The sequence below is a fragment of the Onychomys torridus genome, chromosome 3, assembly GCF_903995425.1.
Source record: "Onychomys torridus chromosome 3, mOncTor1.1, whole genome shotgun sequence".
In the NCBI taxonomy this organism is placed as follows: Eukaryota; Metazoa; Chordata; class Mammalia; order Rodentia; family Cricetidae; genus Onychomys; species Onychomys torridus.
Genome location: NC_050445.1, coordinates 12,415,103 through 12,487,191, shown reverse-complemented (window position 1 = coordinate 12,487,191; position 72,089 = coordinate 12,415,103). Strand labels below are relative to the sequence as shown.

The following is a 72,089-nucleotide window of genomic DNA, read 5'->3' as shown; positions in this document are numbered from 1 at the left end:
CACCTTTACTGGATCTCACTTGGTAGCCCAGGCTGGCCTCGAACTCACAGAGATCCACCTGGCTCTGCCTCCCGAGTGCTGGGATTAAAGGCATGCGCCGCCGCCACCGCCACCACCACCCGGCCCCTTGTCATGATTTTTAATAAGCTCATGTGGGACTGGGTATAGCTCTCAGTGACAGAGTGCTTGTCAATCACGTGGAAGGTCCTGAGTTCAATCCCCAGCACAAAACAAGAATAACAGCAATAATAAGTTCATATTATTATTAAGACTTATGTAGATCTGGGGGCCAAGACTCACCTAGTACAAAGTGGCTTTGAAATTTGAAATCAAGCCTTTCTGGACCCAGATTTAAAGCCCTCAAGGATTCAGCTATTCCAGACCCCTTTCCTCTACCACCACCCACTCTAATGTGGGCCAGACCAGGAAACCTGGGGACAAGGCCAAAGCCCAATGCCATAGTGTAGGAGGATCCCTGCCAAGAGGAAGGGCGGAGCTGGGCATGAGGAGGTGGCATGAGCTATATTGGTGGGCTGATCCAGCCCAGTCTAATTTGTGTCTTGCTTAACAAACTGCCGAGACTTCCCAAACAGCATAGTTTTTCAAGGGGAATACCCGAGGAAGAATAATCACTGCTGGCTGTGGGAGGCTGGTGAGTAAAATTTGACATTTACCAAAAGAACTGAATGTGTAGGCTTATTGTTGTATTATACACTTTTCTTTTCTTTTTTTTTTTTTTTTGAAAGGCCTCTTTCATTCCACATAGCCTGTGTGCCAGCAATCATGACAGTCAGTGTTTCAAAAACGTTCTCCCAGCCAACTCTGGGGGAAGAGTAGCTGTTGCCATTCGCTCAAAGCAAACAGTCCATGTGTCTGCCCAAATGCTGAGTTTGGAAGCTTAGCGCTAGCTTGGACTTCAGTGTCAACGGACCTGCAGAAGCTTAGCGGGAATAAACAGCCTAGGGAGCAGCGTCCAGCTTCTCTTTCGTGCACGCTGCAAACTGCGTGTTTCCCGACAGGCACGGGTTTGTTGCTAGGGTTTTCCTATTCTTCTTCCCTTTTCCTTTCTCCTTTCTTTCCCATGAGTCCTGGCTCCTTGGAAAGTGGTTTTCCAGTTATCAGGACTCACCCAATGGAGTGCTACATTTTAAAGCAGGAACAGCTTGCCAGGATAAGGGCATCTAACATAAAACAAGTATGAAGGAGAGTCTGGGGTGTGGGTGTAGCTTAGCAGCAGACCTCTCACCTGGTATGTTCAAGTTCCCAGCCCCACAGAAACCAAACCAAACAAAAACAAAAGACAAAGAGAGATGGAGTTTTCCCCAAAATGAGCTTTCACCGTAAGCAGGGTAAGCTCAAGACCCAGGATAAAAAAAGTTCCTTAGAGTCAGAAACAGCTTAGAAACAGCTCCGTGGTCATCAAGACCTGATTCAGTTTCCCCAAACCTCTAAAAGTGAAAGTGCTGCAGGGCAGAACCGAGAATGCCCAACCTGCTGCCTCCCAGGAACCTGACTGTCTTTCAGTCTAGGCATTAGATCATCCACTCTGCGTTCTCCTGGCCTATCAGGCACATTGGATAATTAACAGTCATGAGTAAGAATACTGCAGTAGACCAATTACAAAATCTCCATCAGCTAGTCACATGTGCAAGTTACCAGTGATCGAATCCAGCTAAAATCCTGTCCATAGACAAGAAACAAGCAGTCCCCCAAACCAAAACAACCCCCCCTCCAAAAAAAACCCAAAACAAAACCAAACCAAAAAACAAACAAACAAAAATACCCAAACACCATCTACTGACAGGCTTTTGATATCATGGTGTCAGAATCTGGTTGAACTGGATGAGTCAGAATGGAAATTCATCGGGTCAATAGACAGCATGAGTAGCACCAGATAACAAGACTCAGACTCAGAGCCAAAAGTGTTGGCACAGAAAATAATCATGGTGGGAGCTGAAGCGCCAGAGCTTGTGACTTTGGCAAATTACTACTTGATGTAATGGTGTTTAGCATGCTGTGAACTTCAAGGGGCATAGGCAATGTCTATTTTTATTCCAATGACACACCTAACATCAAACAGCATCCAGTTACAGTAGGCATTCAATAACTTTTTGTTAATTAATAAGGTAATAAATCAATTAATAAAGTGAGACTTGTCTTCTTGAACTTTTCTGCCCTTTGTCCCAGGAGTGATTCTCTGTGTGAATTGTCTTCAGGGCAACCTGGCTGAGCTGCTTGCAGACTGTATACTGCCTGGGCCTCCCTGCTTCGGCTTTTCAACCCTCAGCTCAGAACATTTATACCCAGAGCCATTTGATTTCATTAACTTACTCGTATTGCCTCAGCGGATGAAAAAAATGTACCTGTCTCATATGCTTTCTTCTCGTCCTTTTAACAGCATGATTTGGAATGAGGAAATATATAAAAGGAGCTTAAATGGAGTTCCTATATAATGGGGAGCCAAATGCCCTAACTAGACATCATATGCTACCAAATAAAATCCCCAGTACCAGAAACAGGTTGCATCTTTTTGAGTTGTTGACCAAAGGTGCACCACAGTCCCTCCAAAACATTACGAATTATTGTCAATGCTATTGGTTACCCTTCATAACCTGATGACAAGACTCTATTGCTGAAGACACCACATACTTATGCTACAGAATGTAGAGAAATCAAGATGTATTCAACTGGAAGCTTACCCCTACTGACTAGCATTCACAGTTCTGGGAATTGCTATACATGCTGCCAGAGGAGAAAAGTAATCACCAATGTACCCAATTACAAACCTTGCAAGCTTAAGTAGTGACCTATCTGCAAGATATGCCCACTGGTGTAATGATGGCACAGATGTTATGACAGTAACCAACCACTTTTCAATTGGAGTTAAGGCCCACTCCATGAAATAGAACCCATACCTGACACTGTTAATGAGGCCCAAACCCTGAGACTAGATAGGCCACAGGCCCTAAGGAAAAACTTACCACTATGATTCTGCTAAAGGAACATAGCAATACAATGACTCCTAGTGCCGTGTCGATATACCCATAGATTAGCGCATCACTCAACTCTCGTTGGAGAAGCTTCATCATGCAGTAGATAGTAACTAACATAGAGCTCCACAACTGGATAATGTGCAGAGAGTGACAGACCTTGAAGCATTCCACTTTCTTTGGGAACTGTGCTGGGCAAGGCACCTTCTATCATACAGATGTGATCATTAAGTCCTCACAAGGTATTAGTTTCCTACTCGTTGATGAAAATGTAAACAAGTTGAATGTCTAAGGTCACAGAGCTGTGGGGCTGAGATTGAGATTTGTTCTCAAGCCCTGAGCATGGCTGCTGGCCATGCTGAGTAGCTGGTACACAGAGGAAGCCACCCTAGAGTGCTTGACAAACTCTGCAAGGATATCTGATCACAATCTGAGACCAATGAGTATTAGGCAGGTGGCTTGTGTTCTGCTACTAGCACCAAAATGATGTGTGGAATTAAAAAAAAGCCCTCCCCACTCCAAATCTGGAGGTCACGGGGATTTTCCCTCGCTTGCTAAATCCATCATGATGAGATGGTCTTAATATGCTGAGTATGTAGGAGTAATGGACCAGGAATCTAAAAATTTGAGCATCACCCCTGGAACCACACCAACCCTGTAACCAGATCGATTCTAATGGTTCCAGGCAAATCAAAGTTAACCCTTCAGAATGCAGCCACATGGCCAGCTAAATGGCCAGACCTGTTACTTATCAGACAAGATGGACTTGGAACCAAGTTGAATAGCACTGAGAGATCTTTGAGCTCCTAGGAAAGTTACACCAGATAACTATTTTAGCCATTAACCACAACAGTACTGATTCATTTATTAACCCATTTGACAAATGTTTATTAAGTACCTACCACCCGCCAGACCTGGGGTATTGAGGATGTGAAGGTAAACAAGACAGACATGGCCAGCCTTCACAGAGCTCTCCATATGCTGGGGATAGTGAAGTATTAGGCATTTACTATGGGCATGGTGCTAAGTGCTCACCTGGTATTAAATCACTCAATCTTGCAACTCTCTTGCAAAGTAGAGAAATCATTTCCATGTTATAGAGGAGGAAAGGGTTCAGAAAGTTGAAGCATCATGCCAAAGTACAGGTCACTGCCAAAATGGCTCTCTCTGACTCCAGGGCTGTGCTCTTAGCCTTTTATACTCTTGGCATTATGTGAATGTATATGTACATGGATTCCTGTCAGTGCTTGGAGGGGTGTCTGCTCTCTAATGAGTGCCCCATAAATAACTTATTAACTCTTGAGTCAAGCTTAGGACAGAAAGTACCAGATAAAGAGATGACTAGGTTTGGAGACATAGGAGTGACCTTCTGAGGGGTGAGGTGGTGGACAACCTGGGACTCAGGCTTTAGAGCCTGAGAGACTCCCTGCAAGCCGGTTAGGAGCCACCCTGCCAGGTAACCATCCCTGTCAGAAGCAGTCCAGAGTTGAAGAACCGTGGCCATGGCTGACAGAAAGATTATTTTCCTGGCTGCCACTGAAGGAAAACCTTCTTTAGTCTTAGTGGCTTGGAAGGTGACTCACAGAAAATGTTGATGTGGTGGGTGGTTGTCTCCTGCCCCTCAGATCCATATCCTTCCCCAGAATGGCAGCTGGTGGAACTGTGCCCAGTGTCTGAGTCCGAGGGTTGGGGTGAAGCTGCCATCGGGCTGTCTTTATAAGCAGAGCATCAGTGTCTTCTGCCATCACTTCCGCTACCAGATCTTAGAGAGCTCTGTTTCAGAAAGCATGCTGATTTTTTTCTTGCATCCCCCCCCCCCACCATTTTTTTTACTAAATGGAGTTACATGAGGTAAACATTATGTTGGTGTCATTTGGGGTGGGCCAGAGCAGGGCACAACTACTAAGGGTCCAGGCACTGAGCGTGGCTTCCTGTGGTCGGCTAACTCCAACAGCCTGAGGCGCCTCTTCCTGCTATTCAAGCCCTGCCTTCACTTGAATGTAGCCTGTGTGGCAACTTGCTTCCATCCCACCAATGCAGCAAAGGTGATGGAGTCGCTCCTGGATTTGTTACAAGAGCTTGCAGCCTCTGTTTCTCTCGTGGGTTCTCAGCTGCTGGCTCTGATGCTGGTGAAGCCAGAAGAAAACACACAGCTCAGAGCATAATGGAAGTCCAGCCCAAGGGCTCATGGGAAACGAAGTTCCATCAATAGCCACTGAGTAATTTGGAAGCCGGTCCTTGGCCAGCTGAACCTCACATGAGACTCTGCCCTGACCAAGGCCCTGACCGAGGCTTTGGGAAAGACCTGATGCTGAGGATCTGGATAAGAACCCCTGGGTTCCTGATACCCAGAAGTCCTGAGGTCATGAGTGTGGACTGTGGGTTGTTGAATTCATGGTGATTTGTCATACTACATAGAATATAAGATGTGCCTCATCCGACACCCTCTGCTTCCTTATCTCTCAAGAAAGCAGAGATGATCATAAAAGCAATTACACCCACAACAATACAGCTGCCTTTGGGCAATTAAATGAGAAAACATGAATAAAATGAGATAGATGTTGAAGTCTCCTTACAGAGTCAGGGGTCTGGGCTCTGCCTGTGCAGGAATATGAAGAAGCAGAGGTGGGGGTGGGGATTACTCAGGGCAGTAGGGCTTCTCAGCAGCATGAAACATGAATCCACAGGGATCTGGAGTCAGAACGATAAAGGAACAGGAGTTGGGAGCTCCAAAGACCATTACGAGAGTTCAGACTTCAGAGGATAGATTAGAAGCTGTCTCCATGTGACATGAATGTAAGGAGCCTAGTTAACAAAGAACAGACCCTACTCCCCAGGGAGAAAGAGTAGAAGACATTGGAAGTCACAAAGAGGGCGACAGGACAGCTGAGAAGTGGGGGAAATGGATTAATGACTCAGCAGAAAGGAGCAAGAAGCCAAGGCTGCGTCTGCATGACTCATCAGCTAGCAGAAATAGAGATTGCATCCCAGAGGTAATTCAAGTGGTATTGGGGAGAAACGATCAGTAGTCGTGTCCACGGCCAAGCCCAGAGCGTTTGCGTTGCTGTGGTCAGTGACTCATCCCGTATGGGTTATCCCTGGAAAAGAGATCCACTCTGTCTTAGAATGGCCACTCTTCAAGATTGAGCCACCCTGGAAGCTGATAGCAAGCAACCCCAGGTCAGCTGCCTTCCACAGTCTGTGAGTGGAACGTGGCAGTCATGGACTTGACAGGGACATACCATGAAGCTCAGCTGGAGACTTGAGCTGTGCCATGCACGGCCATTGGTCCCCTGCACACTTTGGCAAGGAGTGGGGTAATGGTGGAGTCTGCTAACCCAGGGCTCAGCAGGCAGCTTGAACTCCACATCTCCCTCTGCCCTGCACCTTTCTGCTTAGAGAACAGGAACTCTAAAGTGAGAACAGTGGGTACTCCCTGTGGCCTCTTCCCTCCCACAAGGCATTTATCACCCAGAAGACACTGAGACAGGTTTTCCAGCAACACATCACAGTGCTCCATTGACCTCATCCACATCCAACACAGTTGGGGAACACCCTTTGGACAGGACATTGTACCTAAGACTTGGGAGGGAGGACAGAACCTGCCTGGTCCTCAGACTGAAAAGATCAAATGGTCAGAGCAGTTTCTGGTACGTAAAGAGCAGAAGTCCCTAAAGTGATTATACCACTGCTGGGCAGCTAGCCCTTGACCACTTTGAGCTCAGCACTGGTTTAAATATAGCAAAACAGAGGGCCAGCTTCAACCCAGCTGTGACTGATCACACCTTCTACCTGGCAGAAACTAGAGCATTCAGAAGGCACTCAGTCCTCCAATCTGCTCTTTCTGTTTCTCCTCCCTTCTCTTTTGCCGCTGTGTTTTTCCCTCCCTTCCTCTTTTACGATCATTCTTCCTGATTGTTAGATTTTAACCATGTTTATAAGAGTGTGTCTAAGAGTGGGTTGTCTGCATGATTGCGCTGTCCTCTGAGATCAGAAGAGAGAGTTGGCTCCTCTGGAGCTGATGTCACAGGGAAATAATACAAATATACGGAGATAGAAAACTGCACTTAATATTATTTTATGTATTGTTTTTGTGTGTATGTGTATGTTCCAGTGCACACATGCCATGGGATACATGTGGAGGCCAAAGAACAGCTTTGTGGAGGTGATTCTCTCCTTCCACCTTTACAGAGATTCTGGGGTTGAACTCAGGTCATCCGGCTGGCACAGCATCTTCATCCTCTGAGCCATGCTGCCCTCACCCCAAATGCCGTTTTGAGTGGCTGCTGTATCTTTGAATAAACTAAAGAAGAAAATTTAAAAATCTTTGGAATTAACGAAGATGCCAGTGCTAATATCAGAACCTTTTGGACACAGGAAGACACAGGAAGGTCGGTTCTAGAGGGGAGTTTACAACGATGGCTGCCGCTTTAGAAGCCAGAGAGATCCAAATAAACACCAGTGATTCCCATCAAGCTCTCAGGAAAACAAGAACAAGTCAGTCCCAAAGCACTAGACTGCAGGATCAAGACCAGGGCATAAATGAGTAGAACAGAGACTAGGAGAACAGAACAAGAGATCCCACTCCCTGTTAGGGCCTCTACGGGCCCTGCACTTGGGGGCAAGGGTGCACTTACATCCAGGCAAAGCACAGTGTGTCTTTTTAAAAGTTAGCAACAAAAAAAGTTCAGCCCACACAGCGGCAGATTTGAAGAAAAAGCAGGGATTAAGACCAAGAAAAAGATAGAGTTGCTTTAACAAGATGTCAATGGGTGGGGAAATCGACCCTGAACTTGTTGGGATTCATACAGACACCCAGCCATGGGAAGGACACTGGAACCCTTGCCTTGGGTGCCCACTACACTTGTCTCTGAGCCTCACCCTCTCTTATGGGACATTTCTGCCCCTCACTGTCCCAAAGTTCTAAGGGACTTGTCCTCCACTGTGAGTCTCCAATCCAGACCTTGTACTCAGACCTCAGACTCCTACACCCTGCTCAGCATCGGTGGGCCGTATCTGCCCGTGGGGTATCTGGTGGGTACTGGAAATGTTGCATGCCACCTCGGGTCTTCCTCCAGATTTCCTCCAGCTAGAGCCACCCCCAGGTCTGCCTGCAGCTGACAGCGTCTTGGGAACTGGGAGGACAGATGATAAAATAGAAAAGGAAACCTACAGATTTATTTGTGTACATGGAGTAGAGAGGGAAGTGTGAACCCTCTGCCTCGTGTCCTGCTCCGGCTCTCTAGAAGTTAACTGCTGGGCACAGCTGACTGTGCAGCCTCCTGGCTTCTGTCCTACCCTGTCTTCGAAGAACGAAGGGAAATACATGTTGTTCCGATACCACTCTGCGAGGACTGAGCCTCCTTATTCCCTCCAGCTGGCCACGGCTGGCAACATTGTGGCTGCGTTGGAGACTGGAGCTCTTCCTGCACCCACAGGTCTACTGCTTGCCAGCCGTCTTGCTATTCATAAGCAGACAACTTCTCTCCCTCCCCGCCTCCTTCCTTTGCTCCGCCCTTCCCTCCTGCCCTTCCTTTTCCTTTGTTGTTTGTGTTTATTGAAGCTTTCCTACCCCCACGTACATAATGTTGGGCGTACTCCTCACACTCTGCCTCCTTCCATGTTCCTGCTTCTCTGCCTTTTCTTCCTCGCTTTCCTTTCCCTATGCGTTCTCATTCTTTTTCTTCCTTTCTTTGTAATTATTAATCTATTTAGTTTACATCCTGACCACAGTCTCCCCACATCGTCCCCTCCCAACCTCTCTCCCCCCCATCCCCCTTCCCACTCCCCAGTTCCCCCCTCTTCTGTCTCCATCCAGGAAAGGGCAGGTCTCCTATGAATATCCAAAAAACATGGCGGCGTATCAAGTTGCAGGAAGACAAAGCACCTCCCCATGTATTAAGGCTGGCCAAGGAGACCCAGTATGAGGAGTGGGTCCCAAAAGCAGTAAAAGAGTCGGAGACGGCCCCTGTGCCCGCTGTTAGGAGTCCCGTAGGAGGACCTACACAACTGTGATATATATGCCCAGTGCTTCGGTCAGTCCCATGCAGGCTCCCCGTTGTCGGTTCAGTCTCTGTGAGCCTCTGTGAACCCAGGTGAGTTGACTGTGTGAGCCTTCTGGTGGTGTCCTTGACTCCTCCGGCTCCTACACTCCCTTCTCCTCCTCCTCCACAGGGTTTCCGAACTCCCTCTAAAGTTTGGCCTTGGGTCTCTGCATCTGCCTCCATCAGTTGCTGGATGAGGCCTCTCTGATGACATTTGGGCCAGGCACCAATCTGGTCACAGGAGTCAGGCAGTTCAGGCTACTTATCCACTATTGCTAGGAGTCTAAACTGGGGTCTTCCCCTTAGACTCCTGAGAGATTCCCCTGTACCAGGCTTCTGCCTGACCCAAAATGCACCCCTTCTTTTTTTTTAAAAAAAAAAAGCATTATAAGTGGGGATGAAGAGATGGCTCAGAGGTTAAGAGCACTGGCTGCTCTTCCAGAGGTCCTGAGTTCAATTCCCAGCAACCACATGGTGGCTCACAACCACCTATAAAAAGATCTTGTGCCCTCTTCCGACATGCAAGCAAAACACTGTATACATAATAAATAAATGTTTTGTTTTTTAAAAAAAGCATTATAAGCAAGACAGCAATAACCATTCTGATCCATAACATACAGCTATATCATCAGGATAGCTCCTGAGAAATGGGATGGTAAGATCAAGGGGCTTGCACGTAGGATCTGACAGAGACTCACAAACACCATTTCAGTGTAGCTGGACCACTCCTACCAGTTATATGGGACAGCACCTATGTGTCACAGCTTGATAGCCTCAGTTTTCTCAATTTCGCAAGAATGAGGTCTTGTTTCCAAGTGGCCAGAAAGCCTGAACCCATTTCACATGTTTATTGGACATTTGTATTTTCTGAACAATGGTTCCCTCTCTGGACCTTTTACCCTACTTCTCTAGTGGGTTAGCATTGTAAAATAGTTTCCTCCCAGATTGAAACACTCCATTCTTCAAGGAAACCTCTTGAGCAGGAAAGCAAACAACTCAAGATAGCTTCAGGAAGTCCCTAAAGCTGACCAGATTCACAGGGTCCTGCCCTGCTAGAGTAAGCAATAAAAGCTGAGAGTCCACCTCAGATGGAAGAAAGCTGAGCTGCAAAGGAGACTCTGAGACCAGACCAGCTGCCTGTAAGAAGCTCAGCTTCCTGGAAGAGGTTTAGATCAACTGAGGCACCTGCAAAGGACACGCTCAACCTGCTGAGCTGCCTGCAGGCTGTGCAGTGAGCTCCAGGTTCCCAGCTGTGTGAGCTGTCACCCATGTCGGGTGGGCCTTGCTAAGGCATCTGTCTTTGAGTCATTTCTGCTCCTGTAACTAACCCCTCACCTGGAATTAACATTCCTGAAAGTAGCCCTAATAAAACTCATTGGTTCATCAAGTTGGACTTTGGTGGCATCTGTACTTTGGTCTGTTATGGCTATCCGGAATGAGTAGATGTGTTCATTGTGTCTGAACAGGACTCCCAAATGGGGGGTGGAAGGGAAGAGGAGTAGGGAGATCCCTTCCACACCCCAGATTGAGAAGAGAGCTCCTTTATTAAGCAGGGGAGAAAAGTTAAAGTGGCTGCTTTCTGACTCAGGCAGAAAAACAGCAGCCAATGACCATGCAGGTGTAATCTTTAAGAAGAGGAAAAGGGGAGGTCTGTGTTAGAATGGGCTAGGATGCAGTGGAAAGGGAGATAGAGGATGAGGGAGAAGGGGAAGGTGATGGGGGAAAGGGGCTATTTGTCCCCAAGGGACAAAGGACTGCCTCTGGATAGAGAGGGGTCAGACATGGCACTCAGGAAAATGGTGGTTTATAAAGGTAAAGAGGGAACCCTATGTTAGGATGAGGTGTTTAATTTTAATTGGATATGCTATTTAGGTGAGCCAAAGGGGGCTTTTGATTGCTGGACTTTGGTAGTCAGCCTCAGGAGGAGGAAGTGGCCAAATAAGGGAATAGACCTTGGTGGCTAGCTATAGGAATGTAACCTAATGGTTTTTTAGCAAGGCAGAGGGAATGGGGAGAAGGATAAGGCCTGCCAGAGCCATGTGTTCAAGTGGGCTAGTGTTCCCTCAGTGTCTCTCCAGGACAAATTTTATCACACAACAGTTAGTTACTGCAAATTACTAGTGGAAAGTCTGAGACCCAGGGGTACTGACTGGCTGGGCACCTTACAGCTACTACAGTACTCAGCAGGGACTCACACTCCGCTCTGCACATCTTCAAAGAGCACACCCACCTAAGTGGGCTGTTCTGCCTTCTTAGGTAAGATCAAGATTAACTAGAGGACAGGAACCTACAGGCTACAAAATGAAACCAAGCTCACTGCCTCCAGAGAGGTACAATGTAGCTGAAGTTTTCCTGTGTCCCACCTGGCCCCTGGTCTGGACAAATCTCTCACCTTCCGGTCCTGCAGCCACTTGGACCCAATTAAATACACAGAGGCTCATATTAATTAAAACTGCTCAGCCATTAGCTCAGGCTAACTATTGACTAGCTCTTATACTTAAATTAACCGATAATTCTTATTTATGTTTAGCCACATGGCTTGGTACCTTTTCTCAGTTCTGCCTTCACTTCTTGCTTCCTCTGTGTCTGGCTGGTGACTCCTGACTTAGCCTTCTTCTTCCCTGAATTCTCCTCTCTGCTTATCCCTTCTATACTATACTTCCTGCCTGGCTACTGGCCCAGCATTTTATTTATTAACCAAATCAGAGCAACACATTCACAGCATACAGAGCGCTACCCACAGCAGTACAACCCGTCTTGATTTTCCTGCACTAGCCAGCTGTAGGATGTGGCTCCCTAAAGCAGTTCAGGTGCTGCTGGCCAGTGCCTAGTGCTCTAGGGTTGGCTAGTCACATGGGAAAGAAGGGCCAGCCCACTAGGCCATGTGACCAATCTGGCCATGACTGCAGCCACATGTGGGGCCCTACTTCCCATTCTATTGCCTTTAGCAATTGCATTGGCCCTCAAGATACAACCAGCCAGAGCTAAGTATGTCCCAGTTTGTGACCATTTCTCACAGAGACAACCATGGTCCTTTGCTGTTCATTTTCCCCAATTCAAACACAAAACTCCAGACTGATCCCTGGATTTGGCAGCAGCCAAACAGATACAGGACAGGCGAGCATCTGCTGCTGTCAGCTCATCTTACACTATGCCAAGGCTACCTCCATTGTTTGTGACAGACGGGGCCCTCCTTTGCCAGAGACTGCAGTCTTACCCTTTGGCATCTGCTAAGAGCTCAGCCAAGTGAGTTCTCCTCAGCAGAGAGCTGTATGTGCCTGAGGATGCCTTCCTCATAAATAGAAGTTGCTGGCAGGTTCACCCTCTGAATAGCCCCGCCACCTAATTCTACATTCCGAACAAGACCAGCTTTGAGGGAGGGAGCTGGAACTGCTGCATGGCAGCTGTTCAAGTCCAGGGCCTTGTAGCCATCACACACCAGACCCACAGTGGCACTCATGGGCAGGTCAAAGATTTTGTTGATGAATCTGATTCTCTTTATCACTCTAGACCAAGGCCCACCTTGGAATTCATCTTTACAGTCCACTGCCTCGAATCAAGGCTCCCTGAGGTTCACTCTGACTGCGGGACAATGTCCAGAAACAGGGCTAGGTCTTTATTGTTCCATCGGAAGCTCTGCCTCAGCCCTCCTCCTCCTTCTCTAAACACGGGCCCGTCTCAGAAAGCCCACCAACCAGCGGCTCCTCCCCTGGACCTGCTCAAGACTGCCCCTACGGGGTATTTAAGATCTGGTCCCTACACCTGCCACATGATCTCTCCTCCTCCCTCCCCTGCCTCACTTCTGGGGTGCTTGAGAGTCATCTGGGGGTGCTTTACTCTTTAAACATGGATGTAAGCCAGGCATGTTCCACGTACCCTCAGGGAGAGAGAAAGCATCGAAACACACCCTTCCTTCTTTCCTTCCTTCCTTCCTTCCTTCCTTCCTTCCTTCCTCCCTCCCTCCCTCCCTCCCTCCCTCCCTCCTTCCTTCCTCTCTTCTTCCTCCCTCCTTCCTCTTTTCTTCCTTCTGTAGCATGAATTTTAATTGGTCTTAATAATAAAACTGCGGAGCCAGATACAGGGGTAAATGCTGAAAAATCAGAGAGACAAAGGAGCAAGCCACAGCCACCTCTTACCTCAACAACCCCTCAGCCTGAAAGGGGCGAGCTCCTGTCTCCTCCTGCCTTGTATTCCTCTTTCTGCCCAACACGTCACTTCCTGTCTCCACCTCCCTAGTGCTGGAATTAAAGGTATGTGCCACCACTGGCTTGCTTCTATGGTCAACTAGTGGCTGGCTTTGCCCTCTGATCTCCAGGCAAGCTTTATTTGTTACAGCACAAACAAAATATCACCACATCCTTCCTTCTCCCCCACTCTCTGTTTCTCCCTCCCTCCCTCCCTCCCTCCCTCTCTCCCTTCCTCCCTCCCTCCCTCTCTCCCTCCCTCCCTCCCTCCCTCCCTTCCTTCCTTCATTTCACAAAGATCTCTTAAAATCCAGTACTGTGCTAAGCACTGGGGATAATGGAAAAGAACAGAGTACTTGCTTTAAGAAGCTTGTGCCCAGTGGAGCAGATAGACAACACACAGATGGAAAACTGAATGCCTTGAGGATGATGCAGGCTGCTTCTGGGTGTTGCTCAAGTTGGCTGTGCAGTCATCTTACAGTGTGATGAAGCTCAGGGAGTCCTCTGACCTAATTATAGGCTCTCAGTCCTTTGTGATACTTTTAATTGCTTCCTATTGCCAAAGAACATGGTCTTACTATTCCCCCTATGCCACAAAACAGCATCCTGTCACCAGAGGCCAGGCTTTGGGGTCAGGCAAACCTGGCTTCCCCCATTCTACCACTGTGTAAGCTTAGAGGGATGCCTTCTAAACTTGGGTCTGGAGGTGCTAGTGAAGACAAGTGTGGTATCTTTAAAAGGATTTTCTCTTTGTGGAATAAGACATGTTAGAGTTGGAATGGCATCTTGCCCAGACCTGCACCCAGTAGCCTCTTTGGTGAATCTTGGCTCCTTGCTAATGTAATGAGTGGTGTGGTGAACCTGGAGACTGTCCTGGTTTCTCAAAGTATGGTGCATGGACCACAAGCACGGTGGCCACTTTGAGTATGTGGAAATGTGCAGGACCTTGAGTGATTTCCTAAAACCTGGATGGTTTTTCCAAGTAGGTCTGAAGAATCTTAATGTTGATGACTTGCTGGTGGCTCATAGTATTGGTTAGTAGCCCAAGCCTTTGTTACTTAGAGTTAAATCATTTTTTAATGACCCACTCTGTTGGAAGAGTCACCTGACCCTCATCATCTGCACTGAAAATTTTCCTGTGTGGAAAGGTACATTGCATCACCTGGGACCCTAGCCTGCCTCTGTCCTGGCTAAGGCTCCCATTCAGCACCTTGAGGTCTGTGCTGATGGGTTTTTGTCAACTTGACACAAATCTAGACATATCTGGGAAGAAGGACTCTGTAGTAGGTAGCCATTCCAGCCTTGGCCTGGAAATTCCAACTCCCATTGAGGCTTCGGTAATGGTCACACCCACAAGGCAGGGCTGAGGGAGGAAGCTGAAGACCCAGGATCAGAGGAGAGGCTTCTCTTGGTTCCAGGACCCTGGATGCTGGAGGTAGACCGAGCAGAGTTCTCCAGAGAACACTGCCGGACTATGCCATCCCTTTCCCAGACCCTGCAACCTATCCCTTCATTTGTAAGCTACTCCACAAAATAAACCTCCCTTTTAACTATGTGGAGTGGCCTTAATAATTCCTCCAATAGGACTCTTTCTCCCTTGGCTCGAAGAGGGACTCTTAATTGAGAAAATGCCTCTATAAGATTGGCCTGTAGGCAAGTCTGTGGGGTATTGTTTTAATAATGACAGATGTAGGAGGGCCTAGCTTACTGTGGATGGTGCCATCACTGGGGAGGTGGTCCTGGATGCTATTAGAAAGCAGGCTGAGAAAGCCAGTAAGCAACACTCCTCCTTGACCTCTGCATCATCTCCTGCCTCTGGGATCCAGCCTTAAGTTCCTGCCTTGACTTCCTTGGATGATAGACTACAAGCTATAAGATAAAACAAATCCTTTCCTCTCTGAGTTGCTTTTGGCCATGGTGTTTTATCACATCAATAGAAAAACTAACTAAGTCAAGGTATAGCCAACCCCATCTCAGGAAGACTGCAGCCTTCATTTAAACCATTTTTTTGTGTATAGAACCTGATGCTTCTTATTTTTATTTTTGTGGTGCTTGAAATGACATCCATGGCCTTTGTGCTCTTATTGATAGGTCAGGAGGTAGACTGGCTAGGAGCCTATTTACAGAAGGGGCTGGGCAGGCACACGAGGCTTACATATCGGGTTCATGGTCCCAGTGACACAGATAGATAAGAAGGTGCTTCTGTATATCACATAGCAATGTCCAGCTAACTCATGTCCCTTTATGAAAGGCTGGAAGAAAGATTAACTAAAAGAGCTGTCACTAGGATGTCACCTTCCCTAACACCAACACTCTGGCCACTGCCAACAACAGCCTAGACCACATCAAGGTTCATTGCCTCCTGTTTGCCTTAAGCAAATACACTGTCAACATATGTGCCCTTCTGTGGACACTGGTGACCCAGGTGCCATCTGGGGTCCTACAGCTCTAATAGAGATGGAAGGGCCCAGGTGCCTCAAAATAAGAACTTGTGAAACGTGTGAATTGGCACCCCCAAACCACCCCCAGAATATTCAGGAAGCAATTGAACCAGGACTCTCCAAGCCAAGAGTCAGAGAGATGTGATTCTGTTGTGCCTGGCTCTGGCTCACTCTCCCTACCAGGCTGGGCCTAGGGCTGGGTGGGGAAGAGGGTGGCATCAGTCACTTTTCAGATATTGAAAGATGGAGTGAGGCATTACCCTACTTCCTACTGATGTCACTGCTCTAAATTACAGCCAACTGAGATGCCTAGTAAGAAGTTCTATTTACAGGAGAGCCACAAGAATACTGTTGTGACAATGGATCCTAGATCAGGGCCACGGCACATCCTAGCAGCCACTCTGTCCAACTGGTGTTAGCCACAGTGTTTCCCAGCAGTGCCAGGGAACCACCCTCCAGGAAGGTGAGCTGCATGCCTGACTGAGCATTTATTCCCTTTTGTCAAAAATGCTTTCTTTTAATATTTCTTTATTTTAGTCTGTGTGTCTGAGTGTTTTGCCCACATGTATGCTATGCACTCCATGCATGCATGATGCCTACAGAGGCAAGAAGAGGGTGTTGAGTCCCCTGGAACTGGAATTTTGATTGTTGTGAGCCACCAAGTAGGTTCTGGGAAGAGCAACAAGTGCTCTGAACCACTGAGCCACCTCCAGACCCTAAATTCTCCTTGGTTCAAATTAAATTTTTATTCCTTTGTGTGTGTGTGTGTGTGTGTGTGTGTGTGTGTGTGTGTGTGTGTATGTGTGTGTGTGTGTGATGGTCTGCATGTGGAAGTATGGGTCCTAGTGATCAAACTCAGTTCCCCAGGCTTGGCATCCAGTACCTTTTTCCTCTAGCATCTCTCCAGCCTGCTTTTGACAAAATTCTATCTGCAGTTGCCAACGCCAGCTTCCAAACCAATGTTTTCAAGAGCATGTGGCCAATTGTTTTTTTTCTCTTCCAGAGTTTCAGGACATAGGGTTAGGGCAAGATTTCAGACATATCTTGAGAAATATTCTTTCCTGTGCTAAGCAAAGCGTTGGCTAGAGTTCTGAAGAGTCCAACTTTGCAAATGGGTTAGATGGGTTCGTAGGCAGCTGGCTAGGAGTTGTTTTGGCTTGCTTCTAGATAACAGTTTAAAAAGAAAAAAGAAAGAAACAGGTCTGTGGGGTGCATGCAGACAGGCTTCCCTATCCACCAGAGAAAAGGATACTAGCTGGTTTCCAGAACTGAACCACTTATTTCCCCTTTTAGCCCTTTCATAATCAATTGCAGGAACCATTTAAGGGGTCAGCAACGGTATTTTTGAAGAAAGGGGAATTAAGAAATCAGGTTTAGTTCTGCCACCAAGTGACCCACCCCTCCCCACAGAATCGGTTGAAACTGGGGGTGAAGGAAGTGAGGGGGGGTATAGGGGGAGAGGTTACAGTGTAGGAGAAAGAAAGTAAAATCCATTGCAGCTGTCAGGGGAGCTATGGTGAACTCTGCTCACGCCTGCCCAGAAGTGAGAGTTGCAGAGGACACCTAGTGCCTTCCTCTGTCCCCACCCAGAACACAGGGTCCCAGGCCATGTCCCCATCCCTCTCTCCAGTTAGATTGCTTGGCCCACCACTCTGGCGCTCCAACTCCACACTACAACAAAGACACGGTGTGGCTGATACAGGACTGCATTCATTCTTTCCTTCTTACACATTTCCGTTGTAGGGTACAGGGGAAGGCTGGTGATGTGGGTGTCCTGGATGCCTCAAAACTGCTAGAAGCTGCCATGTTCAAGGTCCTGACAAACAACATGGGCCGCGGATCTTCTTCCTCTTTTTTCCCTGCTCCCCACTACTCCTTCTTTTCCTCCTCCTCTTCCTTCCCCTACCCCTCGCTCCAATATCCCACTACACAGTCCAGGCTGGTTTTGGTTGTTGTTTTTGCTTTTTGAGACAGAGTTTCTCTGTGTATCTTTGCGCCTTTCCTGAAACTCACTCTGTAGCCTAGGCTGGCCTTGAACTCACAGAGATCAGCCTGGCTCTGCTGGGATTAAAGGCGTGTGCCACCACTGCCTGGCCAAAGCTGATTTTACATTCTTTTAAATAACCTAGGCTAGCCTCACAGCCCTCCTGGTTCAACCTCCCATATGCAGGGATTTTAAGCATGTGCTCAGTTGTTTCTTGGCTTTTTTTTTTTTTTTTTTTTTTTTTTTTTAAAGGCGAACACATCAAACAGTAAGTTCATTGTAGAATCTCACAATAAATGTCACTCTACTTTGCTCTCCTTCATCCTCTGCCCCTTCTGGTTGGTCCTCTTCCTCCCTCTGCTTGCCTGTCTTCTCTCAGTCCCTCCCCCATCAGCAACCTTCCATAAGATCTCTTCTTTCTCATAGGCCCCTTTCAACACACACACACACACACACACACACACACACACCCCTAGATTCTGCATATAAACGAAATTGGTTTTGTTCTGAGACTGGCTCATTTTAATAACCTTTTATTTGCAGCTAAAAAATTTCCATTGTATGTGTGTATCACGTTTTCTATTCCCATTCACCTGTTGATAAACGTCTAGGCTGGTTCATTTCTTAGCTAGTGTGGATACTGCAGCAATAACCATGGATGTGCATGTGCCTTTGTGGTCTGCTGACGTGGAATGACATAGCTGGATTATACATACAGTGCTCTATTTTCTAGGTTGTTTTTGGAACCTGCACACTGACTTCCATAGTGACAGCATTGTTTATATTCCTACCGTCAGTGAATTCAGGCTCCTCTTTCCCACATTCCAGTTGCCGTCCTTGGTTTTGGTAGCGGTCCTATTAGTCTACTTCTTTCTGTGCCAGGCAGGCTATTTTTGTTCCTATGGCTCTGGAGTGTAATTTGAGGTCAAATATCTCGGGCTTTCAACATTACCTCTTCTGCTTAGGATTGCCTCTGCGACTTGAGATCTTTTGTGCTATCGTGTGCATTTGGGTTGTCTATTTTACTTTTACAAAGAATGCAACTGGAATTTTGATGGACACTGTGTTAAGTAGGTAGGGCTACAATCATTTTTACGTTAATTCTCCCAATCCAAGTGTATGTCTTCTATTAGCTTCAATTCTTTCTTCAGTATCTTAAGGTTTTCACTGTAAAGGTCTGTACCTTGTTAGTTAGATCTACTCCTAGATATTTTATCTTTAAGCCACTAGGAATGGGATTCCCCCACCCTCATTTCTGTGTGTGTGTGTGTGTGTGTGTGTGTGTAATGTGTCCCTAGTCTGTCTTGGGAAAAGGGTAGTTCTTCCTTCACAGAATTAGTTGGGTAGGGCTCTTTCACCTTCCACTTTGTGGAGCAGTTTGAAGGACATTGCTGTTAGCTCTTCCTTAAAGGTTTGGCAGAATTCAGAGTAACTCTGTCTAGTTCTGGCTTTTCTTTGGGGATAGACTTCATCTCTGCTACAACCTTCGTGTTTATATAGAGCTGTCTAAGGTGTTTATCTTTTTATTTACTTTTGAGAGATCATATGATCCAGGATTTAATCCATTTCTTATAGATTTTAAAATGTAGGCTTAAAAAATATTCCCTAATAATTCTCTAAATTTTGCTGGAATCTGTTGTAACATCTCATTTCCACCCCCAATTTTATTAATCTGGGCCATCTCTTTCTTTTGACTAGTTTGCTTATAAACTTTCTATCTTATTTACCTTTCCACAGAACTGCCTTTTGTTTGGTTGTTCCTATTTAGTATTCTTTCAGTATCAATTTCATTAATTTAGTATCAATTTCATTAATTTAGTATCAGTTTAATTAATCAGTTTCATTAATTTCTGCTCTGCTCATCACCATTTCCCAATGCCTCTTGCTCTGGGGTTTAACTTGTTCATCTTTTCTAAGATTTTGAAGGATACCACTAAGCTGTTTATTTAAGATGTGTGGTCTTTTTCAATGTAAGCTCTCATAGCCACCAATTTTCCCCTTGAAATTGCTTATCTGTACCTCAAAGGTTCTAGTGAGCTGTGCTTTTATTTTCAAAAGATTCTAGAGAGATTTTAAAAATCTCTTCCCTGATTTCTCCACTGATCTGTTCATTCAACAGTATATTATTTAGTCTCCAAATATTTGTGTAGTTTTTATAGTTTTATAGTTGCTTTGTAGTTTTGTTCCATTACAATCTTGTAAGATACAAGAAATTATTTTGATGATTTTGTGACACATAATGGGATTCATCTTAGAGAATTTTCTTCAGGCTGCTGAGAAGAATGTATATTCTGTATCTGTCAGATGGAATATCTCTTCAGTGCATTTGATCTGTGGTTTATTTTAACTCTAAGGTGGTTTTCAGTTTAGATGACCTATCTAAAGATAGGAGTAGGGTGTGGCAGTTATTATTGTACCATTATCTATCTGTCCTTTTTACCTATTAGTGTTTGTTTTATAAAGTTGATTGCTCCAACATTCAGTGTACACACATTTATAATTGTTATACCATTATTAATATGTATACCTTTATTTCTTCTGAGTAATTTTTATGAAGTTTAATCTGTAAGACAGTAGACTAGCTATTGTAGCTCATTTCTGCTTCTACTTTCTTGATAGATGGACTGCCATACTTTGTGGAAGTCTTTGCCAGTGAGGTCTGTTTCTTGGTGACAACATAGTTGAATCTAGTTTTTGTTTTTGTTTTTTAACCAAAGCAGCCAGTCTGTGTCTGTCTGTTAGTGAGTGAGGTAATTTATAACCAAGACTCTTATTGAGAGATACTTACTAATTCTTGCCATCTTGTTGTTTTTCTAGTTGATTGGGTTGTTGCTTATTAACTTCTTTCTTCCCTACTAGTAACAGGTTTGATGATTTCTTCCTGTCTTAGGCTTACTATTGCTGTAACGAGACAACATGACAATTGCAGCTTGAGGAGGAAAGGGTTTATTTCACTCACAGGTCCACATAACAGTTCATCACCAAAAGCAGTGAGGGCAGGAACTCAAGCAGGGCAGAAACCTGGAGTCAGAAGCTGGTGCAGAAGCCATGGAGGGGTGCTGCTTACTGGCTTATTCCCCATGGTTTGCTCAGCCTGCTTTCTTGTAGGACCACCAGCCCAGGGATGGCACCACCCACAATGGGCTGGACTCTCCCACATTGATGACTAATTCTAAAAATGCCCTACAGGCTTGCCTACAACCCTATCTTATGAAGGCATTGTCTTAATTGAGAGTCCCTCCTCTCAGATGGACTAGCTTGTGTCAAGTTGACATAAAGCCAACAGGACACTTCCCATACCTCCTATATTCACCTCATGGCTTTCACAGCTACATTTCCTTTCCTCTTTATGTATAGTAGTATTTCTTTAAGTATCGTCTGCATTACTGGATTGGTGGTCATGAGCTATCTTAGCTTGTATTTATCTTCAAATGTCCTTATTTCTCCTCATTTTAAAAGACAGTTTTGCTGGATGACGAATCTTGGTTGAGAGTTACTTTCATGATTGGAATAGGTCATGCTTTCCTGTCTTTTAGGGTTGTTAATAAGAAAGCAGGTGTTTCCTTGGGACATTTGCCTTTGTAGGTATGTTAGCATTTCCCTTTCATCCTCTAATAGTGTTTCTTTAGTTTACATTTATATAATGTGTTATGGAGAGGTTCCACTCTTATACTGTCTAGTTGGACTCTCTGCCTTTTCTTTCTGGATGTCCTTTTGTTTCTGTAGACTTGGGGTATTTTTTTGTTGTTGTTATTATTTCCTTTAATGGATATCTACACCTTTAGTTTTTAATCTTAGCCCCAATTCTATCCTGTGGGCTCTTAGGTTGTCTCTTGATTGTGTTCCAGAGTTTTGCTCATTCAGTTTTTTCTTTGTTGATGTGTGAGTCTAGAGTTTCGTTGACTGTGTCCTTTCTCCTTGGGTTCTGCTTGGCTGAGTCTGCTGGTGAAGCTCTCTCCATTGTGCTTTATTTCGTTCATTGAATCTCTCATTTCTAACATTTACATTTGCTTTGTTTTTTTAAAGAAAAAAAAATCTCCATGTCCTTGCTCAGGTTTTCTTTCATGTTACTTTTCGTCCATTTTACTGATTGTCTCATGCATTTTGCTGACTTTCCTCTTTGTGTCCTGGATTTAATTAATTTGCTTGTTTGTAACCTCCATGGAGTCTTTGATAATTTTTTTCTAGTAATCTTTTGAAATTATCACCTTCCATTTTACTTATTTCAGAATCTTTGAAATCCATATTCAAGTTATTTAGAGAGTTGTGGTACCTTGCTTTTCATATTTCTTATATTTCTGTGTCTGTTGGGATGGATGATCTATCCAGTTTTATTGGGGAAATCTTATTGGGAAGGCTGCTCTTGAAGACTCAATCCCCGATGCCACGTTTCTGTGAGAGCAGAAACATCAAACCATATAAGATATAGGAATATGCTTGCAGTGAGATGGCTCAGCTGGTAAAAGTGCTTCCTGAGCAGGCCTGACGACCTGAGTGTGATCACCATCCCCACGAGAACCTGGATGCAGGGGCTCGAATTTGTAATCCCAGCACTCCTACATTGAGACGAGGTGGAGACAGGAGCCTCACCTAGAAACCGTGGGCTCCCTGGAGTACGCAGCAGAGCAGAAACAAGAGAGACCCTGTCTTAGCAAGAGGAAGGAGGGAACAAGGTCCTGAAACTTGTCCTCTGATGGCCACACATATGCCAACCTGCACCCACCCGCCCACTGATATTAAATAAAACTGAGTTAAAGATTAGATCGTGATGAAAGGGGGAAAACATCAAGATCTCTTTAAAATATTAAGAAAAAATACTGCTAAACATATAGTTAGCAGGACAAAAAGGGGGAAGTTAAGGGGCAAGGAGGAAGGCTGCAGGGGGCAGGGCTTCTGAGGGGGAGGGGAGGAAGATGAAGAAGAGGGGGAAGTGCTAGAAGCAGCTTATCTCTGTGTCCTCAAAACTTGGAGATAGCCAGTTGTATGCATGTGTGTGTGTGTGTGTGTGTGTGTGTGTGTGTGTGTGTGTGTGTATGAACTTGTGAACTCATCTTTCCTACGGTTCATCATGCTGGTGTTGAGACAGTATTGGACATGTGCCCGATGTCCACCGGAGCTATCTTTACTTGAATAGCTTGCCTTCTGTGGATCCCAGGGCCCACTGCTAGCTACACTCAGCTTTGCAGTCTGTGGGCTGGGCCAATCTTCTCATCCTGGAGATTATTTCCCAGATCACACTTGCTGGGGTGTCTGATGTCCAGTCAGGAGTGTCTCCTCAGTGTGTTCTGAGTGAGGGAAGCAATCCCAACACTGAGGAGGTCTGTACAGGCAGAGGACCGGTCTTCATGCCTTCTCTGTCTCTTAAGTAGCAATCAGCCTGCTGGGGGATGCACTTTTTGGCTCTTGAGCTGTGAAAGGCAGATAGTCCCAGCTACTAATCACCTACTACTAGAAGCTCAGGCTAGCAGACTCCAGGCCATTGCCGGGGGCCAGGGCTATACATGTCACTCTCTGAGGCAAGCCTCCTGCTGCCTGCACATTTCAGCTTGTCAGCTTCCTGTCATTCTCCACAGCTGAGGTAGGATAAAACCAGGCACCCTGCCTCGTGGCTATTCCCCGTTTTCACGCTCAGTTTTAAGCAACAGTTTCCCCGTCAGGTTGGGACGCAGGCACTGTCTTCTACTTCCTCTGGTACGACAGAATGGGATTCCTCCCCACGGCTGACTGTGAAGGAATCAGTCTCACCCAGACCTGGAACCCGATTTGAGAGTTTGAGGGCTGTGGATTTGTTCTGAGGCTAGAACTTCTTGGGTTACCTTCTGGATGAGCACCTCCTATTCTCCTCCCCCATCCCATGTGCCAGGGAGCAGTGTGGCCTGAGCTGTGTTCTGCTTGGCTTCATGTCCTCATGTCTTTTTCTCAGCTATCAAGAGTCATTTTCATACAGGAGTTTTCCTTTGTCCAAGAACAATGTGAAAACTAAGGCCACTCGGAGATAGGAACAGCACGTTTTGATGTGCGTTGGCCCACATTAAAACAATGGACTTTGAATTACAGTTGTCCCTTGGGACTTGGGGTGAGTTGTTCAGGATCCCTGACAAGTAACAAATCTTCAGATGCCTATTTGCATTTAATCTATGAGCCTGTTCCCATATATCTGAAAGCATCTCTGCTTAGAATGCCGTCTACCGTGCAAATATTAAAACATAGTTGACATACTGTATACCCTTTAGGGAATAATGACAAGAGACAGTCTTGTTATAGTCTCAGCTTAGATGCCAGTGTATTTCTGCCTGAATATTTGGTTGATATTACAGATTTAGAACCCACAGGCAGGCCCTCTGTCTGAAGTCTCTGTCTGGTAAGGCGGGTAGAGAGGGGGATTCTGGTGTGAAAGTTAGACTCCAGGACAGCTTTCCCGGGGATGTACCTGATAAGGTTAAGCACTGTCCCCCAGTGTCGCAGAGCCAGGTTTGAGGGTCACATGAATTTCGTGTCATTTCCAGTGACTAGAGTCCCACTTCTGACTCCAGCAAGCACTCAATTCACCCATTTCAAATTTGAATGGCCAATGCTAAAGTTGATCCTTCATGATTTCTTTTTTAAAAACAATTACTAGTTACTGAACTTGGGGCCTCCTGTGTGCTAGGCAACTGCTCTCCCACTGAACTACATATACCCCAGCCTTAAAAAAAAATGTATCTCTTCATCTTTGAGTTAGAGTTTCCCTAAGTTTTCCAGGTTGGTTCTGAACTCATTATAGAGCCCAGTGTGGCCTTGAACTTGTGATCCTCTCGCCTCAGCCTCATAAGTAGTTGAGGTTTATAGGCATGTCCACTATGCCTGGTACATGTTTCCATATTTAGGGTCTCTATAGCCCCGGTCAAGGATCCCCTTAACCTTTCTTCGTAGAAACCAACAATCTAAATGGTCAAATTTCTGTGGGGATTAAGAGTCAGACCCAAAGAAGTCAGCTTTCTCTGTGACTCTGTGACAAGTCCCCTCCCAAAGCCTGGGCTGCTTTTCTCAGAATACCCCTGTCTCCACCGATTCCCTTAGACACACCTTCCCAGTTCCATTTCAGAAGCCAGAGAAATCCCGCTGGGGGGTTAGCATACTCTCCTCAGCCATTTGCCCAGGAAGCCCAAGGTCCCTGTCATTGGGGATCCTAGAAGCAAAAAAGCAGATCTGAGCCCCAACAGCCTCTCTGGGCTTTCCTTTCTTGCTAATGGAGGCAACAGCAAGGAACGCCCCCAAGCAGCCCCCTCAAAGATGAAATGAATGCGGCTTGAAATGCACTGCCCTTCCCACTGCCCCTGCAGGAGGCTTCAAGTGATAGGTGTGTTCCCATCATAGCAGGGACTGGGAAGGGCACAGTGCCAGAAGGCATGCTGGACTCCAGCTGGGGGAGCCTGAGTGCATTCCCATCGCCAGATCAGTCCTTGGCTGTGCTGAAACCCCGTCGATCCTGACCAGAGACCAGAAGCCAGAAGAGTTTTCTTCCTTCTTCTGTATCTTGTCTGACTGGGGGTTGGGTTTCTGCTGCTCAGAGTTTCAGGGGACTTGTGAGAAAAGCCCTTCATCACAAGGAAAGACACAGAGTCACCTGCAAAGTCCTCGTGAAGGAGACTGTACAGAGGGCAGAGAGGAAGGCAAGCAGGCTGTTTTCCTCAGCCTTGCCCAGGTCTAAGCATCCTCTTATCTTCAAAGCCATTTCTTCCAGCCACTTGCCTGTCTGTGCCAGAGCCTGGATATTGGAAACTGTATTCATTTTCAAGGTGTCCAGCAGCAGGCTAATCTGGTCAAGGGCGAAGCAAAGAGTTGAAACACTGTCAACATTTCATCCTGTGCTCAGGCCATAGGGAGGCAGATCCCAGGACAGCAAAGGAGGCAAGGAAGACCCAGGAGCTGCTGAAAAGTCTGGGGGGGGGGGTCCTAGAATCAAAACATGCCCCCACCACACTAGGCAGAGAAAAGTAGTGGACAGAGCTCCGAGGCCAGGCTGCCTGGATCTGCATGCCAGCCCTGGCACTTAATATCTGTGTGATCTTGTGAAAATTACTTACTTTTCCCTGACTCAGTTTCATCTTGAAAAAGGATAGCATGCGCGTGCGCAGACACACACACACACACACACACACACACACACACACACACACACACACACACACACACTCCTACCTACCTTATAGAGCCAGTGAGAAAATGAAAAAAGCTAAAAGGAACTTAGGGTGTAACAATGTAACCACCTCTGCTACTGGCAGTCTCCCAGGAGGATCAAGGGTTCAAGGGCCTTGGCAACAAGGACTATGTGAAACCGCTTTTTTTTTTTTTTTTTCTTTTTTCTAAACAGGTTTAGTATGTAATAGGCACACACAGCTTGAACCTACTCACTCAGCATTGTTTAATTCATGAGAAAAGGGACTGGAAAGTCACCAGGCTGTTCTGGAACTATAAATAACATGTAGTCTACACTCATTGGGATAAAAAAGCCATCGTTTTGAAACTGAATGGTTCAAAGTAAACTGCAAGGTTACCAAGTATTAAAATGTTTTCGGGGGCGCGGGGCGGGGGGGGGGGGATCTGGGAAATATTTTGACATTTCCACCAAGATCCTTTGTCATGTCTGTGTCCTGGGTGCATCTCAGTGCCCACCAAAGGGCCCTCTTCGATGGCATTTGATTGGGGGTGTGGGTTAAGCTTCCTCGAGAAGCAGAAATAAGAAAATCCCTAAACAGAACAGTCAACAAAAGGGAAAAAAACCCTTTTTAGTATTTCCCCTTACTATGGAAGCTTCTGGGGGTTTCCAGACCCCCTTTGGGGACTGGAATCGAATCTTGTGAAGCCTGGGGCATCCCCCTGTCTGGAGCTCTGCACCTTGTGTTTGGGGCCCTGGTATCTAGCAGTTTGTAGCCACCCCCATGTGGTATCTGACCCTTCCCCATCTGTGACCCCCATGGGCTCTACAGGACCTTACTTAGGTTCTCCCCAAGCCCGCTGACAGCGGCATTTTAGCAAAGCCTGTGTGCTAACCAGCAGAAGAGCGAGCCCCAAGCCAAGTCTGCCCGGTACAAGGTGGAGTTGTTGGTGCTTCAGCTGTCCATCTGCCAATCAGCAGACAGTTTGCTACATAGGTGTGGGAGCTGCTGAGACAGACCAGAAAAGCAGGCTGCTCCAAAGAAACACGTTTTCTCCTCTAGTGCCCGGGGTGCCTACTGCCTTCCTGTTCTACCCTGGTGGTTGCTCCCTAAGGCTGCAGGGGGATGAGGGTGTGTGACCTCAGTGTTAGGAAGCCCTTTGTTTATGCTGTGCTGACCTCTAGAGGCTTCCAATTAAAAGGCAGCCTCCCGGAGGACCCGCTTCACTTCGCGCCTGGCTGGCATTGACATCCACTTTGGGGGCGGGTTCTTCTTCCACACGTGTTCTTTGGCTGCCTAATTACAACTTGCCCGGGTTTTTAGAAGCATCATTGTTTTCTTTCTACTCTGAAAAGGGGGGAAGATGGCCAGATTTAGAGGGGTTTTGTGCTTATTATGGTACAAAAAGAAAGTAAGTGTCAGATGGTTCTGGAGGCATTTCAATCTTGCCTCCAAACTCCCAGATGGCTAAGCTTGACAAATGGAAGAATATTTGGTCGTCCAATTCATCAGAACACTGGGCTAGACACCTAGCTCTGGTGCTCCAAATACTGGGGTGTGGGGTTTGTTTCTTTCCCTGTGTTGTGAATCCACCCATGTGTGTTCAGCAAGCCCTGGGGGTATTGTGGTACCCACCCCACCTGCCCGAATTCACTATGGAAACAAGCCTCTTCGTTACATCCCTAAGCAAGGGCTCCTGCCCTCCCCTCTTAGCTGTAGTTGGACTCCTGTGATCTACTAAAAGAGAAGGGATGTGTGGCAAGGCAGGATGTGTGGCAAGGCAGGATGCGCCACCTTCGAGCCGTGGCATTTGGGTTAACACACAGCTGTGGGTCTTCACTTGGAAAAGGGGATCCTAGGAAAGGTGGGGTAAACCTGAGCAAAGCCTAACAGTGCAGGACACCATTGTGGCTTTATGGGACCTGGTGACACTCCTTCCTCTACAGCAGGGCCAGGTGTTCTGCTCCTGCTCCTCCCCCATGGGAAAGCAGAGATGAGGTCACTATGTTTACTCTTACCCATGAGAAAACAGAGGGGGCGGGGGATGAGTAGCACCACAAAGACTGTCAGGAACCTGCCTGGGCCAGAACCTCCCGCCTGCCAAGTGATTTCAGAGATGAAGGCAGTGAGTGGAGATGTGAGTAATGCTAAGATCTGTCCCTGCATGTAAAGGGGCCAAGGGAGCCTGCGTGATCAAGCCATGGAAACCGGAATTTTCCCATGATAAAAATCTGTCGACATGGCCCTTCTGGTGCCAGTCTTGGTCCAGAGTGGTTTAGAATGTTCACACACAGCCTTACTCTGCACTTAGACTCTAAGGCCCAAACCAAGGACTCGCAGTGACATTACATAAACACACAGAGCCTCAAGCTGGGCCTGCTAAGCCATTCTCAAGTTTAGAGACCCCCTGCTTCGGAGGGAAAAACTTATCTTTAACCAAAGAGTGAGAGCTCCTACTGAAACGCCTTTATCTAGTGCATAACAGCAACTGGGGGGGGGGGGGCACTGAGGAAATGTCATTATTAAACTGTTGCAGGACACCAGATTTCCAGCTGTGCCACAAAGGATCCCTAACTAGGTCTGCAAAAGGGAGTTCTCACCTACGAAACTAGTACTAGTTCAAAGAGGGATGAAAAAGCTGCTAAACACTAGCCCGAGCATAACTTAGATGCACGTTCCCAAACTCGTGAATTACCAATGACCAATCTCCGATGTAACTGCCCCCCTCCCCTCCCACATCCACGGTCGTTGCTTTTCAGTTATAAATCACATGCAGTATTCTGTAGCTAAAATCTGTGGAAAGAGTAAAAAAAAAAAAAAAAAAAAAAAAAAAAAAAAAAAAAAGGCAAATACCACCAGGGCTGAAAGGCTCTTTAATAGCAAGCTTATGGTAATTACATCCTTGGATGTGGTCCTTGCTCTCGCGGGAGGGAGGGAGTGGGGAGCAGATGGGGCAGGGTGGAGAGGGAATTTACACAGTTCTGTCTGAAGCATCTAAGAAAGGACACAGTTTTTGGCAACCCATTTCACAGTTTGTCATTTACAAGAGAGCTCTCTGAAAGGAAATATGAACTCAAAGAAAGCACACACATGTCACAGGAAAAACTCCCGGCCCGAAAACCCAACAACAAACAACAAAGCCCCTTGCTGTTGTTTCTTCTGACTCGCTTCTCTGGAGATGGCTGAAATCTTGCTTGTACACAAAGTAGCACTGGGTTGTAGCTGGGTTTGGACTTGCCCAGCCCTGAATGTTTATTTTAGTGCCTTTTAGAAAGAGGGCCTTCATTTACAGAGCATTGGTCTAGGCCAGTTCAGAAGGTACCTGCTAAAATAGAATCAAGACACCAAAATGAAAGGAAAAGCCCAGGGACAAGTTTAGGAAGAGCACACTGCCTGCTTTCTCCCTAATACTGAACAACCTGAACACAGTCCAAAGCAAACTGAATGCTGATTCCTATGTAGTCTGGTACACTCTTTAAGCTGCTTGGAACTGTTCAGTGTTGCAGTGTGGGGCACGGGGTTTCTAACGTGAAATGCTCCTGGCTGTTGCCACAGACCACAGGCTGCCAGCGTTCTGGCAAGTTTTACACCTACTCTATATGAAACCGAAAAGATCTCGGCTTCTCAAGTCACACTAGCTACCATTAAACCAAGGAAAACTCACTGAGTTTGTATGAAAGAGGAGTTTCCAGTGCAAAAACGTTTGTATGCACATCTGGAGATGACGCAACAAGCCATGCATGCCGTCTCCCTCAAGGCTTATTTGAGGGACAAGAGCCTCCCTTTGAGTTTCGCTGACAACCTAAGCATGGGTGGAGGGGAGGGCAGGTATGGCTCGTTCTGCCTGCCGCCACAGCCGCCACCGCCTCAGCCGCTCTGGAGCCGGGACTCTGGAAGGCAGGCATCCCTGGCTAGCAGCTGATTTTATTTTTAAGGGAAGGAAGTCTAGCAGGTGTGCAGGACACCTGCTGGGCCCTTGGCTTAGCAGGGGGGCATTGTGAAAGTCACAAAGCCATCAGTAGCACCCTCTAGACATCAGGTCTCTGAGGAAAGCAGTTCTCCAGAGACAGCCAAGAAAACAAGTTGTCCTCTACCCCAGGAGGTAAGTGTGGGCTATGTGCTTTGTTTACAACCCATCTTCAGGTCCTTGTCCATCTCCTCCCAACCCACATTAAGTCCCCACCCGTTCCTATGTTCCCCTCACTGTAGAAAACCCTATTTGATTAAACTGTTTCCCAACTGGTGAGTTTTAGCATGCAATAACTGAAAATTCCGCTCTGGGAACACAACACCCTGGACACACTCTTTGTGCTCTGAGAAACTGAAACAATATTCAGAGACCCGCATTGTGCTAGAGAACAGTTTCTGTCTGTACTGAGCAATGGTGTCACTCCCAATGGGCTTCAGTTTTACTTAAGCACACTGCACAGGCACTTCTGGTGCCAGCGTGCAAGGACAATCTCATTGAGGAGCACGTTTTGTGGTCTGGTCATGGAAACACAAAATGTACCACGTGCTGCAGCGGGGCCCAGGAGTCACAAATTCCGAGTGCCGGAACCCGAGTGGTGCCAGGCACTGCATGGGGCTTTGCTACCCTCCCTGGCTCTGGACTTGGATCCCTGAATCCTGCTCAGTGCTATCACCAGGCAGGGTAAAGTAACCAGGCAGACAGGAGAATAATGTCTCCCCGGGTCAGTCAGCGCTAGGATCGGGCTTTGTAATGTTGTCACGGCACAATTGAGACTTCCCAGCTGGTCCTGTTGCTCAGCGAGCCGTCAGTCCTTCCCTCAAACGTTCATTCCCACTCTGTCTCCGTCACTACTTTCTCTTTCCAGAGTGACAAGATAAGCAAAGAGCTCGTTCTTTTCCAGCTCTTCTTCTTCTTGCCAGTTTTCCCTCTGGGGGAAACTGCCAACCACCTCCAAAGCCTTCAGTGGGTGGGGGTGGGGGGTAGGCAAAGAGCAGTTTTACCCACCACCAGCAGAGCAGTACAGCAGAGGCAAACCATCTGGTTACCCACTTCAAAAAGCAACAGAATTTCACCAGTTGCCTGGGATGGAGCCCATGCCAAGCTCCAGGGATCTGGACACCCACTGCCACCATATTCTAAGGTAGTAGCATGGCCAACATCTTAAGGACACCATCTTTGGCAAAATCCCAAATGATTTTCTTCCCATGTCCCTCACTGTCCTTGGCTGTTGCTCTTTTGCTCACATACTTCCTACAGCAGCCGCGTCAGGACAGTGTTTTCAGCCAGAAGAGCAAAGACCCCTCCCTGTTTTGTAGAAAAGTTACATGATGTACCAATGTCATGCAGTCAAGGGCTGAGTCCGAACTAGAAGCAAGTGTCTCTCCTAACTCCCAAAGACCCTTCTCTCACACCTAGGCTGCCACTGGAATGCCTCTGTAGTCCTGGGAAGGCTCACACTTGTCTCACTGTGGAGCTGTTTCCAGAACTAACTACAGGCTGTTTGCCGTCAGCCCTAACTGGGATATGAGCATCGACAGTATGGGCCCCCCTGCTCCTTGGTGCACCGCAGAGTTCAGCTGCTGGGTGGTGCCACATCATGGCTTGCACACAGGTGCATACTGGAAGGGATACACACAACAGCAGAGAGAAGGAGGTTTGCAAGGATAGTGAATTTGCTGATGTATGTCTGGGGGTTTTTGTCGTGGACATCAGCCACATCCAGGGATGTTCTCTCTTCCTGACCACTGTTCAGCAGCCCATTGCACCACAGGGGGTCTTAGCTCAACTTGTACAAATAGAGAACACTAATATGATCACACCAAGTATATCTGGTCAAAGTTTAAATACGTCTTTGATAAAAAATCCATCTTATATTGATGTTCAAACACATGTAAATTTAGATTTGAAGTCTCTGTATATAAAATTCCAGGTCACCTCATAATGGAGCAAACTGATTAGGTCTCTTCATTTGACCTACAAAAGTCATTTATTTGTGTGGCCTATCATGTTTAAAAGGAAGTTACCTGCCATGGACCATATCTATAAGATAGAGAGCTCAAATCTCCCGGCTGTGAGCAGGGGGGGCGGCAGTGGGGGGTTGGGGGAGTGGGAAGCATGGGCAGGACTGGACCTCATACCCTGGAAGGGGCACTGTCTGACTTTGCTAATGGGCTACTTCAAGGGAAGTCACTTGACTTGAAACTAACCATTAGTAAGTTTCATCCAGAAGATGAGAACACAGGAACAAAAGCACAGACGGAAGCCATGATGTGACACCACCCAGCAGCTGAACTCTGTGGGGCACAAGGAGCAGGGGGACCCTTCACAGTACCACTGGATTAAACAGAAAATGCCCAGACATGTCTGCCATATACACAAGCTTCTGCTACTGTGGGTTTGGTTTTGTTTTAATTTAAAATACTGATGACATAACTAGCGTGTGTGTGTGTGTGTGTGTGTGTGTGTGTGTGTGTGTGTGTGTGTGAAAAACATTCCCAAAGTGGATGTATGGAGGAATCAAGTGCTGTAAAGGGGTCTGTTATGAGAACCCAAGACATGGAAGGGTCTCACAAGGGCATTACAGAATGTCCTGGTAAGTATTTATTGGCTAAACGATGACAGCAGTTATTTCTGGGAGTTGTCCGTGTGTCCTGATCATTAAAAACATCCTCTTTTAACCAAGCAATTCTCTAATTAAGATTCTCACTTTCATGTCACTTTAAAATTCCACTGCATGTAGGTTCCCTAGAGTATTTAATTATAATTTTAAATAAATTAACTCAGTGGGAGCCTTCTCTTGACATTCTCGAAAGAATAAAAGATTAGGAAAGTGAAGGATTTCATTATATTATTTTTTTTATCCTGGTTTATTTTCCTATTAGATTTCCTCTATGGCTTCAAAGCTCAAGGGGCACTTACTCGGATTCTGGTTGTCTTCAGGAATGAACAAGTCGCCGCCTCATCAAAGAGAGCCGGTAAAGGTTTCATTTCATATGCAGGTTTATAAACAGTTTAAAGGAATAATTTATATCTTTCACCCCATCTATACTTTCCACTATTAGAATTTAAAGTGGCTTTGGAATTAGCATGTTTGAAAAGGATCGAACAACCATGAAACATTTACACTAACCAGCGGCTGGCTGCTACATACCCAGGAAACCAATTCAGCAGCGGTGGCCCTCTGCAAGGGGCCTCAGCCACCCTCGCCCTCTGCGTGTGCACTTGTGCAGTTCACGACTAGATATTAAGACTCATGCTTTCTAAGCAAAACCTTTCACTTACGGACACTTAAAAGGTACATAAAAAGTACAGGCTGCATTTGTCCTGTCATGCTTTTCCTCAGCAAGGTCACCTGTGAGGACTCAAAACACATCCTTAACACATTCAGCCTTCTCTACATTCCAATCAGCAAACGTTGATTCTCCAACATAAACTCAAGAGGGAACAGGCAGCCACAACATGGACTCTAACTTCAAAGTGGCCAAGGCTACCGAGACATCTCCATAGAAACCCCACCAAAGCGGGGGGCAGAAATTCTGATCACTTCTGAGCGAAGCTCATCACAGATAGTGTGTGGTCATTTAAAAGGTATTTCACTTTCACTTGGATGTCAGGAGCCGGATGCCCTGTTTTGAAGAGCTAATACAAAAGGCTACCCCAGGATCCCAGGACCCCATCGGCAGCACAGGGCTTATTCCCCTTCCAGAAGGTGACCTAGGAGTTTATTGCTGACTGACCCCCATTTGCGGGTGGTCCGCCTCTGGCTCCTCTTCCTCCACATCTGCATTGTACTCTTCAAATGCGTCGTCTTCTGCATCTGGAAGCCCCAGCAGCTACAGAGAAAGAATTGGACAAGAAAAGCAACAGCTGTAAGCGTTGCCTGGACTTCAGGCGGAAGAAGAATTCATCTGCACCTTGAGGGGCTTAACACAGCGAGTGCACCCCTGAACTCAACTTCCCGCCATAGCTTTTACAAATGTCAGAGAAGACACACTGAGTCTTCATGGGTTATTAACTCCGCTGGCTATCTCAGGGAGGTTCCTTTTCAAGGGTCAAAGCACAGGCCCACAAACCACATCTGTACGATGTGTAGCTGGTGTATTGGTGATTCACACCACGAGCAGTGCTGGTGTCCCTTGAAAGTGTCCCCAACTCGTTGCTGGCAGAAAGCTGGGCTTCTGCATATGATGACTGAGTGAAGTGTGGCCCAAAGACTTTCCACACAGAGACCCCAGACTTCTCACCTCAGTCCTCTTAACTAAGGGGCCCTAGTGACCTAAACTTCAGGTGTTTTAAGACATCAAGGGTAGGCCTGCTCAATCCTATGGCTTCTCTATCTCCTCGCCATCCTTCCTCCACTCTCCATGTGGCTCAAATAGGGGAAGAGGAAGCCCGAAGTCCCAACTAAGACAAGGCTTCCACTCTACAACTCTCATAGTCTCAGAGCCCTAGGAGAGAGTATGCAGGGCAAAACCATCTGGTCACAAGTCAGTGGCCACAGCCAACTGCAGATGCGTGCTGTCCCTGTAGAGCTCACGGCTACCGGTGTCTCAGAGAGTGACTGCTCACTTGAAGGAAAGGGCAGGGAGAGCCCTGGCACACCGATCTCATGTGTCCTTGGAAGAAAAGAGAAACTCCTTTGTGTCACCACTGTCTCCTCACACTCGAATGAGAGGACAAGATAAAAGCACCTCCAGAGAGAGAAGACGGCTAGTCACAGTGAAAGCAGATGGTTGCTATGCCGGTGGTCAGTTTGTATTTGAAGAGCTGCGGATGACACAGCACAGTGGAAGTGTTAAGTGAGAAGAACCCTGCAGCAGCAGCTTCAACATCAGCTCAACAGCTGGAGAGGAGACACAAGAGCGCTGAAGAGTGGGTGGCCACTAAATGCCAAACAGTCAATGCATCTGCCCCCCTTCATGAATTGGAGGCAGCATTCAGCCACTTGGAGTGCTGGGTTCTGGAGGGTTCTGAGGCTCAGTGGGAAACCATAGTTAGCCCTGACATTCCTGGCTAAGGGTGTAATAGCTGACGCATGTTCATACATACATGTATCTATAATGATTCTTCCTCACAGGACACTTGGGTTACTCACTCCAACTCAAGCTATAGGTCGCTCTGATCCTGTCATGGACTCAGCATGCCTTGCTGAAGGAGATCCAGCAGGCTAATTGGCACAAACCATACTTTTCCCCCTCTGCCACCCCCCTACCTCACTCTTTCACATGAAGTCAATGCACATGGTTCTTACTTTAGAGAACCAGCCCCAAGGAAAGTCTTCCCTGAGGCAGATAGCATCCTCCTGCTTATATGGAACTCATCAGCCCCTGCAGTTCCAGAGTAGGGACGAGAAGAGGCCATTCAGAGTGGCTCTGGACTTCTAAGGTTCCTTGGTACAGATTCTACAAACACACTGTGAGGCTGGAAGATGGCACCTGATCTGCAGCCTGGGAACCTTTGACCTTTGGCATGTACCCTTCCCTGTACAGCGATAACTTGCACATTGGTTGGCGCTCAGAAACTCAAACTCAGAGGCAAAAGCAAATGGCTACAGTCCGCCCACTGTCCAGCCTTACAGATAAGCATCTTGTTGGGCTGTGAAGGGAGTTTCCACTGCTCAAGTAGCCTCCTTCTGCCTTTTTCCTGCTCTGCTGGCTCTGGGAGGTCCTTGCTGTGAATGAGCACTCTGGGAAGCAGGAAGAAAGGAGAACTCCCTGCTAGCCTCTGGATTCTATCCTTGGCCATTCACTTAGCACTCCAGGGAGACACAAGTCCGCCTCACTTCAGACTGAACGAAAATGGTGTGTGCCTGGTGCTATCCCAAGCAGCTTTCCATGTGGTTCTCAAGACCAGGAGATGCTGCCAGACTGTCCAGAGTCACCTAGGAGACGGCAGAGCCAGGACTCAAACTCTGGTGACTGGCCTGCAGTCTTGCCACACCTACTCACCAGGCTGGCTCCAGGGGAGAGATGCCTGTCAGTGCTGTACCTGGCACTGGGAAGGAAGTTTCCATGTTTTCAAGATGTATCCCAGTAAGAAATATACGCAATTAATGTTTACATTCTGACAACCTGGAAGCATATGCAGCATGGTAAACTACCAGAATGAGATCCAGAAGCATCATACAGATATGGAACAATCCAGCTCTACTGTCACATGCCATGGGCGGTGGAGGATCTAAATCAGAGGTGGGATGACAAACAGCTGGTAAAGAGTTGGAGCCCTTATGTGTGACTGTACCTGAATGTTTTTGTTGTTTTTTCGAGACAGGGTTTCTCTGTGTAGTTTTGGTGTCTGTCCTGGATCTCACTCTGTAGACCAGGCTGGCCTCAAACTCACAGAGATCCACCTGGCTCTGCCTCCCCAGTGCTGGGATTAAAGGCGTGCGCCACTACCTGCATGTTCTTATGAGAAAATAGAAACGGCAAAAATCCAGCTGACAGGCCTGGTATGTCTAAATGATTCTTGATAATGACAACTGTGCAATCCTAGTTTGCGACCACAAAAAGTCCCTTGGAACAATTCACAATCACACAGATAGCTAGGTCTACCAGGCCATACCGGCCTCTACTGGAAAGGAAGAGCTGCCAACACTAGAGAATTAAAGTTCTCTAGGCCCAGGTCACTTGTGGGACTAATTTCAGGTCCTGTGAACAAAGGTGCAAATCACTTGAGGCTGTGGCTGGCACTCTGGGCTGGTGTCTTTATGCTGGGTGAGAAGGCATACGTGGCCTCTATCGCACCCTGGATCTTCTTTGGCTTTGGTGTATATAGCATGTCCCTGGGGCCTCAGGCATGCCTGCACACTTCTTCCAAGGGAGAAGCAGCATTTCTCACACTTAACTGTGTCAGAATCACCAGGACTACTACCTACAATGCAGATCCTGGCTCAGTGGGCCTGGGGGAGCCCTGCGTTTCTAACTTGCTCTAAGGAGGTCCAGAAGCCCTGCCATGGACAGCAAGACTGGCCAAAGCATTTGGGGGATTTGAAACGGTTTCTCTTAAAGCTCATGTTGCATTGCAGTCTTCTCCATATTAGAATGGAGAGGGAGAGGCAAGATGGAGTCAAATGGGCAAGAGTGGCCCATGCGCTGGTACAGGGCACTGTCCCAGGGGCGCTGTCCTTCCTAAAACTCACAAGGGTTTTTGTTTCCATTTGGTTTTGGTTTCTCTGTATATCCCTGGCTGTCTTGGAACTCACTCTATAGACCAGGCTGGCCTCAAACTCAGAGAACTGCCTGCCTCTGCCTCCTGAACACTGGGATTAAAGGTGTGTGTCACCACTGCCTGGCTAAAAAAATGACAAGGTTTGAAGGTCCAAAACATGAGCAAAAACAAAACAAAACAAAACAACAACAACAAAAAAGAAACAAAACAAACAAAAAACCCAAACCAAAACAAAAGATATGGAAAAATTAAAATTCTAATATTTATTGTCATTCATGCAAATCCACATGGGCAATGTTTTTCTTGGCCTCTCTGTCCCCCTTGGGCAAGCTCAGCACCAGTGTGTTCTTTCATTTCTTCAAGGCTCCTGACCAGACGGTAGGAGCAGAAGCAGACATGGCACTGTTCTGGGCCATAAAGGATGATCTTGTGTGGAGACATCCCTGGCTCCCTGTTCCCAGGCCACTGGATGCCACCCAAAAGCACCTAGTCTCCCTCAGGCCAGTGTCCACTCAAGGGAGTGAGTGTTCTTCCAGAGATCCCCTTCTTGAGAAAAGAAACAGTGTAACACAGCATCCTCAGCAGGAAGACTGGGCCATTCAGAGGAAGGAGCCATGGGAACCACAGCAACAAATGCCAGGCTGGGCCATCACAGCAACATTAGCCAAACCAGCATTCAAGACTGCCACCGGCACAGCTACAGGACGGTGGGGGGGGGGGGAGGACTGGGGGGCTGCATGAAGCAGAGAGGGGAGACAGGCAGCTTGCTGAGAGGGGAGTGATCCTCATGCTCATGTAACTTGGAGGGTGGGGAGATCTGGCACCAGACCACCTCTTCTCTCCTGCTCTGCTTGCTCACCAGCAACCCAGTCTGACATTCATCATCACATAAGGGATGAAAACGGGCAACACTGAGTGGCAAGGTCACCAGCAGTGAGGACTGATAGATGTCACTGGCCCATCATCTAAGTCCATCATGCGATGGCCAGCAGCAGTCACCCAACAGTCACTTAAGTGAGGAAAATGACTGTCCACATTTACCAGCGGTCCCTGAAGTCATTACCAGAGCAGTGCTGTCCTCGGGTGGCAACAGTGAGTACCAATGTCATCTGCATTCATGTGCCAGTGCGATCTGACATGCTAGCTGTGAGGAGGTAAGAATCAGGCCTGAGATCCTCCTTCATGAGGCCGGAGGCTCTTCCAGTGAAGGGAAATGGTGGTCACGCTAGGTGAAAAAATGGACAGTTGCATCCAGTGACCACGCCCCTAGGCCAGGGCAGCTGGCCTTTGACAGTCCTGTGTTCATGGTCTGCTTTAAACACTGCCCGTGGATCCACAGTAGCTGGCCCTGCTTTAAAGATGGGGACACACACAAAGCTTAAGAAGAAAACTGCATGAAGCCACAGAGCAAGGGACAGGGGAGTCTATCCTGCCTGGGGAATCTCTTGGGACTCGGAGCCAGGCAGCCAAGGTGAGCCCTGCCTGGGCCAGCTCTCCTCCTGCTCCTGTGTGTAGTGGAAGCTCTGCAGGGAAGCACTGCCTGGTGCTCTGATCCTCAGAGAGCCCTTCCCTACCTTCTGGCATTTCTGACACATGTAAGCAATACAGCCTTTTTAAAGTCTATATTTTCTGATTATGTGACTATGATAGAAATCCTAGAGAACAGAGAAAAGAAGAAAATTATTTCCATTAAACGAGTTGAAATCACTTAGCAAAAAATTTTTTTCACTACCCAAACCCTAGATTTACCAGATCTGGGCCCTACTGACACTTTGCACCAGTGTTTTGTGAGATGTCTTCACCTTGTACACACCAACAGTGGCATCTGTCTGGTGCCTACTGGGCACAGAGGTCACTCTCAGCCACCTTGCTGTTGCTGTGAAGACTAAACAGCTTAGTAACCCTGAGGTAACTACCTGCGTTAGCTTCCTCACCTACAAATGGAGAACCCGAGAAAGAGAAGTTAAACTGTCCAAGGCCCTCAGCCAGCAAGGGCCAGAACTGGGCTCTGAACCTAAGGAGCCTACACAAGCAGCTTGAAGTACATGTTCACAAACAACCTCTCAGAAACAGCTTCGCCAAGACCCCGCGGAGTGGAATGAGCTGACCGTGGGTGGGCGTCTCTGCTCACTCTGCACAGCATCTCACAGGATGCCCAATCCAACGCAGGCTCTGCCTTTCCCCTGGCTTCCCCCTGTTCTGTGGCCATTGCTTCTCCTAATCAGTGTCCAGATGGCAAAAGCCAAGTATGCTCTGCCGTCCTTTGTAGAACTCTGGCTACCGATGACTAGCACTTTCTGTGGGAAATAACGATGAATCAGAAGAAAAACAAAAGGAGTAGGATGGCTGAACAGGGAAAAAAAAAAGAGTAACTTCTTCTTCAGAGACCCACTCAGACGTCAGTGTGTGTGGAGCGAGGCTCTGCGGTATTATTTTAGTGTGGGAAGTGCAGCTGAGAGGGTAGGAGCGCGCTCCACAGACACAGTTCCAGGTGGCATGGCCTTGGGGTGGCACCGTGGCTCCTCAGACCATGGCTGCCATGTGCCCAGCTTTAGCAAGGTCAAGCAAACGGGGGCTGACTGGGGGCCCTTGAGGCAGCGGAAGGCTACAGAGAGATAAGACCTAACCTCTGTGGAGAGATCGCAATCACGGCTGGAAGGAGGGCACACTGACCTTTTAAAGTCCCACATCTGCACACCCAGAATGAAGCTATCTTAAGGCACAGGTGAAGACGTGATGCCACCAAGCAATTACTCACAGGCAGGGGAACACGGCACTGACTTCCTGGCTCACAATCCTAACTGGATAAGTTCTTCTCCAACAGACACTTTTTAACCAGGACAGCAGCCGCCACCAGCCCCTGCCCCTGTCTTCTTTCCAAGCCAAATCACCAGACGGAGGTGAAAGCGGGGGCATGAGGGGCACAGGGCTCCCCACTGACTTCCCAGTCCCACAGAACTGTATTCTAACAGCACCGGGCCCATGTGTTTCCTCCTGTAGCCCTCCCAACCTCCGTCTACCAACTGTGAAGTTCCTTCACCACATCAGTCCAGAGACTCAGGTTCCATCTCTCCGTGTTCTCACACTCTACTTCAACCCAACAGTGAGGCTGCTCGTCTACTTTCCAGGCATCCGAGGACCTTGTTCCCCTTTTGCTATTTTTGAGCTGGCCTCACGTCTGCCTGGAAGATGGCACTGACTGGTTCTTGCTGCCGACAGCCAATCTGAGCATTTCAGTCTGTAAGAGGGAACCTCTTAAAACAGGACATCATCATGGCCTTCCTGCTCTAACCTCTCCAGGCTCTCCATGCCTGGTAAAGCAAGTCCTTCCACAGCTATGAGACCTGATGTCCCCTCTCACTGTGCAGATCCCCGGCTCCAAACCCTATAGCTACACAGACACCTCCTATACCTTAGGCTTTCAGACCTGTTAGTCTTTGCACCTGGACACTGCCCCACCCCCCACCCCCTTGACTCTCCTTATGATCACTGCTGACTCCAAAATTCCCTTCTCACTGAAGACTCCTAGATCTCTTCCAACAACTTCAGGATAGCACTTCTCACCCCCATCCCTGAGTTATTTCCCGCCTTCTTGGCACCCGTTGTGGACACAGAGCTGTACTTGCTTACCTTACCTTCTCCAAGGAGAACACAAGCTCCTTTTGATCTCCAATGTTCACCACCTGACTCCTATTCTAGGACCAGAGCAGGAAAGGGTTCACATGGCTTGGTGGGCATTCACCACACGCTGACAGCAGACCGAGAAGGGGCACACTGGTGCTTTAAAGGCATAGTGGCTTAGAAAATTAGCAAGCAAAAGAAGGGAAGGCCAGATGAATGGCCGAAATAAGAGAATGTGACAAAAGCCACTGAAATTCCCTTTCTTGTAATGGTGGACTGAACGATTAGGACCATCCCTTCCACTGAGACCAGCTAAGACATTTTCAAGCATGTCACATTGAGTATGGAAATAGCCTCTTAAGTATGGAGAGGCCTTGGAAGCCAGAGAGGTTGGAGTAACCTGACTAGGAAAGCAAGAAAGTATATTGTATTTTTAGACTGTTCTAAGAACTATGAAGAAAGGAGTCAAAGCCTAGGGCCCTCTATGGGAACAGACTGCAACAGGGTCCACAAGTTAACCTGGAGGCCCCCAAAGGCCCACACTCCTGCAACAAAGCTGAGACAAAAAGAGAACAGATCTGAAATCGGCGTTTTCATCACCTCAAGTGTCCGGGAACTACAAATCAAGGACTGGAGGCCACCTCAGGCTGACAGGACTCTCAAGTCCCCGCAGGGCCAACAAAAGTCCTCTCTGGAAGGTACTGTCATCTTGGGCCTCAGTCTATTCCTGTCCATGAACCTGACTTTAGACAGTGCCACACACAACCGCTGGATACCAGAAGTGCCAGCCGGGAGGCAGGAAAGACTCCAAACACTGACTGACCTTGAGATGTCAGAAAGTTGGTTGTGCAACCGACCTCCCTGGACTATAAAACAAGCTTGAAATGCTCAGCAGAGAAGTAGAAGCAGAAATTCCCCAGCACAGCACTGAACGCATGGAACATATTCACAGTCAGCAGGGAAGTCAACTAGGGTGGAGTGTGTCGTGACACTAGAACTGAGACAGCAATCAATATCCAATGCCGCCCTTCCCCACAGGCACAAACGCCGACAAGCTTGATCTGGATTTCCAGCTACGTCCCTGATGCAAGCACCACTGTGATAAAACAAAACAAAAAACAAGCAAAAATGATACCACTTCAGGTGGATTTCCAGGTCTACTGGGTGTGAAATGGACGACTCTGTTACAGTCTCGTAAGGGCTCTGTTTGCTTCCATGCTGTCAGTACTTCTCAACTCAAGTGATGCTAGAAAGAGCCACCATCCTGCACCACACAGCCACGGCACAGCCCACCATCAGCCTCCCCACACTGGCTGCTATCTTTCTACTGCAGGGCCAACAGCAGACAAGAGAAAAACAGACATCCTGGGTTTGCCCCCCTTCCCGACCATCCCTGCTAACAAGGTGCAGTTCAGTTACAAGAGGGGTCCAGGGCGGCTTCTGAAGCCACGCAGCACCTACAGGTCTGAAGGACTTGAAGACTTTTTCCAAGACTTCATGGAGCGTCTTCTTGCCGCAGGAAGAGATGTAATCCTGTGCTAGCTGCAAGAAGGGCAGGCAGTCCTCGCTCTCGCTCCACACGTGCTGCGTTCCCAGGAGGGCAAAGAGGAAACAAAGAACAGAAATCATTACCCTAGGGTTTTAAAGAACCGCGCACCCAAACTCAGCCTCCATTACAGAGTGAAACGCACCCACTCGCTCTTCGCTGGTTTGCGTGGCAAGGGACCAGGAAATGCCAAATCCAGAGGACTCTCCCAAGCTCTGTGGCCCCAGACCCACCTGCTCTGTCTGCCATCTGCTTACAAGTAGCCAGACAGCAGGGAGGCAGACAGACATTACCCCTGCTCACCAGCTCCAGCAGGTGCATGAGGCTCATTTGAAAAGAGGAGGGAGGAGGGAGGAGGGAGGAGGGAGGCCTTGGCCTTCACATTCTTTTACTTTGCCTTCAGCTACAGCTGAAGAATTAATTAACCATAGCTTGTAATCATGAACTTGGAACAAGGTGTTCCCTCTGCAGATCGCCCCAGGAGTGGGGGGTGCTGGTAAATGTCTTCAGAATGGAACAAACTTAGGAGAATTTGCAAAGTCAGTACTGAGTCATGGGAAGCCAGGTGGTCCCTCGTGGCACATTAGGTGGGCATCCTACCCAAGCATCCCTGATCAACCTAGTGCACGTGGAGAGCAGCCTGCGTTTAGGTTTGCCGTTGTGCCTGAGGCTGGGGAACGTTTCTTTATGTGAGGAAATCCATCTTATCGTGTCTTTAAGACTAAAGCAAGTTTTTCCCATAATGGTCAAAGACCAGCTAGAGAAACACACTTGTGAGGTCTGGATGAAGCTCTACTTTCTGTAGAGCCAACCAGCCAGGAACACAGGGCATCCCACAGGTACCAAGGCTCTGTCTTGAGGGTATCAACTGATGAGACAGTGTAGGGACTGGGGGAAAGGGAAGGTATTTGGTGGCCTGGAGCAGGCACAAAGGCTAGGCAGGAGATAAGACCTAGTTCGAGAAGGACTCCAAGGGGCGCATGGAGTACCACCTGCCCGCTTCTATTCATGGACATAAGCAGGGCATCACCCTAGGGGGTTCGATTTGCCATCCCATGACCATATCTCATCAGCTTTCTCACTGCAGGATGCCTAAGAAGAGCTGTGTAGACACAGCTGGGGTCTAAGTGAGGCTCTGACAACTGGAAAAAACAACAACAACAACAACACCATTTAATAACCGCTAATCGTCTTATAGTTACTGTATTTAAAAATTAACAGTATTTGATTTTATTTAAACGACTTCTTTTCAAAACTAAAGGTATCTAGCCGTGTTAGAATACAAGGCAAGATGTCTGAGAAGTAAGTCTGAAGTGTGTGTGTGTGTGTGTGTGTGTGTGTGTGTGTGTGTAGAGAGAGAGTGGACCGAAGAAAAATTAAAAAAGGAAAGAAAGATAAAACCAGAGGTAATAAGGGAGCAAGCAGCCAGGTGTGAGGGCAGAGCCTGCAAGCAGGGTCTGAAGTTCTTTCATATGAAGACAAATGGGTGGGTGGTGGAAGCCCCAGAGTCCTGGGCCGTGAGGTACAACCACTGTAAATGCTACTGGGAAAATGCTCCAAGCACATATAACCAAACACCACATGGGCCAGGGAAAAACTGAAGCAGGAACTGGAGACGCTGGCTGCAGCCACAGAAATAGCTTAGCTGGGAGTGTCAGACTGAAGGATACTAGCTGCCCCTGGGTACAGATGGTGCTTGGAGCCCTTGGGGACAGAGGGCTGCAGGCCTCCTGTGATGGCAGGAGATGCCAAGGAAGCCAGAAGATGCCACAGAGCAGGGCTCTCCAGCTTCAGTAGTCATCTGGAAGCTTGTTACAATGCAGATTTCCAGGCCCACCTCCCAGAGTTTCTGATTGGAGGTGGGCTACATGTCAAAACTTTTCCTGGAGAACTCAAGCAGTTCCAATACTGACCAGAGCCATGAGCTTCAGAGAAGTAGCCTCCACTGGCCACTCCCACAACAAACGCCCAAAGTGAACACTGTGTGATTACAGGCTTTTTGTTATGGCAGGCTTGAGCTCACCCAGCTAAGACAACACAAGCATGTCACCCTCAATAGGAAGGGAGTGTGTTCCACTTTCTATACAGAGGAGATCTGGTCATCAGAATGTGACATTAAATCAGTACGATGACTCAATCCTGCTGAATTCTTCTTGTCCTGGGGGGCAAGCTGCTAGACCTTCTGCTATGGACCAATGAGGTCAGGAGGGTTCGAAGCACACGTCTGACCCTTTCTGAACATCTGTGGCTTGAGCTATGTGTCTCTCCCATTGCCATGTAACCGGTCTCCTATAGTCACAGGTTCTAAGCCAGGGATGTGATCTAACTAGGATGGGAATTATCTGAAGAGAAAACCAGCATCTGTACTGAGCACGCAACAACACGTTTGTATGGCATTATTCCTGAACAATGTAGAACAATGCATACTTACTTCACATTCCCACTGTACTAAGTTATCTGAGACAGTTAAGGCACACAGGAGAATGTGTATAGGGTGTGTGTGTAAATATGTCATTTCACACAACAGCTCCAAGCAGCCTCAGAGTTTAGCATCTAAAGAAGGTCCTAAAACCAATTTCCCCATGGGCCATCAGAGCTGAAGTGCTGAGTGTCTGCTATTCTTGCTCTTTTTTGGGGGGCGGGGTGGGGTTTTTTGTTTGTTTGTTTGTTTTGTTTTTTGTTTGTTTTTTGTTTTTTGAGACAGGGTTTCTCTGTGTAACACCCTTAGCTGTCCTGGAACTCACTTCTTGCTCCATTTTTAATTGGTGTCTCTTAATCTAAAACTGATGTCTGTCTGCAGAGCAGACAGCACACCAAACCACCAGCCACCTTGTGGCATCCAATGTACTTGCACACCCAGAGGGAAGAGCATGGTTAGCCATAACCAAGGCAGCCTGCTCATTGTGTTGAGCATTCTGTCCAGGAGGAATCTGAGGCTCAAAAGGTTAAGTAACTTCCTTGTGGCTTCATGGGCAGCAGAGGACAAGGAGCACCCCCTCAGGGAATCTGCATGCATACCCTCAACTGCCTCTGTGCAAGCTGCTTAAGGGAGCTTTGGCTCAGCCATGTGTAAATCTGTACAGACAACAGTTATTCCCAGAGGGGAGGTCTGAAGATCACAGGCGTCTGCCTGAGAACTGTCTATCATTTAGCAGATAACCAGTTAACTGCTTGTTTCCCATTATTTGGACCCCTAACACACCAATTTTACCCTCTTCATGATTAGCTGAATATCATGATTGTACTTCCTTGAAATTACCTCTATCAATAAAGCAATGCCACTGTGCACATGACTCTTCCTATAGTGCTCACAGTCATAATGGCTTATAGGAGGAGTATCCCACTCTGTGGATGGGGAAGCCAAGAGTCGCAGGTAAAGAGAAGCTTTTTCTCCTTCACACCATCACAAAACCACAATGCAGTTCCATTTAAATACCCGACAGAGACATGCTCACAAATTAGAGCTACGGAAACATGCATGTAAGAGTCGATCAGAGTCCCTCCATGAGTCCTGTTTCTTTAGTAATATGACGATTGTTTTTGTTTGCCACCTTCTGATTGCTGGGCTTACCCACCGTGCCCAGCTCCAGATCATATTTTAGATACTTAAGACAGACACTGGTGGTAAGGGGGCAGCTCGGGCAGTGGTGGGGGTGGGGTGGGGGTGGGGTGGGGGTGGGGTGGGGGTGGGGTGGTCTCAAGCCTGTATGTAACCTGTCTCCCGGCATTTCTAAGTTCCTACAACACAAGCATTTCCTGCCTCAGGGCCAGAGAGGCCTGAAGATCCTGTCCCCAACTGCTGGGGTTACAAGTTTTTACGTGGGCACTGGGGATCTGAACTCAGGTCCACATGCTTTCATAGTCATGGAGGGAAACAGGAGGGAAGCGCACATGCTTTGCCCACAGCGCTGGCACAACTCTGATGATCTGGACCCAGGAAGTGGGGAAGAGAAAGCTAGGGTTTTAGAATTGGGATCTAAAGCTAGGATCTACCATATAGATAGCAGGAACATTACAGTGGTTACAGTAACACAGGCTCCCAGATAGGAGCACCGAGCACAAGCTAGATGTGCTCTCCAGCAGCCCTGCCAGGCATTGACAACAGGCTGCTCACCATTTTAAGGCAGGTAATAGGAGGTCACAGCTGCTTAAGCTGGCAGAGAGGAGTTCAATGATGTCTCCAGGCACACAAACAGAAATGGGAACTTGGATATCTGAGCAGACTCGGGGTCTGCTACATAACTTCTGAGCTAGCTAAAACATCCTTATGGGGACAATGCCATTTGTATTTTGGATTGCCCTGACCCAGGAAAGACCAAGCCCCCATCAATGTGTGTAAGTTTTTCCATGATCTAAAACTTTGTAAATTGAGAGCTGCCATGTAACATTCTGTTACCAAAAATCTTCAAATAGCTGAGATACCACTTAACTTGAATTTCTTCAAATGCTTAACAGATTTTCCTAGAAAAATGACAAGACCCAAGAGGCAAGCACTTAGCACACCCAATCTGGTACAGATTTGAGGAGCAATTTAGCTAAGAAAACACCTGTGGTTGGTCTCCAGAAACTTTGAGAAGGTGCTAGTGTGTCCAAGGAATTGTCTTCTCTCTACCTTATCCCATCCTTCACATGCTCAACCAACACTTTGCTTATGTTAAGAACAGCCGATGTGCGTTTACATGAATCAATAACTTATCCGCCCCCACTGTGAAAACTGTTCTGTGGTGAGGTATTATTTTTGAAATATGGTCTCAGGATCCTAGGCTGACTTGGAACTCACTAGGTAGCCTGGGAAGACCTTGAATTTCAATCCTCTGCTTCCACCTTCTAAGTGTAGGGATTACACCCCACAGGCCCCCACCTCCACTTCTGCAGTGCTGAGGCGCCAACTCAGGGCTTTACACATGCTACACAGGAGCTCTACCAACCGAGCTACATCCTTAGTTTCCGGTAAGGGTGTTTAACAAAGTGCGTGGGGAACACCGGGTTTCTGAACTTGACGTTTGCGGGGTTTGCGGGACAAATGCCGTGCACCAGACTGCTAGATGTACCTAAACAATGGCCAGAGAACTGGTATTATGAAAATAATTTTGTGGATAGGCAACTCAAGAGAAGAAAACTGGACAGAACTCAAATCTAGCTGCTACCCAAAGCCAGGAGCATATTGGCCAGGTACGCATCAGCCTACACTTGTCCTGTCCGGGTTTGAGAAAGGTCTCACTGACTTCACTGTGAACTGTTCTACAGGTGAGATATTTATTTTTGAGATAGGGTCTCAGGGATCCTAGGCTGAACTGCCCATGGATAGGCCGGGTGTGCCGAGCCCGAGGTCCATGTCCGGCTTTGTCACTCCACCTGATGAGCCAAGCCAGTCGATGCACCGATGCACCGCCCCATCTCCCTCCGCAGAGGCAGCAGCAGCGCCTGCTCCAGCCTCAGGCCAGCGACCACACGATAACCCTCATTCCCAGCTGCCTCCATCTTACATTTGGGGACTATTATTTATAGTGCTTACAAATACTCCATGGCGCACCATCCCTGCCCTGCCTCCACGCCTCCCATCACAACCTCATGCTCTCGGCATCCCCTTCCTAAACCGTCAGCGCCAGGATCCCTAGTGGGCGGGATGCAGGCCGAAGGCACGGTCCTGGTCCCTCTGGGTCAGGGTGTGGGTTCTTCCTCTGGAAAAGCCGAAAGGCCTCGGTGGCGCCACAGCAGCCTCATGGCTGGCCAGAACCTGCTCAGGGGACACACACTTGCTGGCAGCTCATTGAGGAGCTAGGGAAGCGTGGGACCGGGGATAGGCGTGCCCCCCACCTCACGAGCGCGCGCGCCTGTATGCACGCGCGCGTGCATTTTCAAGCTCCAGGGGGTAATTCCGCAAATAGGGTCCAAAAGATCTAGCATTGCGGGTGTAGACAGAGGCTTTGTGTCCTTCCGAGGGACTCGCAGCCTTGGGCGGGGGCCCTGCTGGGAGGGGCAGCTGCAGAGTTGTGTCTGAGACCCAGAAAGGGAAGGATACCTCCCCCGGTCCGGACCTTGGATGTAGACGCAGGGGCTGTGCGCCCCACCCAGAGGATGCCATACAGGGACTCCCCGGAGATGATTTGAGCCACGCGTCGGGCATAGCGTGGTCCGCGGGAGGTCGCCCCACCTCGGCTCCGCGGCCTCGGGTGCCCAGCCGCTGCCACTCCGGCCCACCCGGCCTCCCTGGAGGAGCTCGGGTGGCAGCGCAGCTCGCCTTCCCCAGGTACTCACAAAACTGTCGCCGCAGCCGTTGTCGGGACACAGCACGTAGAAGGATACGCCCGGGTCGGCATAGAAGTCCATCCTGCGCTCGGTCTCCTCGGCGGCGATGAGCTCGAAGGGCGTGCTGGAACACCACTTATCCGCGACATCTGCCAGCTGCTGGAAGTCCATGGCGGCGCCGCCCGCGCCTCCTCCGGGGCTCGCGGCTCCCGGGTCTGTTTACACGGCCCGCTCCGCCTCCGCCCCGCCCCCACCCCCGCCGCCCTTCTTGAAAGGAACCCAAGCACCCGGGGGCCCCGCCAGCCCCGGGCCGCCCCGGGCTCGTGACGTCACGAGCCCTAGCCAATCCCGGGAGCCCGACCCGGCGCGGCCCAGAGCCCGGTGACGTCAGGGTGTGGGCGGGGCGCCCGTCTCCGCAGGTGGCGGCGGGGTGGGGCGGGGCTGGCTCCGGACCCTTGGTGTGCAGCCAGAGTGGTAGGTAGGCTTGCTCCCGAATCCGGAATCTGCTCTAAAAGTCGCTCCCAGAACTACAGACTGCTTGGCCCTTGCCAGGGCTGATGGTAGAGGTGTGCGAGAGCCTAGGAAAACAGCTTTGCTATCTACAGAAACCAAAATTCGGTCCCCCAAGGAACCCTGAATATTTTCTAGACTGATTTGGGAGGAAGTGTACTCTTACACGCACATCAAGTTCAGTGCTTTTTGCAAATACCTTCGCTATGATTCGGTTTGAAATTATGTTGTATGACCTAGAATGGCCAACTGTTGTTTTGTTTGTTGGTTTGAGGGTTTCGTTTTGCATTTTGAATTCCTGGAGATTGAACCCAGGGTCGTGTTTTTCCTATACATTTAGGCTACCACTGAGCCACATCCCCAGCTCGCTGGGAAAGCACTCAGACTGACCATTGACCACACCTGTTGAATGCTCTGGCTGCTGCGGCCCAACAGACACATGGATTACAGGGAGTGCAAGAGTCCTCGCCTGAACGGCTTCGGGAAGAGACACTAAATAGCATCCGTTCTATAAACACCCATCAGTGATTATTTTTAAAGTATGCCTTGCTAACTGGGGCTGTAAACACGAGTGGTAGGTCTCTGCGTTAGTGAACTGGAAGTCCAGCCAAGTCCAGCTAGTACACTAAAGGTGTTGTTCTACAGTTGTCTGCTTTGATTATTTCTGGGGGCAAGAACTTCCTTTCTCTTGGCTCCCCTTAGTCAAGTGAAGCAGAATCCCTATAGTGTATCCATCAGGCTCTGAGTGAAGGAAGAGACAGTGAGCAGCCCAAAGGCATCCCGCAGAACACATCTGTCTGGATCTTTTTCTTTTCCTTAGCTGTCCTTGACTTCACCCTTAAAACAATTCCCTGATTTCACCTGTCTTCCTTGAAGCCAGTTTAGTTCAGTGGAGTATCTGTTGGATACCAAAGATGCATGAGGCACAGCTTTGCCCTCAAGGAGCATACAACTCTACACAGAACCTAAATGGCCCCTAAGATTTCTGTCCTGCGTGTATACACACACCCACCAATTAGCCTGTCAGATGCTAATCTAGGTGCTGTTTTGATTCTGCAGTTGCACTTCAGGCACTTGAGATAGGGAGATGATCCTCTGTGAGCTTGGTGAGATGAGCTCTTAACATGTGCAGGGTACGTCCTGGAGAACATCCGGTGTGGATTCATCACTAGGGATGAAGGTGGGCACAGGTGTAAAAAACAATCCTAGCCAACAACCAGTAAGAAAGCAGACTTCAAGAAGGAGCTTAAGTTGACTTTCTCTCAAAGTTTCCAGACAAGAATTGTGCCTGGCTGATGCAGCAGATTCAGTCTTGAGATGCCCTGAGCCAAGAAGCTAGTTATGCATGACTGAGCTGCACTCTCCGCTTCCAGAACTGTGGACCACTAAATGGGTTTTTTAAGCTGTTGAGTTGAAGTTTCTCTTGTAGTAGGAGAAACAAATAGTGGGGCAATGAAAGAGACAGGCAGAACAATTACAAACCATTAGTAGAAAGTAAGACGAATATGCTGTTACAAAGTTGCAAAGTGGGCAACACAAGGATCCCCGGCATCCTTTCAGTTTTATCTGGTTCTGACACTTAACAATGTGTTAATCTGGAGGGCAAAACCGCCCTTCCTGGGGGGCACAGATGGAGAAAGGAAAGCCTACAGGCGATTCCCCCTTTGGTCACTTACTGAGTGAGTAGTTAAACAGCTTGTCCATATATCACAGCCCAAATCTGTTCCAGAAAGTGTTTCAATGAAACCTCCATTTCCAGCGATGCCTGGAAAAGGGACCTCTGCTTTAGACAAGATCATCAACCTTCATCAAGTCTCCACCTCCTTGGGCTGGTCCTGGGGGGTCCTGATGGCAGGGCTGTGTCCACTTCAGAGCTTCTGCCCTGCCTTTTGTGTTGTCAGTGGGTGAAGGAACATCAGGGCCTACAGACCGCCTTTTCTTGTGTTCCTATGAGCCCATCCCCATGGTCTGGAAGCAGTTTATTACTACCAGTGAGTATAGAACAGAGCAGTCTTCACTGTACTTAGAAAAATACTTCTGCTCAGAAGCCTTGCTGTCTTTAAGACTTGCCACCTGGCTTCTGGGAGCTGTGTACTGGGAAAAAAGAAAATACAGATGCATACTCATGGGCTGGGTGGTCTCAGGAGCTCAGTTTGGAGAGTCAGAGCCTACCCTACACCCAGGCTAAAGCCAGCTTTCCACCCACCTGGCTCTTCGGGCCTCTGGGTTTTTAAATCTCCATTGAGTAAGGCTGACTTTAACATACAAATTGACCTCCAATTACTCCCTCATGGCAAGTCCACTTATTTAGTCTGCTCTTCGGCAAAATCTACTCTGGCAAATTCCCCCATACAGCTTGGTGATTTCACAGCAGGAGGGGCTAGGAGCAGAGAATGCTGGCTCTATGTTCACCGTGGTCCAAGGCCAAGGCAGCCACGTCCTGTCAGGAGACAGTCCAGGCAGTTAGTAGAGGCATGTGTGCCTTGATCCAACATTTGAGGAGTGACATACAAAAGAGAGACCCAGGAAGAAGGAGAAGGCACCCCTCAAACACAGTCTGGAGGGTGCATGTGGTGGGGGAGGGGGAGTCGAGGGGATACAGAGAATGAGGTTTGCGCCAAAGTTTATGTCTCCTTGAAAACAAAGCCTGAAGAAAAGTGAAATTGAGAGATGATCAAAAAATTAAAATTTACATAAAAGAATCATTTGAAATTTACCCAGAGTGTCTGCAAAGCTCAGGGGAGTGAATTCTGCCCACAAGCCTATCATCTGGCTAGGAAAGGTCATTCAGAATGTTGTTTCTGAATATGCCATTGTTAGATTTTACTTTTGTTGGTGATGATGATATTGCTTTTAAAGGCTTTAATCTATATCCATCCCCAAAGCTAGAGATCAAATCCAGAGCCCTAAGCATGCTATTATCCCTAAGCATAAACACACACACACACACACACACACACACACACACACACCACATACCACATACCACTAGCCCTGGGTCTAGAATCTGAGGAAGTTAATGGTTATGCAATTTGGTTACATTTGCCTTAAACTTGTCTTACAGACCAAATTAACTTGGGATATATTTCCTTTTTGCATATGTCAAACAAACAGAAATGTCCACATACGTGGGTTTTGATTTTGTTATTGATTCGAACACTTGAGTGTTCTGTGTCATTTACTATTTCTCCCCATTGTTCCTATTTCAGTGACAGTGTTTTCTCATGCCCTCACTTCTACACTTGGGCATTGCCCTCCTTCAGCAGAGCACAGGAAACAGCACTGTCTCACAGGTGATGCTAAGACTTAAAAATTATCAAAACTGATTTTTTTTAAACATTTGTTTGCTTGTTTTTTCTATTTGTTTTAGATTGTGGGGCTGATTCTTCCTCTACTTCCTGCCTTCTGAAGGTAGTAAGACCTAGTTAAATAGTCACCTTTTGGATAGATAGGTGTCCCAGAGCACCTTGCTCCAGAGCACCTGTGGGCACAAGGGATTTCCTCCAGGAAATGGTGGGGCCCCAGCTGATCTGCTGACAGGAAGCTGGTGCTCTGTTAGCCACTTTCTAATGATGCATCATTGTGGTTACTATGACATTACCACCAGTGTGCTCAGCATCAGCGGGATGATGGGAAAGGAGCTTTGAGAGTAGAGTACAGCTCAGACTGGTGATGCAGGGCAAGACCTCAGATGGTAAGCTACACAGTAAACTGGCAGTGTGACATTGGTATGTTACCTGTCCTGGGAGCCCCAGTTTTCACACCTGTGAAAATGGACATATGTTCCTGACCCTGTTACAAGGATTTAAGAAGGTGTGGGGAGGTGAGAAGGAGGGGGAGAGGTATGAAAGGAACAGAAAATACACTGCTTTGTTTTACACTTTATTATTATTTTATGTGTATGAGTGTTTTGCCCACCATTGTATGCTGTACCATATACATGCCTGGTGCCCACAAAGACCAGAAGAAGTACGGATACCCTGATTATTTTATGTGTATGAGTGTTTTGCCTACATGTATGGCTGTGTACCATATACATGCCTGGTGCCCACAAAGACCAGAAGAAGTTACTGGATACCCTGAGACTGGAGTTACACACAGTAAATCACCATAAGCTTACAGTAGCCTTCTTTAGTGTTCAATGTGTAGAAGTATTGATTAGCTTGACATTTTGTTAAATCACGCATGAATGTTAAATTTTTGATGCATACTGTTTTAACAGTGCATTTATGTAATATCTGTAGAAGTATGAATGGGCTTGAGATTGTCTTAAATCCAGAATGCATGTTAAAATTTAAAGGTGCATTAATTAGACATCACATTCATCTCTCATAACTTAAATTTTGACTGAAAGGATGAAAAAGGAGAGAAGTTTATCTTTGTTGTATAGGAACAGAATCTGAAGGTGGGCCAGGCAGAACAGATTTGGGGAGTCTTTGATCATGAGACTTCACTGTGTGGGAGAGACTTTATGTAGCTTGACACGACTTTATGTAGCAAAGGACACACATTAGAACAGAGGCAATGGAGCAAAGGACGAAAGGGACTTGATGGGGCAAATTTCTGGTAAAACGTGTGTGTGTGTGTGTGTGTGTGTGTGTGTGTGTGTGTGTGTGTGTGTGTGTGTGTGTGTGTGTGTGTGTGTGTGTGTGTGTGTGTGTGTGTTGGGGATGAAGGAACCCAGGTCCTCTCACTTGTTGAGCAAGCACTTTTCCAATGTGCTGCAGGTTCAGCCCAAGGCTACTGTCTTCCAAAGGTAAAAGCACCAGAATTATCTCCTCACTGACAGCTGTGCTCTTATGATTGAGTCAGGAATACTGAAGGGAAATGCAAAATGGGCAAATGGCCGCTGGGCAGGAATTAAAGGCATTTAGCTGCATACAGTTTTTACTTGCATTGAAATCAGTTTTCTGGAACACAGCTCAAAGACAAACTATAGAATCAGACCACTCAGGAAGGTAGGCTCTGAACTCACGTGGAGGCTTTCCATAGTCCATCTCAAGAAACCTGGTTTATTTGAGTTTGCCCCCACACCTTTCCCTGGAGCCCTGTGCTGGTCAGTTCGGTCAACTTGACCCAAATTTGAAGCTCCTGGGAGGAAGGAACCTCAATTAAGAGCTGCCTCCATCTGATTGGCCTGTGGGCATGTCTGTGGGAGAATTTTCTTGACTGTTGACTGAGGACCCAATACACTATGAGAGGTGCCACTCAAGAGAGCTGACCTTAAGCCCAAGAAGCACATTCCATGGTCTTAGCTTCAGTTCCTGCCTCCAGGTACTGCCCTGGCTTCCCATACAAATAAACTCTTTCCTCCTCAAGCTGGCTTTTGTAAGGTTTTTTGTTGTTGTTGTTGTTTTAACCACAGCAATATAAAGCAAATCAATACATGCCCTCTCTCCTTTTGTGACCATAACAGTCTCAAAGAAAAATTGCTCATTATTATTATTATCATTACTATTACTTATTATCATTGTAGTGCTAAGGGTTGAAGCTGGGGTCATATACATACAAAGCAAGTACTCTACCACTGACCTACAACCTCAGCCTCAAAGAAACATTATCCTTAGTTTGGACCTGTAAAATCTAGGTTCATATAACTTCTCTCTAAAAGATTTCATAAGGAATCTGATAGATTATGAAAAGATTTGTTATCCTCTTACCATCACATTCATCTACATAGCTATAATTTGGATGGATTTATTTCTTTTTAAAATCTCCCCAAATTCTTATTTCCTGGAAGTAACATTTCTCCCACTAAAGCTAGGACCTTACAGACCAGATGTCAGACAATCTCCCTAAGAGGACTTCATGAGTGTTGTCAAATGAAGTAAATCATGTTTCCTTTAGCTCTAAAGTCAAGCTAGGTGTGATAGCAATGCTTGTAGTCCTAATATGTTGGAAACTGAAGCAAGAAGAGAGGGAGCTCGAGGCAAACCTGGGCTACACAGTAAGTTCTAGGCTAGCCTGAACTACATATGGCAAACCTGTCTCAAAAACTGCAACAAACAAAAAAACCTAGGTGAGTGGAAAATCTAAAGAAAGAAGTATCATCCCTTGGTGTGGACAGAATATGAATTGTCTCCCACAGGCACATATTTGGAATGCTTGATTCCCAGGTGTGGGTGCTGTTTGAGGAGGCTGTGAAGACTTTGGGAGGGAGCTGTGAGGTGGAGGAAGCAGGGCAATGGGAGCTGGTCCTTGAGAATATAGTATCCCTTGTTACTTCCGGATTCATCTTCTGCTTCCCGGTTGGCCATGAAGTCAACAGCTCTTCCATGTGTTTACTCCATTTTGTTCTACAAAGTTACAGGGAGGCCAAGCAATGATAGACTGTGCCTTCCAAAGAGCAAGACCAAATAAATCTTTAGTCTCTCTAGTCACCATGACTTCCCCACCGTCTTAGTTATGTTTTTGGTATTGTGATAAGACACCATGACCAAGGCAACTTATAGAAGAAAGTTTTTAATCTGAGTTCCAGAAGATTAGAAATTCATGACTGTCACAGCAGGGAGCATGACTGCAGACAGGCAGGCAGGCATGGTGCTAAAGCAGTAGCTGACAGCTTACATCTGATCCACAAGCAGGCAGAGAGAGAGGGAGAGAGACAGAGAGAGAGAGAGAGAGACAGAGAGAGACAGAGAGAAAGAGACAGACAGAGAGAGACAGACAGACAGAGAGGGAGACACACACACACACACACACACACACACACACAGAGAGAGAGAGAGAGAGAGAGAGAGAGAGAGAGAGAGAGAGAGAGAGAGAGAACTAACTGGACATGGGCTTTTGAAACCTCAAAGCCCAACTCTAGTGACACATCTTCTCCAACAAGGTCACATATCCTAATCCTTCTAAAACAGTTCCATCAACAAGGGGGCCAAGCATTTAAACTTATGAGCCTTTAGGGCCCATTCTCATTCAAATTGCCATACCCACCATGATGAAGTATCCCCTGCCTCCCACAAACCAAGTTGTTTCTAGCCAAGAATTCTGTCACAGTGATGAGAAAAGTTAAAGACAAAATAGCTTATAGTAGAACCTTCAGGCCAAAAGTACGTAAAAAAAAAAATTGTCTGTAAATGATGACTTAAAATCACTGTGATTAGCTTATAATTAATCACCCTGAAGTGAGGTCAAGAGAGGGTGCCAAAATGTAAGGACTCAACAAGGAAATTTGTTTGCTTGGGTAATATTCCAAACAAAGACAATGAAGCCATGCCCCAAAAAGATAGAAATAGAGATATGAGCACTGAGCAGTGGCCAAGATTATGTTCAAGGAATCCCAAATTACAACGAGGGGAACATAAGGTTTATAGAGGAAAAAAATGTCTTGAAATACAGTGACATGGGGCATACTCTATCACAAGCATAAAGTGGGGAGGTTAAGGAGCAGGGCCCTGCATCTTTATGAAGTGCCATGGGTAACTGTGACACACATGCCCACCTGCACATCACTGGTCTAGGAGGAGCCAGTCAACTGAAAGATAAGGCTGGAGCCAGACTGAAGGAGCCCACGAAACAGGCAGGTCAGGCAAAGCACTGCCAGGATTTGGTGGTCATAGAAAACCATGTCTGAAGAGTCTTGACCAGCATTTTCCTAGAGAGTTAGAGCAAACTATGGACAGTCAAGGCACTGGCAGGTCTCCAGGGCTTCTTCCTTCTGAAGCTTGCCATAATACTCTGTCCATACAGCTGCCTGCAGAAGGTCAGGTATCCCTTTGGATCTGGCAACCTTTCTTATGCAACTCTTATACCAGCATCAAAGAAACTCAGCACCTTTTCATGATTTGAGGAGCAAGAGGCTCACTAGGAGAGGCACTGTGTCTTACTTAACACTTCAAAAGATAGCATGGTAGACTTTGGGATGCATGTATTTTACCATAACAAGGAAGATTTTAAAAAAAAAATATGATTAAGGACTAACCCAAGGCAGTATTCTTAATACTGCCCAGCCCACTGTTCTTAGTAAAGTTTTCATTAACAACAACAAAACAAACAAACAAAAAAAAAAAAAAAAAACAAACAAGAGAGATAGCTCAGTGGTTAAGAGCTCTGGCTGCTATTCCAGAGGATCCAGGTTTAATTCTCAGCACCCACAAGGTGACTCACAACTATCTATCACTCCAGCTCCATGAGCTCTGCTTCTGAGGTACCAGGCATGTATATGGTGTGGTGGTATTATGTTCCCCAAAATATTACGCCTGCTAATAAACTTACCTGGGGTCAGAGAACAGGATGGCCACAATATTAAACATAAGGATAGGCAGTGGTAGCACACACCTTTAATCCTAGCATTCCAGAGACAGAAATCCCTCTGGATCTCTGAGTTCAAGGCCACATTAGAAACAGCCAGGCATGGTGACACTCGCCTTTAATCCCAGGGAGTGACAGCAGAAAGAGAAAGATATATAAGGCGTGAAGACCAGAAACTAGAAGCTTTTGGCTGGTTAAGCTTTTAGGCTTTGAGCAGCACAGTTCAGCTGTGCTGAGACCCATCTGGATGAGGACTCAGAAGCTTCCAGTCTGAGGAAACAAGACCAGCTGAGGAACTGATGAGGTGAGGAAGCTGTGGCTTGTTCTGCTTCTCTGATCTTCCAGCATTCACCCCAATAACTGTCTCAGGTTTGATTTTATTAGTAAGAACTCTTTAAGATTCCTGCTACAATGTGGTACACAGACATACATGTGGACAAAATATCCATACACATAAAATAGCAATTTTTAAAATAAAATATTTAAATGTCAATTCCTATTTTTAATACGATAAATGTTGAAAGCTATAACCTATATAACACATAATCTTTGGAATCCTCAAAAAGTTGTAAGAGAGCTAAAGAAAAAAAAAAAGAACTCCTGCTTCAGTACACTCTTGAGAAAACAAAAGTGCCTGCGGAGTTGTATTCTTTGTTACTGCTCTTAGTAGTTGGTAGTTAAATGTAGGCTCACATGTTTGAACATTTGGTCCCAGTTGATGGCACCCATTTGGGGAAGTTATGGAACATTAAGAGGTAGAGCCCTGCTGGAGGATGTACATCCCTCTGGCTCACTTTTGCTGCTTCTTGTGGGGATGAAAATTTGATAAGCCAGCTTCCTGCTTCTTCTGCTGTGTGGACGTCATGTCTTTCCCTTCATTATGGACTCGATCCCTCTGGAACCATGAGCCAAAATAAACCCTTTCTTCCTTAAGTTCTCTTTGTTCATGATATTTTCTGACAGCAACAGAATAGTAGCTAAAACAGTAAGCTCTAACAACTCCTGTTAAGTAAAATTTTAACCAGTTATTAACATCCATTTATAATGACTCAGAGATACAGCTGTTCTATAACATATAAAAACAAGTGGCAGAAGCATATAAAGCCAAATTATGGTTACTAGAAGCAATGTTCTGGTGTTCTAGCTTAGCTGGTTGCATATTCATTGTTGCATATTCATTGCAAGATTCATTGTGTGTAATCTTTTTGTACACTGTGAGGATGTATCTCTGCTAAGGCACATTCTGATTGGTTTAATAAAAAGCTGAATGGCCAATAGGTAGACAGGAGAGGATAGACAGGATTTCTGGGGAGAGTGGAACTCTGGGAAGAATCTGAGGTGCTTGGGATTTGCCGGCCAGATGTGAAGAAGCGGGACACAAGATACTGAGCAGAGGTAATGAGCCATATGAAAGAATGTAGATTAATATAACAGGTTAATTTAAGTTTTCAGAGCTTATTGGGAACAAGCCTAAGCTAAGGCCAAGCTTTCATACTTAATAAGACTTGGTGTAATTATTTGGGAGCTGGCAGGAAAGTCCTGCTACTGCCCATACCTGTAGTTCTACATCAAGGGATTCAAACAACCTTGATTCAAAAATATTGGCAACTGAGTTACACTGCACGCTACTGAACGTGTATATTTTCCTTGTCATAGTTCCCAAAAAATACAGTGTGACATGTATTCATGGAACATTTACACTGTGTGCTGGTTGCTTTTTGTCAACTTGTCACAAACCCAGACATGTCTGTGAAGAGTGAATTGTTGAGAAAATGCTTCCATCAGATTGGCCTGTAGGCAAGTCCATGGGGGTATTTTCTTGATTAATGATTGATTTGGGGGGACTCAGCCCACTATGGGTGCTGCAAACCCTGGGCAGGTGATCCTGGCTAGTATAAGAAAGCAGGCTGTCTTGTGCTCAAAGGGATGAGAAGTTTAAAGGAAGGCTTAATGTGAAATGGAATAAAAGGATTGCTGCCCTACATGCAGGCCTTACTCAGCTAAACTTCCGACTTGTGAAAAGGAAATCTTGGGAAGCAACAAAGCAAAGCTTATGCAATTGTAATTCAAGGAGGGGGCCGAATGCCATGCCATGTAGGCAGCTTAATTTGGCAGCACTGGACACGTGGTTCTGGCTTTAGAGTCATGAAGGATACAGTAGCGGCAGTGGAGTCCTTGCATGGAGGCCAGGAGAGGCCATTTCATGAAGCTGTGAAAGTAAAGGCTGGATTGAATTGGTGACCCCAAGATGTTAGGGATACCGGAGCTGTGGGATGTCTGCCAAGGAGAGCTGTACATAGGAAATGGAACCAGACCCAGAGAGAGAAGTGTATTGTAGTCAGCAAAGCTGCAAGAGCAAAGTCGTTTAAGCCCTTTGACATCTGACGGTAGCGCTTCAGCAGACATGGAGCTATAAGCCTGGGAGTTTGCTCTCCTGGGTTTCAGTCTTGCTGTGGCCCAATATTTCCGCAGCATCCCCCCCTTTCCACCCTTTTGGAATAGTAATGCATATTCTGTGCTATTGCATGTTAGAAGTATGCAATTTGGCTTTTGCTTTTACAGGGGTAACAATTAAAATGTTGCCTTGAGTCTTAGAAGAGTCTTTAGACTTTGAGACAGTGTTGAGACTGTGAAAGACTATGGGGACTTTTGAAGCTGGACAAATGCATTCTACATTATGATATGGCCATAAGCCTATGGGGACCAGGTAGTGGAATGTAATGGTGAATGAGAATAGCCTGGTAGGCTCATACATTTGAAAGCTTGGTCTCCAGCTGGCAGAACTGTTTGGAAAGAATTAGGAGGTGTGGCCTTGTTGGAGGAGGTGTGTCACTTAGGGTGAGCTTTGAGATTTCAAAAGCCCATACCATTCCCAGTTAATGTCCACCCCCACCTCCTGCTTGTGGACCAGAGGTAAGTTCTTAGCTACTGCTCCAGTACCATTCCTGCCTGCCTGCTATCAGGCTTACTGCCATGCTAGTCATGGACTCAACTAACTTTGCTCTGAAACTGAAGTCCTCAGTAAATTCTGTCTTCTACTGAAAGAAAGAAAGCAAGCTAGCAGGCTGAGAAAGCCATGGGAAGCAAGCCACTAAGCATCATTCCTCCAAGGCCTCTGCCTCCAGGTTCCTACCTTGAGTTCCTGGCTGAACTTCTTTGAAAGCTGTAAGATGAAATAAATCCTTTCTTTCCTAAGTTGCTTTTGGTCATATTTTATCACAGCGATGGAAACCCTAGCTAAGACACATTGCATTCAGTGTTGTAAGTAGTCTGGAGGCGATTAAAAGTATGTAAGAGACGGTGCATAAATCAAACACAAATACCATGCCATTCTATTTAAAGTAGTTTAGCAACCATAGATGTTGGTAATTGACAGAGACCCCAAAAGCAATTCTCACAGACATCTGGGAGTGACTACATTAGAAAGGCAGTTCAAAGTAGCTTAAGCAAAGAATACTGGGGAATCAAGATGTCTTAGTGGGTAAAGTCACCTGCTGTTAAGCCTGAGGACCTGAGTTTAACCCTCAGGACCCACATGGTGGAAGAAGAGAACCTAATCCTGAAAGTTGTCCTCAGATTTCCATAAGCTTGCTGTGGCATGGCCATATCCCACCACATACACACACACACCAAAATATAATAATAATTAATAATAATAATAACAATCAAATATTAAGTACAGTGGCTGACAATTCAAGAGTTAAACAACTTCAGGCATGGCTGGATCTAAGTGCTAAACAAGTTCTTGAGTCCCGGTCTCCTTCCATCTCCCAGTTTTCTATCTCTGTGCCGACCTGCTACTCAGCAAACTCCCTTTAATTCGGTAACCCAACCCTAAGCAGCTGTCACACTTACATGCTTTGGATCTCAGAAGTGAAAGATTTATATTCCCTCTTTATTTCCAATTTTCTGTTCATTCTCCCCCAAATCCCTGCATACTTCTTTACTTACACCTCCTCCTCTCTGGGAATATAATGCAGAATGTGGCAGTCCTCTTAGTGCTCAGCCTGGCTCTGCAGTGCACCCCATATTTGCTCTGGTGGCACTGGACCTCCACACCACTGGGCATGATACAAATGTCCAGTATACCAAGGATAGCACTGACTGTTTTTCTACAGAGGGACATCTGACTGGTATTTAGAAGACCTGTGGTTTCATTCCAGCTTGCGATTGCCTGACCTTGGGTATGCCATAGCTTCCTTGGATACCACCACTTCAAAAATAAATTGATTGTAGAACTCCAGATCTAAGTTTTCATAACTATATTTCATTAATTCAGGAAGAAACAGGGATTATTCTCTCTTCCAGGGATCAGAAACAACTAGAAGTAGGCTCTGGTTGTCTTTGTCAAAGGTCTTCTGGTTGCCAATAGAAGACTAGAAACTTATTCAAAGCAGTGTGGAGTGTGTGTGTGTGTGTGTGTGTGTGTGTGTGTGTGTGTGTGTGAGAGAGAGAGAGAGAGAGAGGGGGGGGGGCGGGCGGGGGTATGGCCTTATAAGAGCCAAAACTTAGGAACTGGCAAACCACTAGGAGCTCTCCTCCCCTCCCCCCCCTTCCCCCTCTCTCCCTCCTTCTCTCCTCTTCCGCACCTTGCCATCTGCCCCCCTCCCTCTCTCCACTAGGGTTATCTTCACACATGGCTCCTTCACATTAGCACTTTCTTCTCTCTTGCCAGACAAATGGGTGAGAATGGTTGTCCATAACAGCAGCTTCCACTCACCAGTGTCTGTAGCCTTCATGACAGCTCTCAGGGCTACCATGATATCTAAATCCCAACATCAACGTGATCGGCTCCCTGGAGCCAGGAATCCATTTACAGCCAAGAGGGTTTGCCATCGTCACAAACATGGCTGCCTTATGAAGATGGGCATTCTTAGTGAAAGAGAGTGCCTCTGAGCATGCATTCCACATAGCACCTATTCCAACAGCTCAGCATAAGTACACACAAGAGATGGAGATGTGCTCAGAAGTGAAGAGCACCTGCAACTCGTCCAGAAGACCCGGGTTTGATTCCTAGCACCCATATCAGACAGATTACACTCCTGGAACTCTAGTCCAGTTGACCTGGCACCACTCTCCCATATATGTGGCGCACACATGCACAGACACACAGATAAACACAAAGAAATCTTAAATTACTTACGAGTTCATGGCAGGCCCATAAAGAAAGAAGAGCTTTAAGGCAACAAGACTCAGCATGTTACAGTAACAGCAACAACAACAACAACAACAACAAACCCTGGGAGAGGGTATGTTCAAAGGATATAGAAAGCTGAATGTGAGTCATAGTAAGCCTTTTTAAGAAATAAAGAAAATGACACAGTGGGAGGTACAGCTCAAAGTGTGACACATAGTGTTTTAGGGTCTTGCTCAATCTGTGTATACTTGACAATGAGGACACAGAGAGATCCATATATAGATATGACGGCATTTCCCCCCCAAAGACAACTAGAATAGCCAGATGGACCAATTCTTGCAGTGCTCACAAGCTAGTGTGCTGTGATTCTGTGTCTTAGAAGGAAGGTCACTGGATGGAAGCCCAGGAAGAATCAGGAGACTCACCCTGACCATCTTGTGTTTTTGGGTCATTGCTCTTCTATTTCTCTATACAGATGCATTTATGACTGAGCTGCTTCCCACTGAATTATCATAGTTGCGGACAATGTAATTCAAAGATATATCTAATCTACTAACCTCCTAACATGCTGATTTAGCCACACCGCTCTGGATGTCTGTGGTTTTCCTTCAGGAGAACAGGGCCAACTAGGAACTGCAGTTCACAGCACCATTCAGTGTAGATGGAAATATTGTGCCACATGTCACTAGCTTGGGAACCAGCCTCTCTACTGTATACATGTTGTTCTCCCATCTTCTTTAGGAGGATGTGTCTAAGCTAGGGCCCATCTTCACATACAGAGAACAAGATAGGCATATTACTTTCTCCTAAGACCCACTTGACTCAGCCATTTTCCAAAGTTCATAGTGACTATCTTAGTTAGCTAGATGGAAGGAATTCTAAATGGCTTGAAACTAGATGAATATAAGCACCATTCCCTGAAGTGTAGATGCACACTGATGAGGCCAGCACTTCTCCTGGAAGCAGCAATCAGCTAGTTTGGGATCTTTGACATTGCTTCTTTATTGATTTAGAAATTGAAACAACATTCTCTCTAAGATCTGGCTCTGAACAGACAGCCAAAGATTAACCCACAAATGAATGCAGCCAATTCATCTTCCAGGCAAGGAGCATAGAGAAGCCATAAACTCTTCATCATGTTGGTGTGCCGATCCCTCTCAAGTCTATTTCTGACCACTGTCTTCCTGATATCCACTGTGTGTGGCCTTTTTAGGACCAGCTTCCTAGAGAAGACATCCTGGTCCATGAAGAGGAGGGTGACAGAGGGGAGAAGCTAGATGTTTTCCTGGGCAACCTTGCCACTCTAAGCTTCTAAATCTAATCCTAATATGTAACCTTGGCTCTGACACACACACACACACACACACACACACACACACGCACACGCACACGCACACGCACACGCACGCACGCACGCACGCACGCCTGTGAACGCTTGGCATTGGTAAAGAATGAGCCAGGAATCTTATGCTCAAGGGGGTGAGATTGAGTGAAACAATCCTTGGGGTACAGTTCCAAGAATGAGAGGCTAAAGATGTTCAGGGATAGAAATCTGGGCATAAAATTCTTTGTCCTAAGAATTTTCATGAATTCAGTAAAACCTTAAAAACATACTTTAAATTTTTAAAAATTAAGCTGGGCAGTGGTGGCGCACACCTTTAATCCCAGCACTCGGGAGGCAGAGGCAGGCAGGTCTCTGTGAGTTCAAGGCCAGCCTGGTCTACAGAGTGAGTTCCAGGAAAGGTGCAAAGCTACACACAGAAACTCTGTTTTGAAAAAAAAAAAAAAAATGTTAAAAATTAAAAGAGTCACATCATTTACCTCTTTCCTTTTCCTCCCTTCAATCCTTCCCATGCTCTCCCCCTGCCTCCCCCCCCCCTCCACCTCCATATCCAATTCATGGTTATGGTCTTTTTCTTTAGTTGTGATATGTAAGTATATATGTATGTATGTATATTATATTGTTATGTAATATATTGCATTAATATATAAATAGGACCTGCTAGGTCCACTTATTATTACTTGCATGTACATAATTTCAGAGCTGACAGTTTGGTACTGGATAACCAGTTAGGGACTCATCCCTGGGGAGACTCATTCTTCCACTCTCAGCATTCCTTGGTACCCTGCGGTTCTTTGTCTAGGGGTGGGGCCAATGAGGTTCCTGCCTTCCACATTAGCATGTCTTGCCCTTGTTCAGGTCTTGTTTAGGCAGCCATTTTGTTGAGGTTTAATGGGTGAAGCTTGTAGCTAGAGTTTTTCTGGTCCTGCCTGGCCCAGGTCAGGACAAATCTCTGTCACCCGCCAGTATCTAGAAGCTCAGCCACTCAGACCCAACCAAGTAAACACACAGAGACTTATATTGTTTACAAACTGTATGGCCGTGGCAGGCTTCTTGCTAACTGTTCTTATATCTTAAATTAACCCATTTCTATTCATCTATACGTTGCTGTTTGGCTCATGGCTTACCGGCATCTTAACATGTTGCTTCTCATCAAGGTGGCTGGCAGCGTCTCTCTGCCTCTGCCTTCCACTTCCCAGCATTCTCTTCTCTCCTTGTCCTGCCTATACTTCCTGCCTGGCTACTGGCCAATCAGTGTTTTATTTATTAACCATTCAGAGCAACACATTTAACATACAGAACATCCCACAGCAGAAGCTTCCCTGGTGTTTCTAGGAGAAAAACAATCTCATAGCAGATGCCCTGGTCCTCTGTTTCTCACAACTTTCTGCCCCTCTTTCTCTGTGTTCCCTGAGCCCAATGTGCAGGGTTTCTGTGCTAGATTTACCAGCTGGGACTGGGCACCCCACAGTCAGTTATCCTCTGCATTTTGATCAGTTGTAGTTTACTGCAATGGTCTCCATCTGCTACAAGGAAAAGTTCCTTTGATGAGGAAGGAGAACTAGATTTATCTGTGGGTGTGAGGATGAGTATTTAGAATGCAGTTAGGAAATATGCTTGTTTAGTAAAGTAGCAATAGAAAATTCTCTAAATCCAGAATATCACTACCTACAGTAGTTGGCTAGGTTCCTAGTACCAGATGTGATTTCCCCGCTGTTGAGCAGGCCTTCAGTCTACGTAAACAGTGGTTGGTAACCGCTAAGATATGAGTGCCATTATTGCACCCTTAGGGTTATCTTGCATGCTGGTTATTGGTGTGGTTCATAGGCATCACAGTTGGGTAGGCCTTTTTAATCTCATTCATTCACTCACATACAAGAGAAAGAAAACTGTCGGTTTTCTTTGCAAAGAGGTCCTTAGGCATTTTTTAGGAATTATGGTGAAACGCATATAACATAGTTTGCTCCCTGTTGTGCGACAGTCATCACTGTCTTTTACAACATTTTAATTGCCTCAAATGAAGCCCCATATCCATTTCATTAGACATATCCCATTCTCTTCTTTCCCAACTCCTGGAACCCACCAATCTGCCTTCAGTCTCTGTGGCTTTACCTATAAATACTTCATACAAATGGAATCAGACAATAGGTGGCCTCTTACATCTGGCTTCTTCCACTTACGATGTTTTAAGCTTCCATGTTGTAGTGTATACCAATTGTATCATTGCTCCTTATGGTGGAATATTACTTTATTGCACAGATATACCACATTCTGTTTATCCATTCATCACTTGATGGACACCTGAGCTATTTCACTTTTTGTCATTTGTTATTTGTATGTGAGCTTTTCTTTGAACATCAGTTTACAGTTCTTGGGGGACTACACCCAGGATTGGAATTCCTGGGCCCTATAGTAGGTCTATGTTTAACCCACTGAGGAGGTGCCCAACTGCTGTCCCATAACAGCTGTGCCATTTACCCTCTTAACTAACCACATGCAAAGGTTCTGATTTCTCCACATCCCTGCCTTCGCTTGTTATTATCTGGCCTTTCACCCTGTAATTACAGCCATCCTAGTGAATATGAAGAGGTATCTTATTGAGGTTTTAACTCACATTTCTCTAATGACTAAGTTCTTGGCTTTTTGAAGTCAGAGAAGACTAGTCTCATAACATGGATTATATTTTAGGAAGCTAATACTCTCAGGGCTGAAAATACAGCAGAGCAGTGGTCCTCAAGCTTCCTAATGCTGCGACCCTTTAATGTAGTTCCTCATGTTGTGGTGACCCTCAATCATAAAATTATTTTCATTGCCATCCCATACTGTAACTTCGTTACTGTTATGAATTATAATGCAAATACCTGTACTTTCTGGTGGTCAGGACCCACAGGTTGAGAACTGTTGCAGCAGAGGCTTGATCATTGCCCACTGACAGTTTTTCTGCAAAGACAGGATGAGCTTTGTAGATCAGCTGAGTACTCAAAACAGTTACATTTGTCCTGGGGAGTCAAGAGATCAGTGCACATGAATACATCCTAGAAGCTAAGACAATATGCTGGCAAGCTAGTAAATTTACAGTCCAATACAAGCAAGCCTCTCTAATCCATTGTACTAAATGGCAGCTGAAGGCCAGTTATGGCTAAAACAGACATCAGCCACTGTTTTCATCTCCATTTTCACTTTTAATAAAATGTGCCTTGGCTAAACCTCTCAAGGAAGATGGGTATCCACTTCTTAAGAGGTTTTTGTTGTACTAATGTGAGCAAAACACTCTGCGATGATAAGACTGCTGCTGTAATGGAAGGGTGAGAGGCTCTTATTAATAGTCTTCCTGGGCTGAGCATTTACTGTGTGGGATCCTGCCCCAGGCAAGTTATTAGTGGTCGAGAATGCACAGCTTGCAGACATTAGATCATTCTTAATAATAGCTTTTTCCTCGGCAGCAAGCTGATTCTGTCTAGGTTCAGGCCCAAGCTCTGCCACTTGCTAGCTAGCCTCTAGGAGCACCAATTTCATTATCTATAAATATGGAAATTAAAATGCCCATCTCTTAGGGTTGTTTTCAGGATATAAAGATAACCATTTAACTTCATACAGTGCCAAATACAACCCATGTCTGTTACCTTTGCCTGACCTCCAAACAGGAATGGACAGATCCTCTTCACTTTGCAGCTGGGGAAAGTGGAGCACCAGGCCCCCAGAAGTCATCAATTCTGAGGATGCCTTCCTAGCTCACGACCATTTCCAGTTCCCTGATAACTACATGCTGACTCAAAGTGGTGAGCACAGAGCAGTTACATCAGTGCCCCTCAGGCCACTTTTGATTAAACACAGAGACAGATAAATGGGACCAAAGTAGGCCGGCCCCATTCCTGTCTGAGGACTTGGGAATGAGGCCATAAGACAGACGGTTCAAACACTATGTAGCTGGTACTACGGCAAGTGACTTGGGAATACTGCCAGTGGGTTCTAGCTTACCAGTGGGGCAAGTGGAGGTGCATTCTCAGAAAGAGCAGGGGGACGCAGACAGCAGCAGGGAGTATCAACAAGAGCTGAGGAAAGCCTGGCAGCCTCCCAGTTTCTGGTACTGGCCCTTCCTGAGGTAGCCCTGCTGTTCTCTTTCATCTTGAGGTACAGCCACCTGCTCAGTTATAACAAAGCCTTTAGGTCGCTTCTCCAGTTTGGTGGGTAAGATTTTCATAAGCCACAGACTTAACTGAGCAAGGCGTTAAGCTTGATTTAATGTCCCATTTGAAACCTCCTGCCATGACAGAAAAGCAACCATATCAGCTCCAGATAAACTCAGGCATTTCCAGCTGCTCAGACTCTTTAGGGTTCACCCAAATCCAAGATATTCTCACAGGTGCCCTTCTCTCCAGAACGGCACCACAAGGCTTCTTGAATGTACTGGAATGGGAGACATTTAGTCTAGGATCATCCTATTGTTTATGATACAAATCTTAAGAATCTCACTTGAACTGGGCATGGTGTAAGCCTGGGGTGATCCTAGAACTTGAGATGTGGACACAAGATGATCAGGAGTTTAAGAGCATCCTGAACCACATTCTAAGCTCAAGCCCAGCGTTGAGAATGAGAATCTGTCTCAAATAATAATGATAGAAATAATAGTAATAGTAATAATAATAATAATGATTGTTATAAAGAATCTCACTTGGAATATCAGAAACCCAACTTTTATCATCATCATCATCATCATCGTCGTTGTCATCATCATCCAGAACTGACTCAGAGTTCGAGTATCGTGTCGAGCCATTTCAGTGTGCTGACAGATGAGCAGGGCCATCAGGTGACTTCTAGGCATATACACCATTCACCAGGCTGTATGAGTTCGAGATGATTTCTTGATTGCTGGGATATGAGAACCTACCTTCCAAGAATGCTTCCCATCTTGCAAACCTATCTCCCCGCCATGATTCCAGACATTCAGCCTGCACTCCTCAGTAGTTCTGTAACCTGAAGGAGACAAAAGGCTGAGCCAATGCTAGACTGGCATCTGCAAGAGCAACTGAAGCATGGTCCCCATTCTCTTGAAGTCAGGCTGCTTCTAGAAGGAGGAAAGCGGAGGCCATTCCATCTAACAAGCCTGTCACTTGTTCCTGACTTTCACATCATCTTTGTATTTTGGCCTACCGGGAAACTTGTTCACCCATTCTAGTCTCTTCAGCACAGAATGCAGCTAGTTGTAGACCTCCTTCAGACATCCCAGCCTTGCTGCTCAATCTCCTCCGAGAAAGGTAGAATGGGGGAAAGGTGGTGTGGAAAAAAATTTTTTTTTAGCACATTGGAAACCAGAAATAATAATTGAGTTACTCTGAATAATCAATTAAAACCATAGTCTTTAAATTACATCCTTTAAATATATGGTGTCTAACAGGGCTATAGAACTAATTGAAATCGCAGGGCTATAAGCTTGGGTATTTCTTTTTTTAAATATCTAAGTGGTGGGTACAGAATAGTATATTTGCAGAATAGCCAAATGCATGCCTGACGCCTCCCATTTACCTTTTCTGCTGTCTGTCTTGCCTGTCTTGTATGTTTGTGAGGGGTGTGCACCAAAGTACACATGTGGAGGTCAGAGAACAACTTGGAGAGTTGCTTTTCTCCTCCCACTACAGGGATTCTGGGATGGAGCTTAGGAGGTCAAGCTATTATTGCAAATGCCTTTACTCTTTAGGCATCTTGCTGGCCTCCATTTATCCACAGAAGTTTTTCTTTCATTCTTTTAAAATAAATTCTAATTATATAAGAAAAACATAATACAATATTAAGTAAAATGACACATATATACATACAAACCCAACTATGTCATACATACATTAACACATGCATAAGCATGCATGCATATATAGACACATAAAATATAAAAAAAAAATAAGGAAACATACAGGCATTTCCATTACTGTTTTTTTCTATTTCCTTCCAATAATTTTATGACTGTTGTTGACTTTTCATTACTGTAATGAAAAGAAAGTTTTTTAAAGAGTGGAATGGGACTTCTAATTTTCATAAAAGGAAGAATAATTTGCTAATTCTCTTTTGCTGCATTGCCTAAGAAAGCTGCACAAAATCTATCAAAATTATTTTAATACTCGGATGAACTAACAAGATAAAAGGAGGCCCAGGTGTGTGCCTGACGGAAAGGGAAGTCAACAGAGAGGATATGAGATGTTTCTATATCTGGAGTTGGCGAAGAGCTCCAGTGGTTTCTAAAGGGCTACGCCACAACGAAATATCAGAAGCCATCGCTGCCATAGACAGGTAGAAAAGAATCTGTATGCTCTTAGTGGAAAAAAATAATCACAGGAAAAACACATTCTTCCTGGTCTGAATGTAGATTCAAATTTGCAGGTAGCCTGGGACAAAAAGATAAGTGCTAGATGGTAAGTGACCAAAGAAATGGTCCAATACTAGATGGTGAGTGCCCCCTGAGATGGTGAGTGCCCAAAGAAATGGTCCAATACTAGATGGTGAGTGCCCCCTAAGATGGTGAGTGCCCAAAGAAATGAAATAGAAACCAGACAACTAGTTCTCCAGTAAATGATAAGTGAGCAAAGAAATGAAATAGGAACCAAGACTAAGAGTGCTCCCGAAGATGATCAGCAATCAAAGAAGTGGTTCAGGAACCAAGACAACTAATGCTCCACTAAATAATTAGTGATCAAAGAGGTGGTCCAGGTGTGGAGATTTCTCTGTGACACATGCAAAAGAGCTCTCAAGGGACTCATCTCCAGTGCAGGTCACAGGGCAGTCTCATTGGACAAGTTTGCTAAAGATGAGCTCACAAACAAAAACCACAGGAAGAATCCTTTCAGAAGAGTCAACAGACACACAGACCAGCACTAGAAGACCCTGAGAATTTCACACGATACAATGATGATACGAAAGAAATTGTCAAGCAATCATGTTTCAAGTAATCAAACCTTAAAATATACAATTAAAACACGAGAAAAGAACAAACTGGATGAAAGTTGCTTTCACATAGTAGCCATGTGCATAGACACCAGAGCTCAGTTGCTGTGTCTGAAAGCCAACATTACCATCTACGGCCTGGGTAGCTTTGGGAGACTCACCTCATAGTTCCATGCTTACGTTCCTTATCTGTCAAGTGCAGATATCAATAGTGCCCACAGTGATGGGCTGTGAGGATTAAATGCCTCCTCACTACACTGCTTAGAAAGTTGCAAATATGCTGGGAATGGGTGGCTACTATAGTTTGAATGTTAAATATCTTCAAAGGCCTGTGTGTTAAAAGCCTGGTCCTCAGAGTTGTGCTGTTGAGAGGTTCTGGAACCATAAAGAGGAAGGGCTGTGCGGGAGGTCTCTAGGTCACTGGAACTATGCCTTTGAAAGAGATTGTGGGACCTGAGTCTTCCTCTTTTCTTCCTGGATATATGAATAGTTTTACCTCACTATGTTTCCACCACGCTATCCTTCTTCAGCAAAGGCTAAAGCCAACAAGGCCAATTAATCATGGACTGGAACTTCCTGGGAGCTAAACCATTTATCTTTAAAAGTCAATTGTTTCAAACATTTTGTTATAGCAACGGAAAGTTAACCAGCACTGTTGTTATTATTATCAAAAAATGGATGAGGGGAGATTTTGAAAAGAAACAGAATGTTGAGAAACCACACTAGAGTCAATGAATTGATTTATTTATCTACTTATTCTGGCAATCAAACCCAGGGCCTCACACATGCTAAGTAAGTGCTCTATCAAGGAACCATAACCCAAAGATATTGAAATTAAAAGTGAGCTGATGAGAAAGAAATTGAAGAGAAAATTAATAAATTAGAAGGATCATTTGATGAAATTACACAAAGTGTAGCAAGAGGGCAAAGAGATGGAAAGTGTAAAAAGAAGTTAAAAGACAGTATGAATAGATGGTTCAGTATGTACAGAGAGGGAGTCGGACTCGAAGAGTTATGAGTGAGTGAGAAGTCCAGGAGCAAACAAAGAAAAGAAGGCTTGGTCTCAAGGCACATACTCAATCTAGGCAAAGACTTGAAATAACTCTACCCTAGACACTGTGTGGGAGAATCACAGAACACACAAGGAAGAAGCTGTAAGCATGATCAGAGATGAAAGCCTGCCAACTACACAACAAAGCAAGGGACGGCGGGTTACTCACCAGTTACAGCAAGGCTAGAAGACAATGAAACACGTTATCAAAATATAGAGGGAAAGTAAGCCACAGTTTAGAATTTGGTTACTAGCTGAGCCAATCAAAATCGAGGCAGAAAAAAAGGTATTTTATTTTTTAGGTAAAGCCTGAAGGAGCTTATCACTCCTAGATTCTCACAGAAAATATCACTGTGGCTAAACTCCAGGGAGGAGGAAACCAAAGTCAGAGGGAAATGGAAGAGAAAAATAATGATCTCCAAAGACAAACAGCAGGCAAATCTGACCCACCACTAGCTGATGCTGCCACAACAGCTGGAAACAACTAGTGAAGCTTAAAACCGAGGAGGAACCCAAGTACAGGAAGAGCAAG

The 72,089-nt window shown here is 46.3% G+C and overlaps 1 protein-coding gene across 1 annotated transcript; it reads right to left on the bottom strand.

Moving 5' to 3' along the window:
* Positions 1-32,733: 32,733 nt before the first annotated feature.
* Positions 32,734-48,613, bottom strand: Mturn (maturin, neural progenitor differentiation regulator homolog). The gene is given in 5 exon segments (XM_036181186.1): positions 32,734-33,076; positions 33,078-33,103; positions 33,489-33,584; positions 42,001-42,123; positions 48,344-48,613. Coding segments are annotated over 5 exon segments (444 nt in total). The 5' UTR covers positions 48,506-48,613; the 3' UTR covers positions 32,734-33,039.
* Positions 48,614-72,089: the final 23,476 nt, after the last annotated feature.